The following is a 72,089-nucleotide window of genomic DNA, read 5'->3' on the forward strand; positions in this document are numbered from 1 at the left end:
TTAAGTTTCTTTGATTTTCTTTAATTTTCTTTAATTTTTCATGAGGTTTGATCATGATGATATGATGTATTTTGATGTTGGAAATTGTTATATATTGATTTGGAGTTGAATGAAGCATGTAGGAATAAATGGAATGGTGTAAAATTCATGGTAATCCTTCTAGTGCAAATCGGTTATCGTGTATAAAATATGCTTGAGATTGTGTTTGTGTTGAGTTTGTTATGAATATTGTTCCTTGATGATGTTTGAACTAAATGAAGCAAGTATAAGTTATTTTAAGTTGATGAAACTCGTGAATTTCTCTTTAGGTCATATTCAGTCATTTAAGAGAAAAGCCATGTTAAAAATGATTCAATGTTGTTTTAATCTTGTATGTTGGTGTATAATGTTCAAGGAATATGGAAGTTTTGGAAACTATTAAGGATTTGTATTGGAGAACCTTGAAAGTTGATAAATGCACTCTTTAAAGTTTCGGCCATCATAGTGACACATATGCTAGAAGTTAGTGAATCATGTTTTGTGATGGTTGTTGAGTATTAGCTTTGATAGAGTGTTAAATAGCCAATAAGACTAGAAATCATGATGGATTCCTTTAGGTTACATTCGGCCATCATAGTGTAATTAGTCTCAAGGAGGTGTTTGATGATATGTTGATGTTGAATCATGATTAGTTTTTTTATAGAATAATGAATTGTATGGTTAATAACTATTGGAAGCTTGTAAAAAATCATGAATCCTTTGTATGTCAAATCGGCCATGCAAGAGAAAACCATGGTGTGAGTTGATTTAATTTTATGTTAATGGTGATTAATAATCATTAGATTGTGTAGTGTTAAATAAAGCATGAATTAGTTAATAAAAAGTTTAAGAAGGCAAGGAACCCTATGTGTTATGTTTTGACTATGTGAGGTAAAATCATGTAGGAAGTTTGATTAGTTATGATTTGATGATGTATGTTAATCATGGTATAATGGGTTGTAAAGTGGACCATGAATTAGTTATTGGAAAGCTTCTGAGATTGATGAAACTTTTAAGCCATGTTTCGGCCATTACAAGGAAGAATAGTCTAGAGAGTTTGTTAAGTTCCATTTGATGATGAGAGTTATTCCTAGTGCTAAGTTAAGTGATATCAAGGTGTGAAAACCTTGCTTGGACTACTAACCATATTCAGATGATTATATGTTAGCTTTCTTGAATATATAAAAGTATTTGTTATGACTTGTTTGGGCATGAATTGTTTTGTCAAATATGATAAGAAAGTATTTGTTATGAAAGCAATGTGTTTGAACCAACCTAATCATGACTTTTGCAAGTTTGATGGATATGTCAAGTGTTAGACTTTGGTGCTTAACACTTGGAATTAGCCTTAATTGGTATTGATTATTATTGGTTGGTAAACTAGGTTAGAGATAAGAGACCTAGTGCTTGAAGATCAGATTTAGGAAGCTTTGGATTAATTTCTTGAAGTGCAAGTAAGCTTGGTTTGAGAACTTCAAGAGGTAAGCTTTCGATTTAGAAGCTTTCTCCTCTTTGTTTGTTCTATCATGGTTTATTGGGATTATGGTTTTGATATGTATAAACTGTGATAAATGTTAGAGCTTAGTATAGTTGCATTCATATAGGATATGAATATGTGACTACAAGATATGATATGATTTGACAAGTATATGTATGAATTGATGATTTGATGTGTGGATTTGTTGTTCATTCTGTGAGTACTACGATGCTCAGAGGAATTTGTTTTTTCTGTAAGGATCCATGTGCGCAGAAATATTTGTATCTCCCGTGAGGACCACGGTGCTCGGAAGTACTAGGGTGCTTGGAAGATTTTGTCTGGACTATCCTATGGAGGACTCTGACTCTTGGATGTTGTACCTTGGTTATGCTTATATGATATATGATATACTCTATATTTGATCTTTCATGCAGGAAGTGAACTCATGGGTGAAGACTACTTCATAAACCCTAGGTTTATTGAGATGTTGTATCTCACCCAATTTGGGGACACATTTCAAGTGTTCCAGTAGCAGCAGGAGAGTCCTCCAAGGGCAAGGAGCCTGCACAGGACTAGGGGTTTTAGCTGCATAGGACTTTTGATATGATATTTTGGATACCTTTATAGATAATTTGTAGCATAACGTATGATCATGTATATGTATAGTCTGACTTTTGTATCTGAGAGATGTTTGTATGTGTTTTGAGATTCATATGTATATGATGTTTTCAGTTATCTGTTTCTGGTTCCATTATGTATAAGTAAGAATATCCCTTATGTTAATTTTGTGAGAATTGGCAAGGAGCCATATTCTGTATGAATCCATGGATGGATTCTAGGTCCATTGGTTGGACTATCCATTAATTATCTCTACTGGACTTTTCTGAGTTCCAGGTTATACAATATTATGGGATTTTATCCCTGGATTGTCCAGTTTTCAACTATTGTGTTGTCCGTAAGATTCTATCTAAAATAGTACAAGTTATCATATTCGGATAATCATTTGCCGTTAGTTACGGTTACAAGATTTTCAAGTTAATGATTTTGTGCAAGTATGAGACTGTACAATTAGAGTTTCTACAGGAATAAGTTAGGCATGACAATATGTAACGAAAAAGAAGAAGAAAAAGTTAAGTCACATAATTACGTAGACACTGGTAACACTTTTATATAAGTCTTCCGCTTATTTTATTTGTGTAAGAAGCGCTTTAAATACCATAGTTCATGATAACTAACCGATCCTGAACGGAGTGTTACATTAAAGCATAAAAATGATGTTGTATATAGCACTCTTGAATTATGAAGCCAATAGATATTTGTGAGTGGCTCTCAGCAAACCCGTCTTAATTCCATCTTCCATGCCATCTTTAACCCTAGCAATGACCCACAATTCCATTGAAAGTGAGTTTTTGAGAGTTCTACTACTCCACAATTCAATTGCAACCACTCATGCAGCGAGCACAATGAAATTGAGGTTATTTGTCTGCATAATGTTGTAGTCTCTCATTACATGTAGACTATCCTCTACGTTGGTCTTAGATCTAGGGCACATATTACTATCAGCCAAATGCCTTTGCACTCATCTGACGTTAGCAAGAAGGTTAATGCCTATGAATAGTCATAGAAAATACTTAATATTTTGGGCTCTATTTCATTTCTATGCAAGGTCTCTGTCAGTATCATGTTAAACTAAGTATTAGGGAGATATAATATAAACAGGATTAATTTTCTTATGTTACTGCTGATAAAATTGGTTTCCTGCAGACAGAGATATATGTGGGCCCCATCATTTAAAAAAAACCTCAAATTTTATCTCTCTACGGGAATAATGTTCATGATTCCTGCAGCAGGAGAATTGCATTTCCAAATATAAAATCATTACTTCACTTAACAACTTACTGTTCTGTGAGATTGTTGCCTTACATGGTATTAGAGCCACCCAAGCCTAAAGGTCTCTTGTGTGAGGGGTTGTATTAGAGATATTTAATATAAAACCATTGATAGGTCTTCACTAGGAGTGTTAATGGGTCAGGTCGGGCTGGGCTGGGCTTTGGTCTTAAAAGGCTAAGCATCTGCTTAAATATGTCAGACTGGCATAATTTGTAACCTATTATGAATATAATATCGGCCCGTGTCCTGACTTATTTACAAAAAACAAAAGTCTGGCTTATCCTGTTAAAAAAAAATAAGACAACAAAAATTTATCCAAATAGAATATATGATCAATAACACTAATAATTCCACAAAGATTCATAAATTCAATGTATATTCAAACAACATAATATAGAACAAATCATTCAAAAAATTTGCTTAACCAATAAAAAGATGATGAACCACGAAGAGGAAATGAAAATTAGGTTGGGTTTAATAAACGAATAATATAAAAAATATAAAATAAAAATAAGAATTAGTATACTAGGCTAGCCTTATAGGTTCTAAGGTCGAGCTTTTGAATTGGAGCCTGAGGCCATTTTATTAAAAGAGCTTTACACAAGTCCAAGTCTGTATCCAACAATCAAAATAGATGGGTCAGGTACTCTAACTCTTTTAACACCCATAGTCTTCACTTAATAGCTTAATCTTTTATGTTGATTTACACTAAGCGATAAATTTATATGTGAATTTGATTGTGTTAGAAATGGAATAAAAGAAAAATCAAGCACAATAGAAGAACTTTTATTATATCAAAATTTCACTCAAGAACAAAATATTACAACATAAATCACTATTTGTATTTCTCACAAATCTCTCTTTACTTTAATTTTTCTCTCCCAAATGTTTCAACACTTTCTTTCTTTTCATTCATGCATATTAAGGGGCAATCAACAATAATAGATCTTACTTGTTTCGACCAATAGCCTTTGCATCTGCCTAGATGAGTTTGAGCTCAATAGAACCTTTTGGTGGGGTCCTCTTGCCATTGAACCCTATGAGCTTGGAAATATAAGGCTTGAGGTCTTCCTTGTATAATTTTAGATTTTAGAAGTCATCCACAATAGGATGTCAGATGAGCAGTCATTGTCAAGTAGCATTCTCTAGACCTTGCAGCTTACCAAATCATCTAAAATTATGAAGGCGTCAACATAGCAAGGAATGACTCACTACAAAAAAAACATACCATTTGTGGAGGTTATTTATTGGAGGTCATTGAAACCTCCAAAAAAATTACACAAATTGTGACAGTTTTAGGGAACGCTGCATCAAATTACACCGCAACTAGATAAAATGTAGCAAAGTTTTCTAAAAGCTTATACAGAGCTACTATCTTATGAACCATTCCAAATACCTTAGCACTAACTCTCCATTAGCCCGCTACAATGTCTCCTCACCCTTATTAAGACGTTAACTTTTCCTTTTAGATTTGTTACTGTGTTCTCTGCTTCTCATCTTCTGTCAGATCTTCTAAAAACCCTATTATATCAATAACCATAACCAGTTTCATGTAAAAAAATTTCTCTTCTCTTCTCTGGTTCTTGAAGATTCTTCTTCCTTTCTCACCGTACATCGCTCCCACCTCCATTTTTATGTTCTTTTTCTCTCATTTTTCGTTTGTTTCCTGGTAAAATCTGCAACCAAATTTATTCTTTCAGTTTTGGTTCTTTCTAGCACTGTCAAGCTTTTTGTTGCTCTGTCTTTGTACTGGTTAGTGGTTAGGTGCTCCTCCTTCACGCATTTTTTAGTTGATTGGCGTTTCGCTTTGTTTGGATTTTTCACTTTGAGATTTTTCGGAAAACTGAGATTTTCCCGGAAAATTATGGATGATAGAGGTGGTTCATTTGTTGCTGTTAGGAGGATTCACAGGGTCTTGACCGAGGCAACACATGCAATTCAACTTCTGGTAATTTTTTTTCGATTTTTCTAACTAAATTTTTTTGTCATTTTCTCGACTTTCTCTCTCCTTAAGGTTTGAATCTTTGAATTGAGATTGAACTCAGGTGTTTTACTTGTGTGTTGTTTGCGGATATTCAAAATTGCGTTTGTGAATGAATTCATACAATTACTGTTTTTTAATTTGGTTTTTTATTTTTCCCTTTCTTTTGATTTAGTGGAGTTGAGCTAGCTAGAGATCTCTATCGAGCTCAGTTTACCATGGAAGATGTTGATGTTAGCGTTAAAAGCTGTTTAGTATGCTTAATTTTTAGGTACTATCTGTGATGGGGTTATCTCGTGGTCATGCTTAACGGGTTATAATTGAAGTGTTTATGGGATTAGAAATGGATACTTGTTTTAAGCATGGTATTTTAATTACGGGTAAGGACTAATCATATATTTTCTTTAGTCACATAATTAATTTAAGCAGCTTACAGATCTAAGAGGCTCCATGGATAGGAAGATCAGATTGCATTGATATCTATGAGGATTAGAACTTTGATACTTGTTTCTCAAACACTCTGCTTGGTTTAAGATTGAAAATATTTGTTGGGAAAGGGTTGTTATTCTAGCTTCTATGTGAGTGTGTGCTCGTGGGCTTTATAGAGGGTTTCTTTGTCAGACATGCGATGGTGTTGGACAGCTTTCTTTAACTGGTCTGTCTCATTCTGGTTTTTCTCTATTTCAGGATGATCCTGATCCTCCTTGTTCTGTGTTACTTTCCCTTCTGTCATATTTATGTCTTACTTATGTATATACAGAAAGAAAGAGCTCTTTTTAACTCTGCCTTGAGAGGCTAGAAATTGCTAGTTTATTTTCAGGGCGAAGGAATTAGACTGTGTCCCTCAATTTTAGTGGGGACTCAACTCACGTTGCTACAAAGCCAAAGCTCAAATGGAAAGACGTAAGACTTCTATTAAGCTTGTAGTGTCAGAGGTAATTTTCTTTGTTAATTCTTTGTATATCTTTCATCACTGGATATCATATTGCATATGTTTCTATTCTATAGCTAGATTTACAAATCCATGCTACCCTGGTATATTGATTGAATGTTATGGCTTGTGAAGTACTAATTATCTTATATGATGCCACCTTTGTGATTTTATCTCTGTTGGGTGCTTAACATCATTACACTAGGCCCCCAAATCTGAAAGTTGGATAATTTTGACAGATTGATTATAGTTGTTTAACATATAACATATAATCAATATACGAAAACAAAAAGAGGTTCTTGAATCACATGTAACGAAACCTTAGCTGATACTCCACATGGATTTTGAGCTTGAGCAATGTATATAACAAAGCTACATTTTGTTGGTAGGCAAAAGCATTTCCTGCTCAAAAAATTTCGGTATGTACTTCCCATCGTGTCATCCTTATACTTGTGATTGTAATCTCCACCATGGCAACCACGATTAAAGGAATCTACAAGAGTTTCAAATATATCACCCGAATATTTGGTAATCTTTGTACCTATTGTACATCATCCTATGAATTTACTTTCCTGTGCTTTTTGTGTTTTGTTATTGTTCAGACTAAGATGGTAAGTGGGTCATGTTCCAGTTGTGAAGGAGCGTGAGATGGAAATTGGGTACCCGACAGATGTTAAGCATGTGGCTCACATTGGATGGGATGGCCCTCAAGGGACTGGACCCAGCTGGGTATGGAGCATATGGTTCCTGTGCACTTTATCTCTCCATTTATGTTAAACCTTCTAGGATGAAATGTTTCATCATTTTTTTTGTTCTTTTCTTGATTTTTTTTAATTGTTGTCCCTCCACTCACGTATATAGAAAGGAGAGATAAAATTGAATATAGTTGAGATTTGAGAAGTATGCCGTATTTTCATTCTGTTAAATATGGGAATGCTGCAGGATAAGTGGAAGACATTGGTGCACACAACAAGAATCTCCCCTCAGCAAAGGAGAGGAGAACTTGTTCCTCAGGAGCTTCTAGACAGGGTCTGCTCATGCCTACTGGTAGAGGTGGCAAAGCGGGCTGCCCGCCCCGCCCCGCCCCTGCCCGCCAAAAGCTCGCCAAAAAGCAGGCTGGCCCGCCCCGCCCCGCCCCGTTTGGGCGGGCGGGGCAGGCTGCCCGCCAAGCCCGTCACATTTTACACTAAAAATTAAAAAAAAAAAAAAACAGCCCAGGCGGGTTGGCGGGGCGGGCAGCGGATTTAGAAAACTCAGCCCGCCCCGCCCCATTTGGCGGGCGGGGCGGGCCAGCCCGGCGGGCTCGGCCCATTTTGCCAGCTCTACCTACTGGTCTCAACAACAATGTAAGCATCAACTTAAACCACTTTGAGCCTTTTTCAGAATGAAGTACAAGTAAATTGCTGCAGAAAAAATAGCTTTCAGAATGAAGTGAAGTGTAGTTATGCAAAAAGTTGTTAGTTAAGTACGTGTTAAATACATGTGAACCATAATTTATGTTTACTTCATTCAAAGAGAAGGAATGTTTACTTAGTTAAGTTGTTAGTTTCTTTATATATGAATCACCCGAAGGCAGGAATATACTTATGGTTTCCTTTGTTGGTTTGTGTTCTTGTTAGACTTCTTACTAATTGTGTTAAAGGATCTTCTTCCATGTCGTCGTGATTTAAAGCATACTTATGATTTAAGGATCTTCTTACTTATTGTTATCTTTGAAAACCAAGTTCTATTTAGATATGTATTCAAATATTTGGAATGAATTTTTTTTATCCTTTTGACTCTACCTGGTTTTTTAAAAGAAACGTAAAATTTTAAATGATTTTTTTTTAAAATTTTCAACAAATTTGTGGGGGTCTTAAACCTCCAGAAACTGAAACATTTGTGGGGGTCTGAAGCCTTCAGAAAATATTTCGACAAATTGTGGCGTTGCACATAGAATCCCCACAAAATGTATTGTGGCGTAGGCAAAACTGGGGGTCATTGAGGATGCCACAAATGTACTTTGTGGGGGTCAAAGACCCCCACAATATGAAAATATGACCCCCACAAAATGCTTGAATTTTTGTAGTGACTTTTTCCATGTATTTGTCTGTAAACACCAAGTGGAGCCTTTGGACCCTATTCTACATCTCATTTGGGTTAGCCTAGAATATTTTGACATTTGCTGAGTCTCCACCTCCTATATAGCTATAGTATATGGCATTTATGTTGGCGTCTAGCTCACGGTACTAGTTAAGCTCAGGAATGCAGTCTGTCTGAGCTCTAGAATGGTTGTCGTTTCGACACTGATCTCTACCACATGGTTCTTCCTTAGGGTTGTGACTTCAGTTTCAACTACATTGTCATTGTTGTTTTCCATTGTTCTTTCGCCCTTAAGTTTGGATGATGTATTGCTTTAGTCTACCATCTCGTATTGTCTTTTATATGGAATCTCATAGCTCGTGGCACTCATTTGTGGTATGACCAAAATCATCATAGAAGAAAATTATTTAGTGCGGTTACCCTTACCTCCATTTTGAATGGGCTTCAGTCGCCCGATACAACATAGTCTGGACCACCTCCCTCCATATTTGGGACATTGACACGTTTAAGAGGTGGTGTAGCTTTTGTACTTCCTTTTGGTGGGTTGGATGTCAATGTCTTAGGGCGAACCTCTATCATTCTTCTCTTGCGATGACCTCCACATTCTTTGCGAGGCTATGGGGGAAAGTTGTAGTCCTTCTCGGCATAGGCTTTCTCAATCTCTTCCATGTCTACATACTTGTAAGCCCTCTCATTGAACTTGGTGAAGTTTGCAACAGGAGTTTTATGCAAAGATTAGTGAAATGGCCGTTTGAGGAGTTTAGTAGTCACAAGGTGCATGTGGACCATTAGGTTAGGTATCAAACTTTGATTACTTCCACATTCAATCTGTCCACGTATTATCGTAGTAGCTTGCGTTTGAGGAAAATACCCTAGTGTTGTAGGGTTCCCTGGCCCCAACTAGGTATATGTATGTTTTACATTTATCCAAGTGTTCCTGGGGTTCTTGTATGCCATCATACTTGGCGAGCTAGGGCTGCTACCATCCAAGGGGGTGGAAGTGTTGTCATGACTTAGTTCGTGAAGTATTTTTCATCTTCCACTTTGTCACAGGGTTGGTTATGCCCACTGTTGCGAACACGACAAGTATATCGGTCGTACAAGTAATAAAATGATTAAGTAAAAGTATCGTTCCCACGAGGACTAAATTCAAGCAATAGTTTCGGCGTTTTTATCTAAGTTAGACAATTCAAAAGTAATTTCGCAGGTAACCAATATTTAATTAAAAATTAAATAAAGATGACAGTAAAAGAAGTTAATAAACAAGCTAATTTGAAATAAAAATCGAGTTTTAAAATCAAGAATAAAAATGCAGTTAGGGTATACTTCACCTCCGATCCCCTTTGAGTAGTTTAAATTAATTTCAATAATAATTTATCCCAATTATTTCAAACAATTCATCTTCTAATTACTAATTGGTTAAATCCCTACCGTCTTAGTTATTTAACCCTTTAACCCAATTAGAATCCTAATATCTTAGAAACCCTTTTTCAGATTAAGCATTAAGCACGATGTATTATGAAAGTTTGCAATTCCTACAAGTCTATGTCTAGATCATACAAGAATTGATATTTACCCCTATCAGGATTAAAATCCCAATATATCTATTGTGAACCCTAACCCTCAAATCCATATATGAGTGATCAAGTTATATAAGAATGTATAAAAATAATTCCGAGGTAAAACACAAACAACTTAAGACAATTTATTAAAGAAATAATTTAAACCATAAAAGAACTCACTTTGGATCCATATCCCTAACTACTAAGAAAATTAGCCAGACATATTCATGTCTGACTTAAAAAATATTAAAAGAATTAAAAGACAATTAAACTAAATTCCTGGATGAAGAATGATGAATCTCTACGTTTTCGCTTCGATCCTCCTTCAGTTCTTCACCGCCTCTAGCCTCTGAATCATAGTCTTTGTGCTTGCTCTATGCTTCTGCGCTTCGCCGCTCCAATCTCTGAATCAATGGAATTCCTCCTCTTCAATATCAATTCCCTTTTTATAATAAAAGAATGACATCTTTTATTTCCTTTTCTAAGAGTCCTTAACCAGATTTGGTGTGATTTCTTTTAACATAATCTCAACTTGAAATAGATATTCAAATCTCCAAAGAAATCTTCAATCAAATCTTTAATTTAAGAGTAAATACCTTTTTTGGTCCTCAACAAATTTTACGATGCCCGCTTTAGTCCCTAGCAAATAAAAAGGCCCATCGTGGTCCCTAAAAAATTCAAAATTGACCAATTTTAGTCCTTTTAGGGACTAATATGGGTCTTTTTTGAATTTGTGAGAGACCACAATTTCAACTAAATGGGTCTATTTTGAATTTCTAGGGATCACGATGAGCCTTTTTATTTGCTAGGGACTAAAATGGGCATCGTGAAATTTGTTGAGGACTAAAAATGGTATTTACTCTTAATTTAAATCTTTAAAACATTTTGAAGATATCAGACGTTGGAAATCTTGGCGCAATTTGCGCCACAATCATAGAGAGATTGGCGCACTTTGCGGCTCTTTACAGAAACTCGGGATGCTTGGCGCAACTTGTGCCATGATGTGAGAGAAGTTGGCACAATTTGTGCCAACTTAAAATTACCCTGCGCATCACTTTTTTGCTTTTCTTTTTCTCTTTCATCTTGATATTCTTTAATAACAAAAAATCCCTACAAAACACAATAATTTCAGGAAAGTATTCCTGAAAATAATTCAATAAATAAATTATAATTTTCATGTATTTTGTCTAATTTAGATTAATTAATTGCTCAATTTGGTCCTTAATACATAGTGAATTAAGGACTTATCAACCGCCCTGACCTTGGATGATGCTGGCGGCATGCAGTTGTGAAGGAGGTCGGCTTTGAGTGTCAGTGAATTGGTGGATGTAGGCTTGATGATTATCAGTCTGATTGCTGTCGGGCTGATGGTTGGCTCCCGCTCCATCTTGGGTGTTACCGCCCTAGTTATTCTCTATAATTGTATTTTTATCTGAAATGTTAATTACATCACATTAATTAGTTTTTTTATCTAATTATTCTTTTTTAAACAAGGCATAATTCCCAAATTATTCATTATACAGGTTCAGGTTATTATGTCAACAATATACCTACATCGTCTGGGTTGATCCGGTCTCACAAAGGAAACCTGGTGCTGATTACCAACTAGGAAGTGCGTGCAACTCTCCAGCTCTTGGCCTTTCAACCCAGTCAATAGTCCCTTCTTGTTAAGGATTTGGGACTTGTGATATTGATATCCGGATATGGATATCCGCATATGATATCCGGATATGGATATCTGGGTATGACCTCGATAAATATCCGAATATTCTGGAAATTTCGAGACAGTGACGGTTCTGTGCATACAGAACTGTATTATGGGTTTATGGACCCATGATTGGTTAAGTTGAACCTTTGTAATAATGAAATAAGTCAGAATCAAAGTGATTAAGGACTTATGGCTTTGTGAGAAGCCAAATGGTATGAAACGTAAAAAGAAAGCGTTGTCTTTATGTCATATGCTTGTAGATTATGATTGTTAATATGATTGTTGGTATAAACAGACTGTGAGAGTGCTGTTTGTGGACCTTGAACTTGGTTGGACTCTTGGTTGGATAGTTAGCTTGTGAGGTAAGTTTTCGTGTCCTCGGTTTAGCCATTATTGGTTCCACCATACCCCATGGGGGAATGGTTTATATGCATGATGTGTTTTCATGTATTGATTTTGAAATGCTATTGAGCTGTTATGTGCAAGTGCTTATAATATGCATGTGTTGTTCCACCTAGACGGTAAGCCTGTGTATGTAAGAGACATACCATAGGGTGATTCTGTGGGTGGGTGCAAGTAGTGACTTGCACTGATTGTAGGTAATAGACGTATGTAGATCCTGCATTTCTCTGGCCAGTAGAATAGTTGACACACATGACATGATTATTCTGCTGCATTGCACTGATTTTGGAACTTATATTATATTACTGCTTTTTGAACTTATATTGCACATGTAAGTGAGCTTGGGGTGGAGAAATCCTTGAGGACCTCTTGCCTTACTGAGATTTCTGTTTAGAGATCTCACCCCACGTTTGTGGCACATATTTCAGGTGCAGGTAACTCGGGGATTGAGACCTCGGGCGGCAGGAGCTGGAGCTGAGTTAGATATCTGCTGTTATGATGATATGTTGGATGCTGACATGTTATTTATTTGTTATTATGTTGTTTGATTTGAGACTCTGTTGGGCCTTGTTGCCTTATTTGTTGAGTATGGGGGTTGTCCATGCCACATTGATTGACTATGTCTTATTTTAGATTCGAGATGTATTAATGTATCAAGATTATTGTCCAGACTACGTGTTGTAGTTCTGTGACTTAGATATTCACTTATTTATATTATGAGGTTATTCAGTGTAGATAGCTGTTTATTTGCAATTACATACCGGCAACATTTTGAAAGTGATTAAGTAATCAACTTGGTTAATAATAATGACGTCATAATTGAAAAGAAAAAGTTTATTCTGCATTTTTAATTAAGCGCTGCTTAATACGATGATATGATAACAAACTGGGTATACATGGGGTGTTACATTTTATGGTATCAGAACACTTTCTAGAAAAAAGCCTGTATGTATTGCAATAACTTAGAATGTTTTACTGGGGGTCTTTCTTGTGTGTTTTCTCTGTTGGGTTTTGCTATGGTGATGCATGTGTGACCACATTGCGTGGGCCTGACCAACTCATTCTATGTGTAACTTGTGCAGAATCATGGTAATGCCTAGGAGAAACTAAGAAACGAACGAGGGTCAACCTGATCCTGTCCTGACTGCATTAGTTGAGATGCAGGCGGCTAGACTAGCCGATCAGGAGGCCGCTAGATGGGCCAACCAGGCTATGATGGACGCCGTTCGAGAGGCGAACCGGAAAGCCACGAAAGATGTTCTTAAGGCGAATAGGCTGGCGAACATGACCATGATGAGGGTCATGTTGGAGGAGATGAGGGCTGGTCGCAATGAGGGTCAGTTCCCTCCGCCACCACCTCCACCTCCACCGTCACCACCACCACCGCCTCCACCCAGTCTTCAGAACGATAGCCAGAGTCACGTGGAAGGTGCCAGTCAGCGTACTGGGGTGATGGAACCCTACCATGAGCGTATTGAGGATCGTGATGTGATTGACCACCGTCTTAATGCTTTCTGCAAGCATAAGCCACCTTCCTTTGATGGATCTTATGATCCTATTGCTGCTGCAAGATGGCTTCAGGCGTTAGATAAGATCTTCAGAGTCATGCAGTGCACTGATACACAAAAGTTGATGTTTGCGACGTATATGCTGGAGGGCGATGCACATGAGTGGTGGATGAACACCTCTCACGCCTATGAGATATAGGGTCATGTCATGACATGGCCATTCTTCGAGGACTGCTTTTTGGGCAGATACTTTCCTTATGATGCTCAGGAGAGGAAGCATGGAAAGTCTGACAGGCTAGTGCAGGGCCCGTTGTCTGTTGACGAGTACTTGGCTAAGTTCAATGAACTGGTCAAGTTTGCACATTTCAGGATCGCTATGCCTACTCTGACGTTCTTGGCTTCTAAGTTTCGTAGGGGAGTTAATGAGGAGATAGCTGATCGTATTGCCGGAGCTGCATCGAGAGACTTTGGGACACTGGTACAGCAGTGTATAGACATCGAGGATGTCTGTATTGTGAGTAAGGCCAAGAGGGCCAAAGTTGCTAAGGTTAAGGGAACGAGTAGTTCCACTTCCTGGAAGGACATGAAGTTTGCTGGTAATGGAAAGGGAAAGCAGTTGGCTGCTAGGCAGGCGCCTAGTCAGTTCAAGAAGACTTCTACGCAGGGGAGTTCAGTCAGACCACCTACTCCCAGATGCTCGGGATGTGGGAAATTTCATGTGGGGCCGTGTGCTACCAGCCAGTTGATCTGCTTTCAGTGTGGTCAAACGGGAAACTATTCCAGGGATTGTCCATCGTCGACCGCGAGAGCTGCAGCGGTTCAGGCAGTTCCACTTCAGATGGTTCCCCTTCCACCTACAGCGACACCTGCAGTGCCACCTGCCACTGGTCGTGTTTACACCTTGGATAGGCAGCAGTCGGATAGAGCTCCGAACCTTGTTAGAGGTACTATTTCCATTGGTGGATCTGATGTTGATGTCTTGTTTGATTCCGGGGCTATGCATTCTTTCGTTGCCACCCCGATTGCTGTAGGGCTTGAGTTGCCCAATGATGTGCTTTCTCCACCGTTGCGGGTGACTACCGCCACCGGAGAAAAGTGTGATACCTCCACTGTTCATCAAGATGTCGTGTTTCAGTGAGATGGCCATGATTTTTTGGTAGATCTGATAGGATTGCCGATGGCTAACTTGGAGATCATCCTTGGCATGTATTGGTTGTCCAAGAATTGTGTGATGATTGACTGTTGTGCCAAGCGAGTGGTGATGTCTCCGTGTGATTCCACAGCCAGTTCCTCGCCTTATATTTCAGTGCTTCAGGCTAGGAGAGCCTTGAGAGCAGGGGCATTTAGGTATGTCATGTTGGGAGGTTTGGTGAGTGGGACGCAGGAGGATATCGCTGGAATTCATGTGGTTAAGGAATTCCTCGAGGTGTTTCCTGAGAAGATTCCTGAGTTTTCGCCACTGCGGGAGATAGAGTTCTCCATAGATTTGTTGCCTGGTGTGGGGCCTATTTCATTAGCTCCATATCGGATGTCGCCACCAGAGTTGGCGGAGCTGAAGAAGCACATTGAAGATCTTTTGGCGAAAGACTTCATTCGGCCGAGCGTGTCTCCATGGGGAGCACCGATCATTTTTGAAAAAGAAAGACGGGACTATTCGATTGTGCACCGATTACAGGCAGCTGAACAAGGTGACAATCAAGAACAAGTATCCCTTTTCGCGTATTGATGATCTGTTGGATCAACTTAAGGGTGCTCTTGTGTACTCGAAGATTGATCTCCGGTCCGGATACCATCAGATTCGGGTGAAGCCAGAGGATGTCCCCAAGACCGTGTTTCGTTCGAGATACGATCACTATGAGTATTTGGTGATCTCGTTTGGACTCACCAATGCACTCGCAGTGTTCATAGATCACATGAACAGGATTTTCCAGCCGTATCTGGATCAATTTGTGATCGTCTTCATTGACGATATTTTGATTTACTCCAAGACGGAGGAGGAGCATGGGGAGCACTTGAGGATTGGGTTGCAAGTGCTGAAGGAGAAAATTTTTTATGCTAAGCCTTCAAAATGTGAGTTTTGGCTCAAGTCTGTGAAGTTTCTTAGGCATGTGATTTCGGGTGAGGGAGTTGCAGTGGATCCGAACAAGATTGAGGTCGTGCTAGATTGGGAGAGGCCCAAGACGGTTACAGAAGTGAGGAGTTTCTTGGGTTTGGCAGGTTACTACCAGAGGTTCGTCAAGGGATGAGTAAATCCACGCGACACTAGTCCATAAAATCTTTCACTATGAAAAAGAAAGATTACAAAAATTCAAACTTCCCTAGTTACATTAGAATTACACTTAAACTTCCCAAGGAAGGTGGTATTCTCAAACTTATCTAAAGAAGTCACTCTTCAAACTTCTCTCTAGAGGTACTCTCTAATTGCTCTCAAGCTTAACAGAAAATCATCATGAAATTACAAATTGTTTCATGTATATATAGAGGTGAGGGGAACCCTCAACCTTTTTCCAGAATCTTCTTCAATGATTAATAGGCAGCATTTATTGGAGGTGGTTAGGAAGTCACTAAGCCTTGCACCCATTAATGAGATGCATGCTAGCATTAAATGAAGGAACCACCCCAGCATTATGTATGTGTGCTCAGTAATAGAAAAGTAGGATTAGGGTTTCCATAGAACATATATGTGAGTTTAAATCCCTTCTTTATAAGGGTGGGTTAGGCGCAATTCATATAGATAGACTTGGGCCCCTACCATGGATCTACAATATTTTTAAAAAAAATCATGGATCTACAACAATAATATGTTATTAGGTTTGTAAGATACACTAGGATCTTTGTTAATCTATTATTGCTTTCTTCCGGGATTAGTCAATCACAATTGGTTTCGCCATGGGAGGATAATCAAAAATTAAAATATAAAATGATTATACTTTATAGAAATTAGTCAGGACTTGCTAAATAGATATATGTGAGGTTTTTGTTGTGTTGTCTTCTCGATCCGCTGCCGCCTTCGACGTCCACCACCCTTTTTGATGCGGCGGTGGGTGTGCCGATCGGCTCTGCGATGGTTGGTGATGAACACCAAAACTGTATTATCTTTGATTGGTTGGAACTTGTTTCTAAAAAATTTACATTGGATTATTCATTTAATTTGTATCATATTATTTGGTTTTATTATAAGCCTATGTTGCGTTGTCTTCAAACACATGATAGAATAATATAATTCTATCAGATTGTCAATCCAGTGTATATCAAACATAGGATATGATATGAGCTTATCGTGGCCATACCATATCTTATCCTATCAGTCCTTATTATATCCTATCCACCAAATGAGCCATTAATTTATTGTATAAATCCATAATAAGAGATTAAACCCGAATGGATGGCATCTGACATCTCTGTATTCAATGAATGGCAATATTCCCGCATATATAATATACTAAATATGATGGTAACAGGTTTCCAGAAATGTTTGCGATCGAGTAAATAGTTCTACAAACGAATGGATTAGATCGAATTGGAAAATGGAAAGATTTTTACAAGTTATACCCATCGAAGAACCTTACCAGGGCTTGACATGCCGCAAATCCTCTTGAAAGAGAAGGGTGCCTTTGGGAACGCGGACACAGGTGGTGCATGGCTTTCGTCAGCTCATGCAGTAAGGTGTTGGGTTAAGTCCCGCAATGAGCGCAACCCTCGTTTTTAGTTGCCAACGTTGAGTTTAGAACTCTTAGCAGACTGCTGGTGATAAGCTGGAGGAAGGTGAGGATGATGTCAAGCCATCATGCCCCTTATGCCCTGGGCGACACATGTGCTACAATGGCCGGGACAAAGGATCGCGCTCCCGCGAGGGAGGCTAACTCCAAAATCCCGTCCTCAATTCGGATTGTAGGCTGCAACTCGCCTGCATGAAGTCAGAACTCTTATCTTACTAACTGGAATCAAAGAATTAGTAGATCTGTTTCGCCCACGTCCAAAATGGGAATGGGCTAGAGTTATGAACTTAGAATCTAGAATCTGATGATCGAGTCGATTCCATGATTATAAGTTCATTCCATACCGGACCAGACCAGAATGAGGTTATATATATATATTCTTATTAAGAGAAGGGGTCATTCAAGCGTATCTAAATAGATACTTCACGTTTTTTTTTTTCTTATCAAGGAATAAATCGCTTGACTTGTATGACTTAGAACGTCTTGATTTGAACCCATAAGCGGGACCACCACCCCATGGCATGTTGTCGCTAGAAGCAGAATTCTGTATTTTTTTCTAGAGAATCTCCTAATTGTTCCAGAGCAACTAGAAAAAGATTCCTTAACCAGAAAGAATTCAGTTCAGATGTAAGATACTTATTCAGAAGTTTTCGCAACTCAATCATGTATGATGGAATCATCAAAGATTTGACCTTTTCGAACATGCATATTTTTAAATTAATTATATGATAATATGACTAGTAAATTTTTTCTAACAATAAGGTACTTATAAACAGCATACGTGGTTACTTAGTTTGCACACGTCATCACCTGTTGTCAGTATATATCTCACCAAAATGTAATAGGTGATAATCATAATTAATAAATGACAATTGAGAAGAAGTATAATGACAATAATAACACTAATGTTTTGTATAGTAATTTTATTTCACTAAAGTACATAAATTAACTGATATAAAATTATTCAAATTTAATCAATGATCTCGAGTTTAAATTTTCGTACCCAATTGTATCCGTTGTCCTTAGGGACTATGAATTGAGTTGAAAATTCTAAGATCCTTACATCGATGAAGAATAAACCTAGTGTTATTCATTTATAAAATTCCATAACCCCGAGAGCAGAGAAGGCACAACAAACAACTTGGAAATTAGAAAATCCAGAGCTTTTGCATAAATTCTCAAATTCTTTCTCGGTTTTTTCGCTCCCACCATCCAAAAACATGAGGTTGTCTACACCAGTAACAATCTTATCTGCTTCTGTAGACTGAATTGTTTCAGGCATTATGAAGTCCACAACGATCACCTTCCCATTTTGTGGCAAAGCTTCATAGCAATTGCTTAGAACTTTTAAACAATTTTCATCAGACCAATTGTGCAATACTGCCTACAATTTTGAATAACCAACCACATGGAAATTTCAATTGTAACCCAACTTTATATGATTAGAGAAACATAACTAATCACTATTAGACATGAAGTCTCAGCTAAGTGGGTTATGTGGTAGTGTCTAGACTAACCTTCAATATTATGGCATCACCTTTTGGAACACTTTCAAACATGTCTCCTCCAACTTGCTCTATCCCTGCACACAATATGAAAATTCACTCATTGGCAATAAATAAATAAATAATGTGTATGACATCAAGGTAACTTAAGCTTTGGCACAGATATACCTGGATAAGTTGGAGCATTTTCTATCACTTGGGGCTGATCAAAATTAATACCCTTTATGGAAGGATACTTGGAAATTATCATATTCAAATTTTTGCCAATGCCACCACCCACATCAACTAGCAATGATATTCCGTCAAATCCACTATATATTTCAAGAATATTCTTCATCTGGATTGTGCAAAAGTTGGACATTGCTTTGTTAAAAACATAATCCAATGCAGGATCTGACTGTATGCCTTGATATATAGGCATCCCATGAATTTTCTTGAATAAGCTACTATCACAGTCAAGAAGTACCTCCTTGAAATTGATGCTAGCAAAAGACACAACAACATGATCAAATTTAACCCTTATTTCCCAAATCACGAAAACTATGTACTTGTTTGAATTATAATTTCAAAATGGTTTTTTAATTTTCAGATTAAAATATTAAAAAAATATGTTTGATAATGTCTGTTTTTGTAAATATAATTCTAAAAATTATATCTGTTTTTAAATTTTTAGAAATCAAATGTATAGAACCTATATATTTCATTTGTTTCTGTTTTTTGTTTTAACTTTTAATTTAAAAAAAAAACACAAAAAACACCAATTTCATTAATTACTTTATAAAATAGAATCCAACAGAATAGAATCAAATAAACCCTATATTTTTTCTTAGCGTCAACTTATATTAGGATAAAAATAATAAGTTATATACTAAATTTTAGTCACTAGTTCGACTTACACATCTAACGACTCTCGTGAGTAATAAATTAGAGTTGGTAAAGGCAAGTGAAATCAACGACTAATAATAAGTGTAAGGCTACAGGTACGTAGTAAAATTACTTACAAAGCATCCACAATTAATCGGTGACTCAGAAAAATTGGGAATAAAGCTACAGTGCCCTTATTCTCATCATTGACAAAGTATTTACCAGCAAGTGATAGCTGGTAAATTCTTTCTGTTGCACCGTTGTCATTTGTGCGAGTGGAACAAGTAAGAAGAGAGTGACTTGCTAGAAGACACAGCATGCGGTCAAGCCTACGAGGCAATTCAGGGTGCTGTATTGGAAGTTGAGAAGCAATGTCAGATGCGGATACACCAAGTGGGGTTGCCTTAGCTATTATCTCAAACAAGTTGAGTTCAAGGGCAGCATTCAATACTGCACAATACATCATTGGACTACAACTGAGTTGCATAGCATAGACGCATGCATTATAGTCATCTGCATCTGCAATATGAGGTGAACTTTTTGGAAGCTGATTCTGTTCCCAATTGGAATCCATATTGTTTCTTGTTTTAGTTTTTTTTTGCTTTGTATGTTACCATGTTGCTCTTGCTTCTGTCTTATGTAGGCGAAATTCCACAGCACAAGCATGGCTGGTAGTCTCTATGAAACTTCCGCCCACATAAATTGACTAAGAAATTTAGCATGCTTCTAGTATATGTTATTAAATTTGGACCGTTGTGTGATCAACTGGATCAATACATTGAGTTGATGGGTAGGTTAAATCAATTGAACTAAATTTATATATTAGTAAATAATAAATATATGTACTAAAATAATAATAATAATAATAATAATAATAATAATAGTAGGTGTATACCAAGAAAATTACTTTGGTGTAGTGATTGATTACATATATCCATTCAATGGTGCAAGGTTAGATTTTCCTTATTTATTTGATATATTTTATACTAAAAGTCAAAAATCCTATTCACCAATTACCTACCAGTTGAATTAAATATAAACTCTATCCAATGAACGAATTGGTCAGGTTTCTTGGGTATGACTCATAGAAATCTTGATTTACTAAATATGATGGTAACAGCTGAAGACCTATTTTTAAAATTAATTATATGATGCATGGGTATAAAATACGACTAATAAATTTTTTTCTGACAATAAGGTAGTGTTTTAAAATTAGGTCCGGTCATCGACTTGATCAAGGTATTGGGTCATTAGGTCATTGGTTCAATCGGTGGTCATTGGTTCAGCTGATTTAATTAAATTTATGTTAAATTATATAATAAATATATTATAAGGTGCATTTTGATCAATAGTGATAAATTGTAGGGTTTAGAAAGAAGAATTAGAGGGAATAGTTGAGAGACAGAAATTGTAGAGAGATAGAATTTTCCAGCAATTTTATGATTTGCTCCTTTTTTTAATTTTTGTTATATATTCAAAATGTAACAAAACGATGCAAAGTGTAAACTGTTTACAATATAATAAAAGTGAAAGTAAAAGTTAGCCCATTATGAAATCTTCAAAACATTTGGGCTTGGAAGTGTTCCTTTGGGTCCAGTGTTAGAGATTACTTGGACTCGTGGAAGTGGGCCACCTAAGTCCACTACGTGTTTTCCTCCTTGAGAACCAACATCGTCTGCGATGACTGATTGGGGCAACCGATCAAACGGGCCAATCACAAAACGGTTTGAAGTGTAACACAGATTGTCACATGAACTGTTGGATGAGTGTAAATCGACTGTGGATGTAGAATTAGTAGGTATGATAGAGTGCTTAACAGTTGGAACACACTCTAATGTGGGAACTGAAAAAGCTGTCCACATGTGGACCAACAATTGGTCCGCTTATGTCTTATGTCTTTAATGGATGTGTACCTTGTTTGTCACCAGCAGTTTTGTGTGTAATAACCAGCAGCAGAGGGGTCTATTGGCCTGGGTAACCCACCTTTGTTGAGTCTGTAAGGGTGACTAGGTCGTTCTCCTTGTTGGGCGATGTAGCCCTTATAACGTCGGTCGTCTTTGTTTCAGGTGGTTCTGTTGTCAAAGTCGTACCATTCTCTTGCAAAAGTGCACTTGGTGATAGGGATCCAGGTGAAAGACCCAAACTTTGTGGAGTCTTGCCCCCATGCGTGGTATTCCAATGACCAGAATCTGAGTCGTTAAATGTAAACCCATCCTCCCATGTATAGTCGTCAAGAGGTAACCCTTCCCACTGAACTAAGATCTGGGGAACTTCCTGTCTTTGGCGCCAAATAGTGCGGTGAGCTATAACCGCAGTAGGATGATGAATAAGAGGTCCTTCCTCGGATGATTCTGGCAGCGGTTGGTGGGGTGGATCTCGTTTATTATAAAAATGACATAAGGAGCTGAAAACGGTATGATACTTGGCCAACTCGCTCAATGATATGAAATGAACCATAAAACTTTTGTGCAAGTTTCTAAGAAGAACGACGAGCAAGTGACAACTGACGGTGAGGCTATAACCGAAGCAAGACCCAGTCTCCCACAGTAAAAATCTTCTCTTTTCACTTTTTATCTGCATATACCTTCATTGCATTTTGGGATCTAAACAAGTTGTCTTTTAATGTCACTGTTCCTGGTTCCTAAATCAGACTCTATGGCTACTAATAAGGATGATTCCAAAGTGGAAGCTAGCAAATTTGGGGGCTTGCAGGCGAAGGTGATCTCAAAAAGAGTCAAACCAGCTGATCTATTGAAGGACGTATTAAAATAGTATTCTGCAAAACTCTGGTAACGGGACCATAACTTTGGGTGTGTATGTGTAAAGGCTCTGAGATATTGTTGGAGACATCTATTAACTCTTTCGGTTTGCCCATCTGATTGTGGGTGATATGCGGTGCTGTATTGTAGAGCTATGCCTTGAAGCTGGAATAAGGTCCGCCAGAATGCACTCACGAAGATGGGGTCACGGTCTGAAATTATTATACGGGGAAACCCGTGAAATTTGCCCATAGAGTCCCAATTGTTTTTGCTACCTGTGAAGCTGTATAACTGGTAGGTAATAACTGGTAGGTAACTGATAACTCTATTATAGGATTTTGAGGGTTAGAGCTCACAATAGGAATATTGGGGTTTTAATCTAGACAAGTGTAGAATAACAATCTATTTTAATCTAGACATAGGCTTACATAGATTGCGGACTTTTAGATTCATTTGCTTAATGGTTAATTCAAGAGGAATTACTAGGACACTAGGATTTGAATTGGGTTAAAGGGTTGAAAACACCAAGACATTAGGGTTCAACCATTTAATATGAAAATAATGAATTGTCTGAGCTAATAAATTAGTTAGTTATAAAATCCAATTTAGGAATATAAAGGAGGATCAGAGGTGAAGTGCATCCTGCCTACAGTTCTTTTACAAATTCAATTATTCACATTTTCTTTGACGTTCTTGATATTTCTTGCATGCGTTTGATTCTTATTGTCTTTAAATTTCTGTTAACAAATATTTTCACTATCAAACCGAGTTTTTCCAAATCAAGGGAAATAGTTAAATTAGTAGTTGGTGCATTAATCTTCGTGGGAACGATATTTTCTTATCACTTTATTACTTGGAACGATCGGTATACTTGCCGATTTCGCAACAAGGCTTTGGCGTCGTTGTCGGGGATTAATTACACCAATATTTATTCTAACTTTCGATCTTTGAGATTGGAATTTTTATTTTTGTTTTGTTACTAATTGATTTCTCTCTTTTATCCGAGGTAAAGTTAACAGCGAACCTTTACAGTTTGATCCAGAAATCGAGAAGACTGCAAAGAAGAACAGAAAACTAACCAAGCTAAGGAAGCAAGAGGAATCCTCGAGTTCAAGGCTAAAAACAGAACCCGAGGTGGCAGCTCCTAATCCACCACCGGAGGATGAATTGATGGATCAATCCTTGCTCCTCTTTTCACAAGGCCAAATTCTAGCATTGTTAGACCACGAATCGATGCTAACAATTATGATATTCATCCGTCACTAATATCATTGGTGGAGAAAATTCCATTTGGCGGGGAAGATTACGAAGACCCCCATGATTTCATAGACAGATTTCTAAGAATTTGTGATACTATTAAGCATCACGGGGTGTCAGATGATGCAATTAGATTCCGGTTATTCCTTTTTGCTGTATCAGGGAAAACTCTCAGATGGTTGGATAGACAAGCCTCCAACAGTATCAGAAAATGGGATGATTTGACAGCCAAGTTCTTTGCTGAGCACTTTTCCATGGAGAAATATAACAAGTTGGTTAATGAAATTACCAACTTCACTCAACATCCAGGAGAGACTCTGTGTGCAGCTTGGACCGGATTCCAAGAACTAATCAGAAAGTGCCCCCAGTATGATTTTCCAGATGGAAAGAAAGTCAGGGTCTTTCTACAGCTCAAGTTAATCCAGGTAACTGTGAGTATTGCAAAGGAGAGCATGAGACCAACGAGTGCCCAACACTTGTAGGATCTGAGCCGTTCCAAGTTAATGGAGTCTGGTATGATCCAAGACCACCGTAGAACTTCGAGAGGAACCAGAACAATGCTCCAGGGAGAAATTTCCAAAGGAGAGTTCAAGGGGGAGATTTGGATTACAAATCCAATAATTACTTACAACCTCCTCCTATTCCACATAAGGAGCCGTCTGAACTGGAGAAAGCGATGTTGCAGCTTTCTAAAACCATCAATGACTATATCCAGACCACTGATGCTTTCATAAATGAGACGAGAGCCTATCATAAGAATCAAGATGCTTCCATCCGAAACTTGGAGAATCAGATAGGCCAATTGTCTAGGCAGCTTGCTAAGAGAAATCAAGGCCAATTCCCCAGTGACACCATAATCAACCCGAGGGAACACTGCAATGCCATCACTACTAAGAGCGAGGATCTAGAAAAAAGGAAGTTGAAGCTCTACAGGCAAGAATGAGCACACTCAAGAGCATAAAGAAGAAGTAAATGAGCAACCTCCTACAGTTCAAAAGAAGCAATTGTCTAAATTTTTAGATATTTTAAGAAATTGCAAATTAACATTCATTTTGCAGAAGCTTTGGAGCAAATGACTTCGTATGCCAAGTTCCTGAAGGAGAGATTATCTAAGAAGCAAAAGCTCACAGAGGATGAACAGGTACACTAACAGAAGAGTGCAGTGCAATCATACAGAAAAACTTGCCTCCAAAGTTAAAGGATCTAGGGAGCTTCGGTATTCCATGCACCATTGGCAAGATAACTACAGAGAAAGTCTCATGCGATCTTGGTGCCAGCATAAATGTGATGCCGCTCAACCTGATGAAGAAGCTGGGAATGGATGAAGTAAAGCCAACGAGGATGAATGTTCAACTGGCCGACCGCTCAATAAAGAAGCACATGGTATTGTGGAAGATGTGCTCGTCAAGGTAAACAAATTTTTAATTCCTGTTGATTTTGTTATTCTTGACATTGATGATGATGCCAGTATGCCAATGATCTTTGGGAGGCCATTCTTAGCAACTTCAGGAGCGCTAATCGATGTACCTAAGGGTGAATTGATAATGCGCGTGGATGGAGAGCAAGCAACATTCAAGGTACTTACAAATGAAGCTCCATTGCATGCATCTCAACCTAAAGATCAAGTTAATACATTGCGGAGAAAAAGGTCAAGGAAGGAAATAAGAAAGAAGTCCATCAGCGGCATGAAGAACGCAAGCCAAAGGTTAAGATGGAAAAACCTAAGGGCAAGGAAAAGCATGTGAAGACTAAGTTTAAAGTTCCTGAGAACCCTCCTCATCCACATGCATATGATTATTATGGAAGGACACAATCCTGGACCAAGAAGATTGGGTCATCAATGGTAGCGTGCTTCCGACCACCATAATCACAAGGGTTATGTCAGGCTCGTGACGTAAAATAAGCGCTAATTGGGAGCCAATCCTTGCTTAATTTTATTTTATATTACACGCAACCCAATAAGTTTTTCAATTATTTTATTTTATATTATTTTTATTGTGTTGGTTAATTTTATTTTTATTTATTTTATTAAAAAAATTTTTTTATTTATTTTTCTTTTTATTTGATTAACAGATAGTGTATTTTAAAGTAGTTGTAAAAATTTCAGGTGAGTGGAAAATTTGTAAGAAAAGTAGAGGAATCTGCGTCTTATACGCCAATTTGGCGTATCATACGCCACTTGGGAGCCGTTTCTGATTTGAAAAAACTCTTGGTGCCTCGTACGCCAATTTGGAGTATGTTACGCCAAATTCTATTAGTTAAAAAAATTTCTCGTTGGGGGCTCGCACGCCAACTTGGCGTATCAAACGCCAATTCCAGGTGCTCTCTGACTATAAATTTTCAAAGTGGCGTATAAGTGGGTTTTCACGCCACTGTTACTTCTTTTATACTTCTTTCTTGTTTTTATTATTTTATTAAAACCTATCATTCATCATCCACAACCATCTTCCTCCCTCACACCACCTCACTCTCAGCCCCACATCCGCCAACCTCATTCACCAGCAACTCCACCGCACACCACCGTCGAGCCTCCATAGACACCGTCCACTATCCCAAACCACCACTATACATGCACCTCCCTCACACCACCATGGACTCCCCTTCATCAATTACTTCGTCAATACCCTCCATATAGAGAATAGCAGGCCGGGCTTTACATTTATGGCCAAGTGTATTTCTCATCGCAATTAAAACAAAGGATTTTTTTTTCTCTTGGCTTGAATCTCGGCAGGGGACAGATGTTTAATTGGGATTACAGGGATAGGAGTAGGGTGTGGTACCTGAACTGGTGTTGAGGGTAATGTTGTTGTTGTCACAGATGGTGTGGGCTTATAAGCCCAAGGTTTCGAAGGTTTGTCCGGATTCATCTGATCTTCGTGTACCCTGGCTAAAGCAAAAGCCTGGTGAACATCCACAGGGCGGTGATGAATGATGAAACTGTGAATATGAGGCCTTAACCCCAAAAGGAACATACTCTTGGTGAGGGCAGGTGAGAGACTCGGAACCTTGCTGAAGATACGTTCAAATGATGTTTGATACTCTTGTACAGTACCGGTTTGGTACAATTTGGCAAGAAGAGAGGCTGGATCCTCAAATTTCGTAGGCCCAAACCTCTAATTGATGGATAACACAAATGCGTTCAAAGTCAGGATCAAACCATCTCTGGACATACCTTGGAACCAACTAGCAGTCGAATCATCTAAGTGAAAGGAAGCCAGTAAGAGTTTATCAGCCTCTGGGGTTTGGTAGTATGTAAAGTATCGCTCCATAGAAAAGAGCCATCGAGTTGGGTCTCCAGTGGAAAATCTGGGTAAATCCAATCCTGGGGAACGACCCGCCCTGGTCCCAGAATTCCAGGTTGACGAACTTAAAGGTGAACCAAGCCATTGTTATAGTGTTGCTGTAACGATCTTTCCAGATCTGCCTCAATCTCATCAATTCGTTCAGTGTTTTGATTTTCCATGGCTTCAAATCGACGGTCATGGTCCATTTCCCATGCTGTGAAATATTGCGCAATGTTGATTTCAGCAGTTTGGAGTCCCAATTCTGCATTCTGTAACTGTTGACGCAGGTCAATGATTTGCTGTTGCAGATCTCTCATCCTAGTGTTTTCAGCCATAGAAGGAGATACAGCAATGAAAGCACCAATTTGTAAGGTTTAGTGTTTAGAAAGAAGAATTAGAGGGAATAGTTGAGAGAGAGAAATTGTAGAGAGATAGAATTTGTCCAGCAATTTTATGATTTTTTTCCTCTTTTTAGTTTTTGTTATATATTCAGAATGTAACAAAACGATGCAAAGTGTAAATTGTTTACAATATAATAAAGGTGAAAATAAAAGTTAGCCCATTATGAAATCTTCAAAGCGTTTGGGCTTAGAAGTGTTCCTTTGGGTTCTGCCAGTGTTAGAGATTACTTGGACTTGTGGAAGTAGGCCACCTAAGTCCATTACATAAATAGTAATACTACTTTCTCCTATAGGCTGAGTTCGAATCCCAGACAATGTCAAAAATAAAATATTTTGTCCAATTTTTAAAGAACCACCCGGCCGGTCCGATCCATATTTTAAAACACCGAACATATGTGGTTACTCAGTTTGCACACGGCATCACTTGCTGTCAGTATATATCCACACCATCAAATGAAGGTAGCTCAGTTGGTGTCAGGTAACTGAGCAGATAGGGGTGAGAATGTAATGACCCGGGCATTAACGAGGGTGGGGAGTAGCGTCTCCTGGAAGGTTCCAGCTAGAGAGCATAACTTGGAGCCCATAGTTTAAGAACTTCATAGCTAGCGTGCTTAACTTGGAGCAACTCTGGGATGGGTGACCTCTTGAAAAGTTTTTCCAGGAAGTGTGAGTGAGGACAAAGCACAATGAAAAGTCTCATGTTAGTTTGAGGGAACAATCATTGATCTTTGAAGCGGCCGAGCATTACAGACAACATGTGTTCTATCCTCCGTAATACCATTTTTGTGAGGGGTTTAAACCTTAATCCTGGGACCTGTCCAGAATCAGACTAGTCACAAAATGATGAACCGCTTGGAATATCTAAAAAAAAAAAAAGTATATATCTCACACCAAAATGTAATAGATGATATTCATAATTAATAAATGACAACTGAGAAGATGTATAATGACAATAATATTAGCAATGTATTGTATAATAATTCACCCCAAGTATATGGATAAATGATATGAGATTATTTTAACTTAATGAGTGATACGAGTTCAAGTTCTCCTTATACAATTGTATCCATTGTGTGTCTGGAGCATGAATAGAGCTGAAAATTCTAAGATCCTTACATCGATGAAGAATAAACTTAGTATTATTCATTTATAAAATTCCATAACCCCAAGAGCAGAGAAGGCACAACAAACAACTTGGAAATTAGAAAATCCAGAGCTTTTGCATAAATTCTCAAATTCTTTCTTGGTTCTTTCGCTCCCACCATCCAGAAACATGAGGTTGTCTACGCCAGTAACAATCTTGTCTGCTTCTGTAGACTGAATTGTTTCAGGCATTATGAAGTCCACAACGATCACCTTCCCATTTTGTGGCAAAGCTTCATAGCAATTGCTTAGAACTTTTAAACAATTTTCATCAGACCAATTGTGCAATACTGCCTACAATTTTGAATAACCAACCACATGGAAATTTCAATTGTAACCCAGCTTTATATGATTAGATAAACATAAATAATCACTATTAGACATGAAGTCTCAGCTAAGTGGGTTATGGTAGTGTCTAGACTAACCTTCAATATTATGGCATCACCTTTGGGAACACTTTCAAACATGTCTCCTCCAACTTGCTCTATCCCTGCACACAATATGAAAATCCACTCATTGGCAATAAATAAATAAATAAATAAATAATTAATTAATTAATGTGTATGCCATCAAGGTAACTTAAGCCTTGGCACAGATATACCTGGATAAGTTGGAGCATTTTCTATCACTTGGGGCTGATCAAAATTAATACCCTTTATGGAAGGATACTTGGAAATTATCATATTCAAATTTTTGCCAATGCCACCACCCACATCAACCAGCAATGATATTCCATCAAATCCACTATATATTTCAAGAATATTCTTCATCTGGATTGTGCAAAAATTGGACATTGCTTTGTTAAAAACATAATCCAATGCAGGATCTGACTGTATGCCTTGATAAATAGGCATCCCATGAACTTTCTTGAATTAGCCACTATCACAGTCAAGAAGTACCTCCTTGAAATTGATGCTAGCAAAAGACACAACAACATGATCAAGTTTAACCCTTATTCCCAAATCACGAAAATCATATTTTTTTTATCAACTTAAATTAGTGTAAGAATAATAAATTATATAATAAATCTTAATTATTGATTCTACTTATATCTGATGACTCATATGAATAATAAATTAAAATTATTAAACACAAGTGGTATCAGTGTAAAATTTATATCCTTCCAGGAATAAATATTATATAGTAAAATTACTTACAAAGCATCCACAATTAATCGGTGACTCAGAAAAATTGGGAATAAAGCTACAGTGCCCTTATTCTCATCATTGACAAAGTATTTACCAGCAAGTGATAGCTGGTAAATTCTTTCTGTTGCACCATTGTCATTTGTGCGGGTGGAACAAGTAAGAAGAGAGTGACTTGCTAGAAGACACAGCATGCGGTCTAGCCTACGAGGCAATTCAGGGTGCTGTATTGGAAGTTGAGAAGCAATGTCAGATGCTGATACACCAAGTGGGGTTGCCTTAGCTATGATCTCAAACAAGTTGAGTTCAAGGGCAGCATTCAATACTGCACAATACATCATTGGACTACAACTAAGTTGCATAGCTAAGACGCATGAATTATATTCCTCTGAGTCTGCATTATGAGGTGAACTTTTTGGAAGCTGATTCTGTTCACAATTGGAACCCATATTGTTGCTTCTTTTAGTTTTTTTTTTGCTTTGTATGTTACCATGTTGCTCTTGCTTCTGTCATATATAGGCGAAATTCCACAGCACAGCACAAGCATGAAGGGTGGTCTCTATCGAACTTGCCTACGTAAATTGCCTACGAAATTTACCTGGCTGCTAATTAATGTTATTAAATTTGGATCAGTAAATGGTAGACTCGGTTACGTTTCTGAGTTGTGGATCTGTCGGTTAAATTTATATATCAATGTATAACAATAATAAATATATTAATAAGTGTTTCATGATAAGAAAATTGCTTTGGTATGAGTGAACATACATTTATCCATTCCAATGGTGCAAGTTTGATTTCCCCGGTTTGAAAATTTGACATATTTTATCAGGTCTTATACTATACTATGCACCAAATATGTTCTAAAAGTAAAAAAGATGGGGGAATGAATCTCTTTAGGTATTATTTAACATAATCATGTTATTTGGAAGGATCTTAACCATATAAGGATCAATCAATGATGATAAAGAAAAAAAATATATAGAGATAGGTAGATTCAAAATCATCACCGTTGACTTGTCTATTGATGGATAATATCCTTTCACATGACATGATCATATTAAATAACACATGAGATGATTAATCTTCAAAAGACCAGTTCACCAATTTCCTACTAGTTGAATTGTAAGGGTCCCTTTGGATGGACAATTTTTCTCAAAAGCTATATTTCGAAAAAAAAGGCACTTCTAACTGTAAATTCGTTTGGACGTCTGTTTAAAAAAGCAGAAGTCATAAAAAAAAGCAAAAAATCTATTTTTTTTGGAAGTTAAAAATTTTAGCTTATAAACAAAGCAGAAGTCAAATGACAAATATTTTTTTTCAAAAACTAAATATTTTTTTATAAATATAAATAGTTTTAACTTTTGTAAAAAGCACTTCTAAAATAAATAAGGCATAAAAGCTGTTTGTTTTAAAGGCCAAACAATCAAACTCTAAATCCTATATACAATAGCCGAATCGGTCCAGTTTTCAATTAAATCGGAAAGTCCGATATGGGTTTAACAACAATGATGATAATATGATTTAGTCTAAATAAACATCGTGTGTGTGTGTATATATATATATATATATATATATATATATATATATATATATATATATATATATATATTTCTCTTATGTTGTAGGAAAGAAGTTACCTCATGTTGTAGAAATAAAATTACAAGTGAGACCCACATGTAAGAGGGGAGAGAGAAAAAAAAAGTAGTGGAACCCATCCTTTTGTGCGTGTAGGAAAATTATTTATCTCATGCAAAATGAGATAAATATAACCCACACACACACATATATATATATATATATATATATATATTTGATACATTAAAGTAAAGACAAAACACAAAGAAAAAATAGAAAGACAGGGGAGCTTCTAATGAGTTTGCGCATGCCTGGCAAAAACCACATCCTTACGGTCAACCTGGAGTTGACACCATAGCCCTGAGAGGAACTCCAGGTGTACCAGTAGATAATTTGCCAACCTGTCTGCGCTGGTTGCCTTCCCGTAAAACATGAAAAAATCGAACATTCAATTGACTACGATCAAATGCTCGTATTCGAGTCACTAAGTGGGACTCACGAGCTTCATTGCCTTCCTTAGAAAACCATGAAATGATTGTTTGACAGTCACTTTCAACTAAAATATTTTTGAAACCTACCTCCCAAGCTAACTTCAACCCTTTAAGCACACCCCATATTTCCACTTGTAGAGCATCACATTGACCAATACTTGCAACAAATCCTCCTAGCCAAAGTCCCATTTGGTCACGTAGATGACCTCCATAAGTTTCCGCAGTCATTTGACCTTTTGAGGCCCCATCTGTATTTAATTTAACATATGGAGTCAAAAGGGCATGCCAGCTAACATCCCTGGAAACTTGGAAGTGAGGCCTCATCTTTGTGTCTGTATAGGCAAGTTGAATCTCCTTCAAATGCTCAAGTATTCGCTGATTTATGTGTCGGTCCCCATTGGGAGCACTAGCATGGGTAACTTCGTTTCTCCAGCTCCAAATAAACCAACAACAAACGATAAAAAATAAACTCTAGGCAAAACCTCCCAAACTCATGGCATCACAATCCAATTATCAATCACCCAATCATCCTAATTGGCATCAACGAACTGAGCTACTCTATCATGTGAAAATAAAACATATCAAATATCACGGATCACTGGGCAATCACGGAAGACATGTATCAAAGACTCCCTCTCCTGGTGACAGATTAAGCATAACGGATCTGCCGTAGGCAAACTTTTGTGCAGTAATCTCCAGAAGAATATTTGAATTTGGTGAGGACTTTTCCAATTCCATAGCTTGTTCCAAACCATCTAAAAATATTGTTAAGCTGGAAAGACTATTTTGCAAGATAAAGATAGCAATTACTGACCTATATTATTGCCATTCTATCCAATAACCAGAAACTTCTATCTGGGCCATCATGTATATTCGGAGGGAGAATGCTTTTGATCTTTTCAACCACCTCCAAATCAAAAAGTTGTAGCATTGTGTTGAAATTCCACTTATTATCATGTCCAACCACTCGATTGAGTCGACAAATCCTCAATTCTTCGGGTACATTGCTTCGAACTTGATCCAAGCGATGAATAAAGGGGCCGATCCACTTGTCCTTCCAAAAAGAAATTGTCTCCTTGTCTCCGATTTCCCAAACTATGATATCTTGCATATTGATCATGATATTGCAAATTGTCTTCCAGAAAGGAGAGCATCCAGCCTTAGGGATTAGCAGTTGACCAACTTGTGCCTTGTATTTACCTTGCATCACACTCGTCTATAGAGAATGAACTTCATTTTGAAAGCGCCATGCACACTTCACTACAAATGCATCATTCATCAAAGCTGTTTTCATCAAGCCAAGAGAACCCATCTCCTTTGGGTTAGTCAGGGTGTCCCAACCCACCGCATGATATGGTCTATTATAATTAGTATCCCCTAGATAAAATTTCTTTGAATTCGGTCTAACTCATTTCACACTCCTTGTGATAATCTCGCGTACTGCATATGGAAATAGGGGATGGAAGACAGGACCGACTTCACAAGAGTTACTCTTCCCGCCTGAGATAGGCATCTTTGTTGCCAACCACCAAGTTTACTATGAACCTTTTCTACAATATGTTGATAGTGTTGTTTCGTGGCCCGGTCATCCACCATCCAAGCACCTAGATACTACCTATATTCTGAACCCTTTTGGACCCACTTTTAATTGCCAACGAAGATGCCAACTCCTTTGGGGTATTAGGTGAAGAGAATACTAATCTTCACAATGCTGAATCTCAATCCTGAAATCTCTTCAAATAACAGAAGACATTTAAAAACAATATCCATCTAATTCTCCCTCGCCTCAAAAGCAAAAGATCATCCACAAACATTAAATAAGATATTGGGGGTCCACCTTTCCCTGCCTTGATAGGATTCCATATACCTCCTATAACAATCGTGCATATGATATGGAACAACTTGTCCATGGCTAAAGTGAATAAATACGGGGATAGGGGGTCACCTTGCATTACGCCACGAGAAGGGTTAAATTATCCATTCTTCCTCCGTTCTAAAGAATATTAATAGACGAAGAAGACATAGCCTCCATTATTAAATCAGTCGTCTGAAGCGGCAAGCCCACCTCATATAAGACATTTTTCAGGAAATTCCAATTCAGTCTGTCATAAGCCTTTTTCAAATCAACTTTAATAGCCATAAACTTTCTCCCTCTCATTTTATGCATACTGTGTACCAGCTCTTGTGCAATCACTATGTTGTCCTTTATCAATTCTCTCTATCCCCAAAATAACGTGTTATAGATACAAGTGATCATGTAAGAAGAGAAAGAGTCCCATCTTCTAGACTAAGGGACTATTATTGTTAGCAGGGGAGGGTGTACATAAACCTGTAAATATAGGAGACACGTGTAGGGTAACAAAAGAAGTAGAGAGAATACGTGGCAAATAAAGAAGAGTTAGTTAGTAGTTGGGGATTGTATAAAAGGCACTTGGAATGTAACAGAAAGGGATTGCTTGAATAATATTGAAATTCTTACCCATTTTCTCATTGTCGTTTTCGTTCTCTCTCCCTGTTGCTCAGGTAGATTGTAACATTGGTGCTTTCATTCTTGATCTCACGATGAGGGTTCAGGAGGTAGCAGAGGAGGTAGCTTCTCTGACGCAACGTTTTGGCGAATCTCAGAACCAAATCGCGTTTTTGGTGGCTCAAATGCAGCAATTGAATGAATCCATTTTGGCTTTGCAATCGCGTCCATGAAGTTCTTCTGAAAGTCATCCAGAACAAGGGATGCATGTCGCGTCGCCAGAAGAAGGTAATTCACATATGGATAAGGGATGGAAATATGCTGTGGATCCGAGATCACTGTTGAAGTTCGTGAAGATGGAAATTCCACTATTTGATGGGGTAAACCCAGATACTTGGATTTTCAGAACAGAGCTTTTCTTTGATTTGCAGCGCGTTCCACCAGAGCTTAAGGTCCAATTAGCGGGTCTGCGCATGGATGGATTGACTTCGTCCTGGTTCCAGTGGAAGTATCGAAGTGGAACCATTAAATCATGGACGAAATTCACTACAGCGTTGCGTCAACGTTTTGGAGTCTTAACTCAGAAGCATATTAGGGGTACTCTTTCCAAAGTATCTCAAAAAGGTTCGTTGAAAGATTATTTTAGCGAGTTTGAAATGTTGATGAATCAGACTCAAGATTTAAGTGAAGAATTATTGCTGAGTTTCCTTGTTTCTGGACTTACTCCTGACTTGCGAAGGGCTTTGGAAATTCATGATCCCAAATCATTACAGCAGGCTATGGAACTAGCAACTGTATATGATTCCCATTTTTCTGAGTTAAAGGTGTCATTAACCTCTGGAACACCGAAGGTTACCTATCGTTTAGCTCAAGGTAATATGAATAATAGTAATACAGGATTGCGATCCACTCCTGTGGCTTCATCTAATTCAGTTGCAACAACAGCAACTACATCTTCAGTAGCACCTAAAATTCCATTCAGGAAGTTATCCAGTGAGGAGATGAACCGTAAAAGGGATTTGGGGCTGTGTTTCACATGTGATGAGAAGTGGAATTCGAAGCACAAATGCCAGAGTAAGATGTTGTTGATGGTGGGAGATGATCATGACGAAGATGGTGAGGAGGAAGAAGATATAGTGTGGAATGCACAGACCATGGCAACTGCAGATGCTGCCTTACATTCCTTATCTGAAGGATCTGTGACTAAGGCCTTCAAGTTCCTAGCTCAAATCCATGGGAAGAATATTCCTATTCTAGTAGACACTGGCAGCACACATAACTTTGTCAAAACAGAATTGGCAATTGAATTGGGACTTCCCATGACTCGTATTAAAAAAATGAGAGTCTTCCTTGGGAATGGGGAATTTATGGTGTGTGATCATAAGTGCAGAGATGTGCATCTGTGGTTACAAGGAGAGGAGTTTATACTGGATTTATGGGTGTTAAATCTTGAGAAATTGGAGATGATACTGGGAATATGCTGGTTGGAGCAGTTGGGGAGAGTGACACATGATTACAAAGAGATGGCAATGGAATTCACATGGAGAAATAAGGCTATTCGACTTGTAGCTCAGAAGACAAATGGACAGCAAGCAATGCTCGATTACCTTCAGGCTGAGTGTTGGTCATTACAACAAGAACCAACTTCAGAACAGGTATACACTGAATTGTCCATATTAAAATCTTCTGTCAATGAACTGATATGGCAGATTTTACTCCAACATCAAAGTGTTTTTTCTATTCCCAAAGAATTGCCACCTTTTAGAGACACAGTACATGCTATACATTTGGAGCCAGGTTGTAAGCCTGTGAATGTGAGACCTTATCGATATGGTCATCATCAAAAAGAAGAAATTGAACAGCAGGTGTCTGATTTATTAGCTTCTGGATTCATCAAACCAAGTAACAGTCCTTATTCATCTCCAATCCTATTGGTGAGGAAACAAGATCAGTCATGGCGTATGTGTGTAGACTATCAAGCCTTAAATAAAATCACAATTCGAGATAGGTTTCCAATGCCTACAATTGATGAGCTGATGGATGAGTTGGGGGGGGGGGGTCAGTTGTGTTCTCCAAATTGGATTTGAGGGCTGGTTACCATCAAATAAGGATGCTGCCACAAGATGTCCCAAAAACTGCATTTAGGACACATGAAGGACACTATGAATACTTGGTTATGCCATTTGGTTTGACAAATGCCCTAAGCACTTTTCAGGCAGTCATGAACCAGTTATTCAAACCTTTCCATCGAAGATTTATCATTGTATTCTTTGATGATATCTTGCTATATAGTAAAGCAATGGAAGAGCATGCTCAACACCTCAGTATTACACTTCAGTGCTTGCATCAGAATCGGTTTTTTGTCAAGCTAAGCAAGTGTGCTTTTGGTGTGGGGGAAATAGAGTATTTGGGCCACAAGGTGTCACACAATGAAGTACAAGCAGATGACAAGAAGATAGAAGCCATGATATCTTGGTCGGTGCCCAAAAATGTCAAGCAATTGAGGGGATTTTTGGGACTTACTGGATATTATAGAAGGTTTGTGAGACAATATGCTACAATAGCTGCACCTTTGACTGATTTACTAAAACAAGGAGCATTTGTTTGGTCTACAGCAACTCAAACAGCCTTTGATCAATTAAAACATGCCATGGTTCGTACACCTATTCTGAGTTTACCAGATTTCAAAGTCCAATTTGTGCTGGAAACAGATGCCTCCAATTCGGGTATAGGAGCTGTGCTGTTACAAATGGAGAAACCGATAGCTTTCTTTAGCAAAAGACTGGGTCCCAGGTTAACCATGGCATCCACGTATGTTAAAGAATTGTATGCCATAGTCGAATCAGTCAAGCGATGGAGACAGTATTTGTTAGGAGTTCATTTCACAATAAGGACAGATCACAAAAGCATCAAGGAGCTCTTGGGTCAAACAGTACAAACGCTAGAGCAGCAGAAGTATATGTGCAAACTTATGGGATACTCTTTTACAATTGAGTATAAACCAGGAAAGCTAAATGTGGTGGCTGATGGTCTTTCTAGAAGCTTGGAAGAGAAATCCGAATTGCATGCTGTTAGGATGGAACCTTCTTTCGAATTGTTTTCCCAAATACAGCAAGAAAATGCAGAGGACACCTATTTGCAAGCAATGCACCAACAGCTACAAGTTGATCCTAGTGTGGTACCTTTATTATCGATAAGGGATGGCATTCTTTTCCATAAACAACGGATTCTGCTCAGCTCCCAGTCCAAGTTAATTCCTCTCATCCTCTGTGAAGCTCATGACTCTTTCGTTGGAGGCCATGCTGGAGTGCTCAGGACTATGTTACAGATTTCTTCATCTTTTTATTGGGATAATATGAGGAAACATGTCAAAGAATATATACAACAATGCCAATTATGTCAGCAGATGAAAACTGCTACACATGCTCCATATGGTTTGTTGCAACCATTGCCTATTCCAGAGGGTGTGTTTGAAGACCTCACATTGGATTTTATTGTGGGATTGCCTCTTTCCAATGGTCTCACTACAATTCTGGTCACAGTGGATAGGCTTACCAAATATGCCTATTTTGGTGGTTTGCCAACCTCTTTTACAGCAGCTAAGGTGGCCCAATTGTTTTGTGAGTTGGTGGTTCGTAACCAAGGTTTTCCAAAGTCTTTAATTTCTGATCGTGATACCATATTTCTCAGCCAGTTTTGGAGGGCGATGTTCAAGTTTAGTGGCACAACTCTTAGGACCAGTACATCTTATCATCCACAAACGGATGGACAAATCGAGGTTACTAACATATATGTTGAACAGTACTTGCGCATTTTCTGTCATGAACAACCACAATCTTGGTCCAAGATGCTCGGCTGGGCACAATTCCACTACAATACAGCAACACACTCAGCTATTGGCTTTTCACCTTTTCAAGCTTTGTATGGTAAGAGCCCCATATTGATTCCTTTTTATCCTAGAGGTATGGTGCGGGTTGAAGCAGTTGATTACATGCTGGAACAGAGGAATAAAGTACTAGCTAGCCTTAAGAAGAATCTCCACCAAGCCAGAAATCGGATGAAGATCCAATCTGACAAACATAGGCGTGAGAAGATATTTCAAGAAGGAGATTTTGTATGGGTGAAACTTCAACCATATCGTCAGGTATCGGTGGAAAAGAGAAGCTGTCATAAACTTGCAAAACGGTTTTTTGGACCCTTCAAGATTATCAAAGTCATCAGTGAGGTGGCTTATAAACTCCAATTACTAGAAGGCAGCAAGATTCATTCCACCTTCCATGTGTCGATGCTGAAACCTTGGTTTGGCCCTCCACCAGATAAACCAGTATTCATGCCATCGTTTACGGTTGATCATAAGCCAGTGCAAGTACCAGTGGCAATTTTGAATACCAGACTTGTTTCTGGTCGAGGTCAGCAGTTGAAGGAGTTCTTGGTCCAATGGTCTGAAGCACCACCGGAAGATGCTTCATGGGAGCAAGAGGAATTTTTGCAGAAGGCATATCCAGAGCTTAACCTTGAGGACAAGGTTGTGGTTGAAGGGAGGGGGTATGTTACGGATACAAGTGATCATGTAAGAAGAGAAAGAGTCCCATCTTCTAGACTAAGGGACTATTATTGTTAGCAGGGGAAGGTGTACATAAACCTGTAAATATAGGAGACACGTGTAGGGTAACAAAAGAAGTAGAGAGAATACGTGGCAAATAAAGAAGAGTTAGTTAGTAGTTGGGGATTGTATAAAAGGCACTTGGAATGTAACAGAAAGGGATTGCTTGAATAATATTGAAATTCTTACCCATTTTCTCATTGTCGTTTTCGTTCTCTCTCCCTGTTGCTCAGGTAGATTGTAACATAACGTAATTTTAGAATTGTTGGAAATAAATTTATCTCTTGTAAAGAAGAAATAATATTTCCATAAAATAAATAAAATTAATTGTGAAATAAAATATAGTAGATATCATTGCACCACCCCAAAGTAGCATGACACAGAGGCATGCATTGTTATGGTGCGTGCACGCATGGGGATTTAAATAGTGAGTGACATTGTGTGTCAACTCATCTTCATTAAGAATTTTGCACAAGTTAATGCCTAACGTTTCCAACTCCATTTGAAAATGACAACATGTTCGTTCATATAATTGGAAGCACGGGCTTGAGAGACACGGATGCTGCATGATATAAAATTACTGATATTAAAAATTCATACTTCCTTTTTTATTTTATAAATTAATATGCGACCACATCAACGCCTTTGCAACAAGTTAACAAGTTGATTATCGATTATATTTATCTTGTTCCAGGTAATTCTCAATCATATGATTATTTTATACAAAATAAAATAACTATCTTGATTGGAGTGGGTTTAAAACACAATTTTGATGGTTTACGGCTGTTTTTCATTTTTTCTGTAAACTAAAACTGAAATTGACAACAGATAATGCTACGTGTTATAAAATTATTGATATAAAATTCCATACATACATTTCACTTTTGACGCAATGTATATTGTTTATTCTATATAAGATCACAGCAACGCCTTCACAAGTTTACATACATATCTTGCCTGATTTTTTGCACTAATTGCGTCTTTTTTGGGTATCTTTCACAATACTATTTATCTTGATGCAGCTAATATCAATAACAAGTTTATTACACGTTCCATACACGAAAAAAAAATGATTTGTTTATTTCGTAAAAGTTAATGTAAATTTTAAATAAATTTTATAAATAAAATTTTCTTGGATACAATTATTAAAGAAATAATTAAAAGATAAAATAGTAAGGGATTTGCAACTTAATATTGAATGATATCTATAATAGACTATAAGTGACTCCAAAAATCTGCAATAATAAATTCTTTGGAAGAGATTTCAAGGACATCTGTCTCTGTTTCTCAATTGCTCACCACTTTGCAGAAGATGGAAAATCAACTATTGAAAGAAGATTTAGGGAAAAAAAAGGAATATCAAAAGGTTTCATAAAATAATTTGGATTAAGAGACTAATATATATCATAATATGTAGTTTATAAAAAAAATAAAAATAAATTTCCTGATACATATAAATTACAAGAAGTAAGTGTAGACACATGAATAATAAAATTTTTAATGACAAACATAGTTTTAGATGTAGAATGTGTCTCTTCGCTTTTTTTTAGTTGAAGATGGTTTACCATAAATATATTTTATTAAACTTTTTTTTGTAATCAAAAAAAGGAATAAATATTTCCAAATTTCAGGTAATAAATGAATTATTGGATATTAATTACTGCAAAAAATTAACTTCAGAAGACGAAGAAGAAAAACAAACACAAAAAATTTAGATTATATTAAGAGTAAATACCATTTTTGATCCTCAGCAAATTTCATGATGCCCCTTTAAGTCCCTAGCAAATAAAAAGGCCCATCGTGGTCCCTAAGAAATTCAAAATTGACCCATTTAGTTGAAATTGTGGTCACTCACCAATTCAAAAAAGACCCATATTAGTCCTCAAAAGGACTAAAATGGGTCCATTTTGAATTTTTTAGGGACCACGATAGGCCTTTTTATTTGCTAAGGACTAAAACGGGCCTCGTGAAATTTGCTGAGGACCAAAAAAAGTATTTACTCTTATATTAAATATCATAAGGTCAAATAATTAATGTTCAACCTCATGTTAAACATTAGACAATCATCCACAATTGTTCAATCAAACAACAAATAAATATTAAGACATTATATATTTCCTAACTGTCTAATAATTCTCAAATATATAGTTCAACAACACTCAAAACAATGTTGATGCTATACAACTTCTTCCCCAGTAACTATGTCCATACACAACTTCCCTTTCTCCAGCAAGATGTCTCTGGCTTCAGCAATAGAACTAATAAATAAAAATTGTTGGGGTCATTATATTGTATTAATAATATAGAATATAAAAATAATATGTAGCAGAAAATTATAAACAAACAAATAATGGGTAAGTATTAACTCTTTCTCTATCTTAATTTTTTTGTTAGGACGGTTAACTGAACAATTAAAATCTTCTCCAGCAAGGTGTCTCCGGCTTCAGCAATAGAACTAATAAATAAAAATTGTTGGGGTCATTATATTGTATTAATAATATAGAATATGAAAATAATATGTAGTAGAAAATTAGGGTAAGTATTAACTCTTTCTCTATCTTAATTTTTTTGTTAGGACGGTTAACTGAACAATTAAAATCTTCTTCCTTGATGGCATCAGATTTTATAATCAACGGTGACAACAAAGTGAGGAAAACATCAGCAACTTCGGCACTATCACATGTTTTACTCTCATAATCTTGGTAAGACATTAAAATTGTATAAAATTATGAAACGTTATACAAATAATGTATAAACATTTAATTGATAAAATCTGATTTTAATTTAAAGATACTACAACTCTTTCCAAGTCTGCTGATACAACATTAATGTCCCAAGCATTATCGAATACTGCTTGATCTTGAAAATTAAAAATATTTGTAAAACCAATAAAAAGTACTAATACAATCAAATAACGTTTGAAAATGAAAACAACATATATTCAAGTAATAACAGACTTAAGGTATGGTGCGATATCGTTGCAACAAACTTTAAAAACTTGATATTTTGGCTCCATGTATGATTCCAAATTCTTCTTTTTCACATTTACTTTAAATAACATGGATTTATCATTAAGAACGTTAAGCTCTTTCGAAAAATGATTCAAATCACCATCATATATCAAAATGTTGTACAAAGTTAATTTAATTAATTAATGTTTCTTAAAGGAACCTCAATGAACAGAAAATGAGGAGGGATTAGAATTAGATCCTTTTGAAATGTTGCTCGCGTAAATCAGTAGCACTCATTCCTAACGAAGCAGCATAGTCTCTATCGAACAGAAGAAAACATGCAGAATTTGTGTTATCCACAACCCTCACTTGAATACTGAGTCTGTCAGACATTAACACTTGCTGTTTAGTTAAGCATCACAAAGGAATAAGTGAAATGCGTAGTATTTTGTCATTGAAATGTTAAGATTCAAAACATGATTTTACCACACACAAAAAGATTCAAAACACGTTGAGGACAATAACTTACTCTATATGATAATTATCCCAATGTTTATGGCAGTTCTTACAATACCATTTTTCAAAATCAGAAAAAAAAGGAATACGAACATTTATTACAGGACTTGTACCACAAGTTGTATTTCGATTCAATCAACTTTATAGTTCCAAAAGTAACACATGTCGTAACTTGATGTAAGAACCCGTACCGTTAATTAAAGAAGTTAATTAATTAATTATGAGAAATTAGGAAATAATTCCTTAATTGACCCTAATAATTATGAGATGGCTTAAATAATTATGGTAAGTGATTAATAATGCTAAAAGTTGCTTTTCGGACGAAAATTGCAGATACCGATTCTGCTACTCGGTATAAATATACCCATGAAGTATCCCAGAAAATTATAATTAGTGCATTAATATTCTTAGAATAATATATAGGACTTGTAAAACAAGTTTCAAGTTAAAATAATGAGAACTGGTGCCAGAACTGATACTGGCTATGGAAAAGCGCGTATCGGAAAGGTGCTGCTAAAAATAAAATACAAATATGATAAATCTTGGAAAAATGAGTAGGTTCAGAATCCTAAGTTTGAGATTAAATTGCTAAGCGTAGCAATTAACGCTAATACTGTGTGTTTAAGACTTAAACCTATATATATATATATATATATATATATATATATATATATATATATATATATATGCATTTTTGGCCTAAAACCCTAGGCCATACACTCAGAATACGTGACTTGGAGGCTGATCAGCTCCCTCCTACTGTTCCATTGCTTCCTCATCCTTTTTGAGAGCATTGTGACCCCTTTTCCTCCTTTTCTCTTCACTTATTTATACCTTGTGTGAATGAGAGGGATCATTGTGAGTGTGAAAGGGAGCTCTTTTCTGGTTTCTCAGCCTCTGTTTTTGGTTGTTGTGGGGCTAAGTTTCTTTGTTTGGGTGTTCGGAGCCATCTCCTTGATTGTGGGAGCTCCAAGGAGTGACCTTTGGTGAGAAAGAACCAACCTTTGGTGTGTCATTTTCGTTTGCCTTCAAGTCAGAACTGTAGAGGCAGTGTGGTGAGCTCCAAGAGCCATTGTTGCTCTGTTTGAACCTTGGGTAAGTGTTACCAACCTTTGATCACGAGTTTTAAAGGTAAAAGTGGAGTCTTTCTATGTTTAATAAGTTAATCAAGTAACCAACGTGATAACTGACCTAAATGGGTTTAAATTTGCATGCTTTAACATTTAGAAGTGTTAAAAATGGAACCTTTGGAGTGATATCTCGCGAAATGCTGAAACTGCATTCTATCGCGAAATATCCGGATATGATATCTGGATATAGATATCCGGATATGGATATCCGGATATCATATCCGGATATGGGCTTTGAGATATCCGAATATGCATATCCGGATATGATATCCAGATATGGGATATCCAGATATGTCCCCGACATATATTCGGATATTTTGGGAATTTCGAGACAGTGTCTGTACTGTTCATACAGAATTGTGTTTGGGGTTTCTGGACTCTAGATTGATGAAGTTGGACTTCTGTAATGACTTGTTAAGTCAAAATCTAAGTGATTAAGGGCTTGTGGCTTTGTGAGAAGCCTAAAGACATGAAACGTAAAGGAAATGCATTGTCTTTATGTCATATGCTTGTATGTTTGAATATTGATATGATTGCTGGTCCAAAACAGATTGTGATTCTGTTGTGTTTGGGCTTTGAGCTTGATTGGACTCTTGGCTTGGATTGTTAGCTTGCAAGGTAAGCTTTCGTGTCCTCGGTTTAGCCATTGTGTGGTTCCACCATACCCCATGGTGGAATGGTTTATATGCATGATGTGTTTACATGCTTTGATAATTGAAAATGTTGTTGAGCTTTATGTGCAATTCCTTATAATATGTATGTGTTGTTCCACTTAGACGGTTAGCCTAAGTATGTGGCGTCATACAAGACGGTGACACTGTGGGTGGGTGCAAGTGGCGTCTTGCACTAGTATGGGTAATAGACGTATTCCTTCATTTTTCTGGCCAGTAGATTAGTTATAACACACATGACATGATTATCTGCTGCATTGCACTGTTTTGGAACTTATTCTGTTTAACTGTTTTTGGAACTTATATTGCACATGTAAGTGAGCTTGGGGTGGAAGATCCTTGAGGACCCCTTGTCTTACCGAGATTTCTGTTTAGAGATCTCACCCCACGTTTGGGGCGCTTATTTCAGGTTCAGGTAATCCAGGGGTGAGACCTCTAGCAGCAGGAGGCCGGAGCTTAGTTGATTGATGTTTATCTGCTTATGTACGCTGACTATGCTTGAATGCTGGATTATGTCTGTAGCTTTTATGTCATTAGCTTTATGGATTACTGTGTTGAGACTCTGTTGGTTTCGTTGTCCATTTGGTGAGCATAGAGTTTGTCCATGCCACATTGACTTGACTTTATATTTTTAGATGCAAGTTGTATTAATGTATTAGGATGTTGTCTGGACTACGGGTTGTAGATCCGTGACTTAGATACTCACTTATTTATCTATTGAGGTATTTCAGTTAGCTGTCTTTTGCAATTTACATACAGGCGATGTTTTTATGAAATTGATTAAGTAATCAACTTGGCTAAGCTTAATGACGTCATAATTGAAAAGAAAAAGATATTACGCAATTTTAATTAAGCGTGGCTTAATACGATTACATGTTAACAAACCGGGTATACACGGGGTGTTACATTTTATGGTATCAGAGCAGGGCCTCTCTTCCAATACGGTGTGGTTCGAGGACGAACCAGGTGGAAGTTGGTGGGCATGTAACATTCCGAGCACTGACGAGGGCGGGGAGTGATTGCTGGTGCAAAGAGGCACGGATAAGGAGCGGCTCCTGACAGGCTTCCAGCAGGGGGTTACATGCATGAATGAATCGAATCGACACCCGAAAAAGAGGGATTCCAAAGACTGTGCAGGTATGGGACTGCACAGTTTGTGATAGCTTATAAGAATTAATTGGTACCACCTATACTAACAAGATGTATTTACTTTTCGGTAGCCCGGAACGGAAGAACTCCATAGTTAAGCGTGCTTGACTTGGAGCAATTATGGGATGTGTGCGAGTGAGGAAAAAGGACACTGAAAAGTCTCGTGTTAGTATGTGAGGATAGTTATTGATTCTTGAAGCGGCCGGACGTTACAAGTGGTATCAGAGCACTTTCTTGGGAAAAGCTTGTTTGTATTGCAATAACTTATGATTGTTTGTTGCGAGTCTGTCTTATGTGTTTCCTCCGTTGGGTTTTGCTATGATAATGCATGTGTGACCACATTGTGTGGGCCTGATCAACACATTCTTTGTGTAACTTGTGCGGAGTCATGGTAAATCCTAGGAGAAACCGCGAGACGAACGAGGATCAGTCAGATCCTGTCCTGACTGCATTGGCTGAGATGCAGGCGGCTAGGCTAGCCGATCAGGAGGCCACTAGATTGGCCAATGTGGCAATGATGGACGCCATTCGAGAGGCGAACCGAAAGGCCACAAAGGATGTCCTTGAGGCAAGCAGACTGGCGAACATGACCATGATGAGGGTCATGTTGGAGGAGATGCGGGATGGCCGCAATGAGGGTCAGTTCCCATCGCCACCACCTCCACTGCCACCACCGCCACCGCCACCGCCACCGTCACCGCCACCACCGCCACCTCCACCTAGTCTTCAGGATGACAGCCAGAGTCATGTTGAGGGCACTGGTCAACTCACTGGGGTGATGGAACCCTATGTGGAGCCTGCTGAAGACCGTGATGTGATTGATCGCCGGCTTAATGCTTTCCGCAAGCATAAGCCACCTTCCTTTGATAGGTCTTATGATCCTATTGCTGCGACGAGATGGCTACAGGCGCTGGATAAGATCTTCCGGGTCATGCAGTGTACTGATCCGCAGAATCTGATGTTCGCCACGTATATGCTGGAGGGCGATGCCCATGAGTGGTGGATGAACACCTCTCACGATTTTGAGATGCAGGGTCATGTTATGACCTGGCCATTCTTCGAGGATTCCTTTCTAGGTCGGTACTTCCCGTATGATGCGCAGGAGAGGAAGTAGGGAGAGTTTGACAGGTTGGTGCAGGGCTCGTTGTCTGTTGATGAGTACCTGGCAAAGTTTAATGAGCTGGTGAAATTTGCACACTTTTGGATGGCTATGCCTACTCCGACTTTCTTGGCTGCTAAGTTCTGTATGGGACCTAGCGAGGAGATAGTTGTTCCCCTTGCTGGAGCGGATTCGAGAGATTTTGGGACACTGGTACAGCAGTGTCGGGACATCGAGGATGTCTGTATTACGAGTAAGGCCAAGAGGGCCAAGATTGCTGAGACGAAGGGAACGAGTAGTTCCACTTCCTGGAAAGACAGGAAGTTTGCTGGAAAGGGAAAAGGGAAGCAGTTTGCGGCTAGGCAGGCGCCTGACCAGTTCAAGAGGACTTCTTCGCAGCAGGGAGGTTTTGCTAGGCCTCTTTCCACTCCTAGGTGTTCGTGTGCGGAAAGGAGCATGCAGGACGTTGTGCTACGGGTCAGCTGATCTGTTTTCTCTGTGGCAAAGAGGGCCACTACTCTAGAGATTGTCCGTCGTCGACGGCGAGAGCTGCAGCAGTTCAGGCAGTTCCACTACAGATGGTTCCCCTTCCACCTACTTCGGCACCTGCAGTGCCACCTGCTACCGGGCGTGTGTATACGTTGGATCGCTATAACACCTCACAATTCTAAATTATATATATTAAAATATTAAATGAGGATTAAAGGGAAAGATTAGTGAAAATCCTGAAAATTAGGCCAAAATACAAAGAAAGGGCAAAACGGTAATTAGCCAACACGCAACCCAAGGAAGATAAAAATTGAGTAGAAAGTCTCAGATGATAAAAATAACCCTGGAAATGGGTTCATAACGAAAAATTGAGTGGTTAGGCAAGTTTCAGAAAATTTAGTGAATAGTATTTTTACCAGGTAAAAATATCGCGGTATAGTTGGGAACAGTGACCATTGTGCCACTGTTCCCACTGTTATTTACCTAAATGCCACGCACCTGAACTTTTTTCCCAAACTGCCACGCGGGCTAGTTCGCTGGGAGTAGTAGCGAACTAGGCATGATGATGTGTCAGTAAGCTGTTGGTTCTCAAGTTCGCTTGTGTCAGCCGCGAACTTGGGTGATAAAAGCCTGCAACGTATTTTGAGTTCGCTGCCTACGCAAGCGACCTAGATGGAACGTGTTTGAACCCAGACAAGTTCGCTGGGGGCCAAGGCGACCTAGGTGCCACGTGGCAGTTCCCTCGAAGTCCGCTGCCTTTGTCAGCGAACTACTTGCCGACAGCTACAAGTCGCTGGGCCATAAAGCGAACTCTGTGTTATATAATTTAGACCCCCTTCCTCGATCAGTCATTCATTCTCTCGTTCATTTTCAAAAGAAATTTTTCCATTTCTGTGTGTGAATTCTATTTTCAGTACATAATGAGTGAGAATAACAATGATGTAATATGCCTTCTATATTACAATGGGAGAAGATATTTTGGACCGAATGGTCAAGTGTTTGAAGGAGATACGAAGATCTTCCGCATGAGTCCGCGTTGCAAATATAATGAGCTCAAGAAAATAATATACAAGAAGTTGAGATTACAACGAGGTCAATCCTTGTCTCGACTGATTGTTAGATGTGCTTCTGGTAACCCCGTGCAATGGGTTGCTGTGGAGGTGGTTGAGGATGAAGATGTGTCACTAGTAGTTGATGCATTTTGACAGCATGGAGAGTCCTCATACATCGAGTTATATGCGGAACTAAACAACGGTGGAGAGGTAAGCACTCAATGTTTCATCCCTACCAGTCACTCCATAGACATTAACAAAGAGCCGGAAGTAGATGCGGAAGATATGAATGTGTCACCCCCACCATCATCTCCCCCAATAACACAACCTTTAGATGTGATTCATGCCAATGAAGTAGATGATCCATCGGGGCGTACTGATAGTTCCGAGGAGGAGGTTGATGAAGGTCTAGTCCCTGACAGTGACTCGTCGGATACAGACGTTGATGGTGATTTCGAGTTGGATACGTCCACTGCTTTGGTTCAACCGATTCCATCACCGGGTATTATTGGTGCGCATGACCCACCACCTGCTGCAGGTTAGGTAGTTTACCATTTGAGTTTTAAGATAGTTTACTGTTTCAGTTTAATTATATTTTTATTTACTTAACGACATTTGAAATGTGTGTTAAAAAGCAGTGGATAATGTTCCATTTTGGTCAAAAATACCACATTACACGCACATTAACTGGGCACACCCCGATCAAGAGTGTGATGACATGCAAGGGGCACAAGTACCAAATTGGAAAATGGGTCAAGAGCTTTATAAGGACCAGCAATTTGAAAGCAAGCAGGATGTACAAATGGCCATCAAACAGTATTGTATGGCAAAAAATCGCACAACTGTCGTACTAAAAAGTGATACGCAAAGGCTGATAATGATTTGTCAAAATCACAATGATGGTTGTCCGTGGAGGATGCGAGCATATATGAAAAAAGGCGGTCATGAATGGATAATAGGCGTGTGGAACAACATCCATACGTGTGTATCTCAAACACTTTCACAAGATCACAAACAACTTAACTCTAGTTTCATTTGTGAATTGATCATAGGTAAGTCAACCATCTGGTAAATGTTTAAATTAATATTGTGAGTGTAACGCTAATACGTTGTTTGTCAAACCGCAGAAATGATACGTGAAGAGCCTAGTGTTAAAATTGGGTTAATACAGGAGAGGATTGCATCAAGTCTAGGATTTCATATATCATACCGAAAAGCCTGGAAATCAAAGCAGAAGGCAATTGTGAGGGTATTTGGGGATTGGGCTGAGTCGTACGCGTTTCTGCCAAGATGGTTGGATTATATGTTATTGTTTTCTCCTGGGTCTGCCTATAAACCGAATGTGAATGAACATAGGATTGATGGTCGGCTCGATGGTTCGCACAAGGTGTTTAAAAGGGTTTTTTGGACATTCAAACAGTGTTGTGATGCCTTTAATTATTGCAAGCCTATGCTCCAAATCGATGGGACACATTTGTATGGAAAATACCGCGGAACGCTAATGATCGCTACAGCTGTTGACAGTAACAATTATGTCCTGCCTGTAGCGTTTGCTGTTGTTAGTTGTGAGAATATTGACAATTGGTCCTGGTTTTTGGCCATGTTACGGATCCATGTGACTCAGAAAGATGGAATATGCCTTATTTCTGATCGACATGCAGGTATATTGGCAGCCGTCAATAATGTTGCGCTAGGGTGGCAACCACCCAAAGCGTACCATGTTTTTTGCGTGATACATCTGGCAAGCAATTTCAATCATAAGTTCAAAAACATCATGTTGAAGAAGCAGTTAAAGAAGTTAGGTATGGATGTCACTAGAATTTTATTAATTTGTTACAATGATCGTATGACGCTGATGTTATTAGTTATTAACAATTATGTGTTGTCATGTACAGGCTACACTACATCGCGATTGGATTTTGACGCTGGTTTGGAAAAATTTAAAGAATCAAGCCCACAGATAGCAGCATGGATTGATCGAATTCCGAAGGAAAAATGGAGTATATCATACGATGCTGAAGGAAGGCGATTTGGCCATATGACTACAAACTTGTCGGAGTGTGTTAACAAGGTTCTTAAAGGTGCTAGAAACTTACCAATCACGTCTTTGGTGCGCATCACGTACGCTAGGCTTAACGAATATTTTTTGGCCCACGGGCAGGAGGCTCGGGAAGAGATGGACAAAGGTAATCGTTTCGCCAAAGTGTTCTGGGTTGAATATGTTAAAAACCAACAAAATGCTGCAACACACTTTGTTACATCGTATGACAGACAAAAAACACGATTTGAAGTTCAAGAGTCTTACAATCAAAGAACTCATAGAGGAGGAAAGAAATGGTGGGTTTCATTACAGGATCGTGCCTGTCAATGTGGTGAGTTTACTGCTTTTAGGTACCCATGTAGTCATGTGATTGCTGCGTGCAAATCAGTAAATCATGACCCCTTACAATACATTGATCCTGCATATAGTGCGTCATATCAATGCCAGGTATATTCCGGGCAATGGTATCCAATTGGTAATGAAGACTTCATCCCACCCAGCCAAGGCCCAACAATTCTCCCGGATGTGTCACTTAGACGTAAAAAAGGCAGGCCGCGAAGTACCCGAATCCGTAATGAAATGGATCAGCGCGAGGGTGTGAGCCAGCAGGTAAGATGTGGTTATTGTAGGGTTGTTGGCCATGACAGACGTCGTTGTCCATCTCGCTTGCAAGGCAATTAAATGTTGCGTGAAACAAACTTGTCGAAACGTTGGTTACCCTCTTTTGCCTGTGTGTTGTCACACGTTTTTTTGTTTCGTTTTATAATTATGCCTGCTTTTATTTGATTATGGGTTGTCGTTAGTCGTGATGTTTATTGAATGTAATATGTTAATTAATATGATCATCGTGTGCTTACTGGTTTCATAATTTTCTTTTCGGATAGTTAACTAGGGATAGCACATAACACCACATGAATCTAACAATAACATAATAGTCAGCATACAGTAATAAATGGAAATCAAAGGATGGAGTCCAAAACAGATCATTTACATACATATGAATGCTCTGATAAAATAAAAAGTCCTATGATAAAACAACAAATCACTGCTGTCGCGGCCGCCCATGATACTTGGCACAACGTGCCTGGTTATGCTCATATGGTGACAAGAAACAGCGCTCCCTGGCCTGTCTATCTGGATTACGCCTGACCACGTCTTCACCGTCTCCTCCGGGTGCAACGTCTGCTTCCGCTCCTGGGTCTGCATCAATATCGTCCACAGTACCCGCAATGTCCTCCTGCGCAAGCAAACCTGTAGGACCAGATGAGGGTGACTGAAAGAAGTCAGCCGAAAATGCCTCCGGTGTGGCCATGACGGCAGGGGAATCGAATGTGGGTAAGCTGGGGCATAAAACTGACCGGCTGGACGGGGGGAAGAGACTGCACAAGCACAGGCCTATCAGCCATAGTGGGAGCCTGATGATGCAGTGGCAGTCCCTCGTGGCGTGCACGCTGGCTAACACGCGGATGACGAGGCGGTTCCACTGTCTGCACCACTGCCGGCGGAGGTGCAGCCTCTCCAGGCGCTGTCAGTCTGCCAAACTCATCGAATGCGGACATCATCTGAAGGGTCTCATCGTATATCTGGCGATATGTGAATGCTCCTTGGGCCTCGTCTGATGCCATATGCAGAACAGTCTCCATGCGATCACTCTGTGAAGCGAATATAATGTTAATTGTATGATGTCATTACAAAAAAAAAATACAAAATGTAACAATATTAATGACAAGGGCTAAAATTAACGTACCACATGAGAACGAATGGCCGATCTCTGCATCATCCATCTACGCGTATGCTGAAAATACCACTGCATGTACGTGCTGTTGAGAGACAGATGACCTTCTCCCTGCAAGGGTTGTAGACCCTGCACAATGAGGGCATCCCTGGAATGCCACTGCGCTATATAAAGTCCATGACGGTCCCTCCAGTCAACATCACCCTTACCAGTCAGGGTGATGGTCAGCAGCTCTGAACTCATGAAAGGATCGCTCGGTATCGGCTGCCTAAAATGAAATTGCCTCAGCACTCTATCCGGCTGCTGGTAGACAACAATCTGGTAGTGTATGAGTGGGCATACAGCTAACCATCTGCGTGACTCCTCGGACGAGGGGGGATGCCCAACGAATCCGTCGTATGGCCTCCACTGTATCCTGCGGGTAAGCATAACGTCAATGTGATGACGATATCGTCTGATGTGGGAGTAACGACGTCGTATGGACACATATTCATTAAACCTGCAAAACAATAACACAATAAAAATTACTAATTAACGTAACAGATAGTGAAAATGAAGACAAACAAAAAAACCAGACATACCTTGCTCCAAAAATAGCATCTGGATCGGTGATCGCTGGGATTCCTGGGGAGATAGTAGGGAAACGTGTCCATGCCCACAATTGTAGTAACAGAGTACAGCCACCCATATCCGATCGTCCTGGGTCAGTAACCTTGCACAACTCCCTGTACAAAGTAGCCAGGACAGTGGAACCCCAAGAATACGTCCTAGTCCTCTGAAAATCATCCAAAAATAGGAGATACCGCGCATGGACGAAACTAGATGCAGTCTCAACGAAGAGGCAACCACCTATAATGCGCAAAATCAATGCACGTGTGTATCGCATACGGTCAACTTCATTGCCAGACCATTCATGCCAATTTAGATACCGTTCCCTCAGAAATGTAAGCGAAATTTGGTTTTTATATAAGTCGCGCGACCGACCCGGCCGAACGCCCAAAAAACCTCCCACCATCTGGGAGAAGGGATGACCTCCAACGCGGCCAGATACAACCTCTCCATCTGTAGGCAGTCCAAGCAGATGGTGGACATCCTCCAGAGTAATCGTCACCTCACCCATGGACATATGGAATGTGCGCGTCTCAGGACGCCATCTCTCCACAAGGGCCGAAATGAGATGGTGGTCAATCTGACAATAAAAAATTATTTTACATTTTATCACAATTGATTAACTATACAACATGTAATTTTTTTATTTATCTACTCTATGTATCACCAAACTCATGGTTGCGCAGACGCGCAATGTGATAAAACCCTGCCTGCTGCAGGTAAGGATGGATCTCCTCGGGTATATTTAAATGATCCCATGAAGCAGCGTGTCTGACGTTCAGTACACGATCATCTGAATTTGCGTCACCAGATCTGTTCCATACGTACGTCGAAATGTGTTTCTCCTGCAACGTCAGGAGAGACGGCACCAATGGACCAGGGTCAATGAAGGTCTGGTGCGGGTCCTGTTGCGGGTTCTGTTGCTCCATGAATCTATTTACAAATAATAAATACAAAATTGATTAATAAATATATTAATTTTAAAGTTCAATTAATTATTCTATACTCCATAATTAATTACTAATAAAGAAATACTAAAATTAAATACTAATTACTAAAAAATAATTAAATAAACACAAACATTGTGGTAAAAAGACTTTGTCACATTTATTTGTCAACCCTAAAACACGCTAATTTTATTTAATTCGGTTATTTTAATTATTGCATAATCTAAATTTTAGTAAATACAAAATCTAACAAAATTAAAATAATTCTTTTCTAACCTAGATGCCAAGACTATAAATAATATCAAACAATTAATATTATTAAATTATACATTAATAAAAAGTACTACACCTAATAACATTAACATACATATTATATAAGTCAATGTTCAAAGTTAACACCAATTATTTTTCAATCCTACAAATAAATTATTTTATTTAATTCAATATTATTATTTATTGCATAATTAACAACTTATTAACTACATAAATAGACACATTAACATATAAAAATATAACCTGACTAAATCCTATTAATAAAAAATGCATATAAAATAATTTATTAAATAGATTAATTAAACTATAAAATATTTAACTACTTAAATTAACATGCAATTACTAAACTATTAATATTAGAATAATTCAAATAATAAAATAAATAATATGTCATCTAACCTAATGTGTCATAACATTAATCATAAAAATTATCTTACCCTAAAATCTATAAATAAATAACGCATATAAAACAATTTATTACATACATTAATTAAACAATATGTTATTTAACTACTAACATTAAAATGTAATTACTAAGCTACTAATATTAAACTAATTAAAATAATAAAACAATTAAATTAAATAGATTAATTAAATTATAAAATATTTAACTACTTAAATTAACATGCAATTACTAAACTATTAATATTAGAATAATTCAAATAATAAAATAAATAATATGTCATCTAACCTAATGTGTCATAACATTAATCATCAAAATTATCTTCTTCTAAAACCTATAAATGAATAACGCATATAAAACAATTTATTACATACATTAATTAAACAATATGTTATTTAACTACTAACATTAAAATGTAATTACTAAACTACTAATATTAAACTAATTAAAATAATAAAACAATTAAAATGTCATCTAACCTAATATTTTATGTTACATATAATATATTAAACAACAACTAATTAACAATAAACAAAAAATAAAAATTAATCAAATGATACATCACTAACCTCAAATGAAGACTTAAGACCAAATGTGAGAGCAAGGAAATTAAGAGAGAGAGAGAGAAAGAAAATGGGGAGATGCGTATGAAAGGGAGGGGGGTGTTTATATAGGGTGAAAATGTAGTCGTTGGGCACAGGTCGCCTGCGTGGGCAGCGACCTCGCTCATGCACGCCACGCGGCCTGGCTGGTCAGGCATTAATTGCAACAGAGGTCGCCTGCGTCAGTCGCGACCTCTCTTGCATGCACGCCACGTGGCCTGGCTGGTCAGGCATTAATTGCAACAGAGGTCGCCTGCGTCAGTCGCGAACTCTAACACCACCAGGAAGCTGACAGCTCAGCATTACGAGGTCGCTACTACTCCCAGCGAACTAGCCCGCGTGGCAGTTTGGGAAAAAAGTTCAGGTGCGTGGCATTTAGGTAAATAACAGTGGGAACAGTGGCACAATGGGCACTGTTCCGTACAGTTGCACCCTGGAAATGGATTAAATGACTTGTTTAAGTGGTATTTCGTCTTATTAGAGCCTGCGTGGCAATCCAAGTCACTTAAGCTTTTTTTTCTTGCACCTTCTCTCTCTAAACAGCAGCCCCTTCTTCGTGGAACAACCCCAAAACGCAGCCACCATGGCCAAGCAAGTTTGAATTTTCTTTTCCTTATAACTCCACCAAATCCTAACCAAATCCAACAAAGTTTAACTTGAATTTTGTTGGAAATCATATTCTAAAGCCATTGGTGGTACCCTTGAACCTTGAAAACCACTAGAAAGTGAGATATTTCCTCCCCAAGGCCGCGGCTTAAGTTGTTAGATTTGTGTTCATGGAGCTTCTAGGTGCTCCAATGGTGGAGTATGTTTAGGAGGAGCCTTGTGCCTTGCATTTGGGTGAGTTTCCTTGTATTTAAACGATTGATTTATGTGATTTGATTTATGAACCCTAAAGAGGGCTTAGTTGATTGATGTGTTTAGAGAGCTCAATTGGAAAAATGTTTGTACATGAATGTGTCTTAGAATAATGTGTATTACCATAAATGCAATAAAAATAATTAAGGAAAAATGTGTATTTTTAACTTAGAGAAATTTTAGGTTATCATGACTTTGGATTTTGAAATTGTGTTAGGATTGGATTGGTGAGTTGTTGCATGATTGGATGTTGATATAATGAGATTGTATGAGGTGTAGAGTGGTTAAAATGGAGTGAAGATCCGTTGGAATTGTTTAGGCCACAATCCGGCCATTTAGAGAATTGTAGGGAATTGATGTTGTTTGCATGGCTTGGATGATGTATCATGTATTAAATGGTATTTAGATGGATTGTGTGGTAGTTGGAAAGTGGAAGAATCAATGAAAAATAATTGAGGGTGTTAAATGCCTTAAAGGATCCTAGAGGAAAATATTAAGCAAAACGACGTTTAAAAGACGTAAAATAAAAAATGGCACTTGATATGGTCTTTTAGCAACCTATGAATGCCTAAGAAAATGAGAAAGAAAATTTAGAAAATTAAAGCTCAAAATTACACATGTTTGGCCGAACCTACAAGGGTGTAGGGGAGGTTTTTGACATTTTTCGCGTTTTGATAGAATTGTCGTGTACTGACGATTCATACATGGTTATTGTAGGTTGTTGTATGCTGATTTGAACCCCGAACCGTGAGTCGGTGGATTTCCCTTGGTCCTGGACCAAGTGGGAGTGAAGTAAGTGATTGGAATCATGCTTGTATAGTTGGTAACTTGCATGTATTCTTATGAATTTTAAGTAATTGGGAATGTCCTCGGTGTAGGCATTTCTACTGTATAAAGAGCTCAGAGAAGTATACGGCTGTGGAGCTAAGTGGAGAGGCTTATTAAGGTAACCTCTTGGTATTCGGGCTTAACCCCCTTGTGTGTTCCACCATGCCCGTTGAGGGTGATGGTAGGAAATGTATATGAGAAATGTAGAATGACATGAGCATGCATTGAGTATTTGTGAGGGTACATATGTACTGAGTCTCTGGCCAGTAGACATTTTTTGCCTTCGGGCGTTTCAGACTTCCACTGGATAGGTCTCCGAGAGGGAGTTCCAGTTGACCCAGGGTCGTGGTGTGTGATCCGGATAAAAGCACACTAGGAAGTCTCAGGTGTATGCGGATGGGAGGGGTACATTGGTTAGTTGTTCTTGAAACACGCCTTGGATGAGACCCGTAGGCTTATATGCCGAGGAAGTTGCGTGGTATTGGTAGCTACCATTCCCGCTTCGTCGTATTTTGTATTCCTATATTCCACAGTTTCTCTAAATCCCTTGCTTTATCCCGTTTTCAAAAGTGGTTATTTTATATTATTTATATGCATCGAAGTGAACCATTGGGCGGAGTTTTCTCCAGAACCTCTGGGTTACTGAGATATATTCGTATATCTCACCCTGTCTTGGAGGCTTTATTTCAGGAGGTAGCAGTGGCACGGGAGCGACGAGCAAAAAGCCCGTAGGATGAGTCATTGGAGGACTTGCACTTTTGCATTTTGATGGCCATTTGGCCTAGGCTAGACTTAGGGCATGAACATCCCATATGTATGTAGGATGAGTTTCATAGTTATATTTGTTCATGTCATTTTGCTTAAGTCTAGTTGTATATGTCTTTTAAGCTTTATGTTTCATCTTCGTAGATGCCGGCAGTTGTGCTGATATTATCCTTTGGGACGCTTTCAAAAGGATGAATTTAGATGAAGAAGACCTCAAGCCGTGTAAGACTACGTTGATAGCCTTTAATGGGGAAAATACACCCCCTAAAGGATATATAGATCTCCGATTAACTCTGGGAACGAATGAGGCATTTAAGTCTAAACAAGCAAGGTTCATAATAGCCGACATCCCTCTCCATACGATATCATCTTAAGGAGGCCAACCCTTCATAAATGGGATATACTGGATTCCACTAAGCATCAAAAGTTGGAGATGGTGACAATAAGAATGAGGTCATCACTATTCAGGGGGATCAAAAGGAATCACAACAATGTTATTTTGAAGCTGTTAAAGAAAATAAAGGTGGACACTTAACTCTACCTCGGATTCGTCCAGGAGATAAAGCGGGGAAGCATATGACCTCTCAACATCCAAGCAAACTAGTTAACATGGTTGAATTGGACATGAGAGAAGAAATTATCATCCAAAGGATAATATCAGCACAACTGCCGGCATCTACGAAGATCTTCTTAACCCGACAGTTCACCAAAGTTCCCATAATTACCAAGCCATCTTCATGTCTTGGTACTATGTTTTTTAAGTCTTATTTGGTGGAGTATAATAAAGGAGCATCCGGTTTGCTGGGATCTTCATTAAACTTTGGTTGATCCCTAACCGAAAGTATCCTTCTAAGATATTTTCTCCTGGCACTTACGGTATCTCCACCTCCACCAAGTGCTCCGCTTATTACATTATAGTCGAACTCAGCTTATGGGAATTCATTATCATTAAAATCTTCATTCTTTCATCTACTTCTTCCTTTTTCTTCTCAGGAACCGGGCTCTTACTTCTACTTCGAACCCTGAATTTTCTCTTATTATTTTTCCATCCCTGCGTCTTGATTATATATTGGTGCAGCTTTCCATCTCTGATGAACTTCTCCACAACATTTCTAAGGTCCCAGTACTGATCTATAATGTGCCCAGGTCTATTATGAAATGCACAGAACCTGGACTGATCCAAACCTCCTTTGTTGAACACAGGTCGAGGTCGCTATACTTTCTTAATCTCGAACATTGCTACTTCTCTCCATATTTGAGAGCGTGATATATTTAGGGGAGTATATTTTTCATACCTTCTTACCCGGAATCTATCATCCGGATTTCTTCCACAGAAGTCTTTCTTCTTATTCCCTGGTCGTTCTCTTTGCTTTGGAGCTGGACTTTTTCTCTTCGGACTTCTTTTCTTATTTTCCTCTCCTTACACGTTTTCTATCACCATTTGCTCAAGCTCCAAGTACTTCTTTGACCGAGCTCTGAATTCCTCCAATATTTTCATTGGATCTTTGTATATTGATTTTGCTAACCGAGATGCACCATCCAAACTAGCCGCAATCAAATGTACATGAATATTTTCTTGTAAACCCGAAACTTGTAATGTCTCATCTTTAAAATGGTTCAAATACTTCTGGAGTGTCTCTCCATATTGCTGTCGAATTTTTCGAAGTGCAAACTCGAATTTCGGATGCTTCTTGCTCGTTGCAAAATTCAATAAGAAATTTTCTCCAAAGTCTTCAAATGATCCAATCGAATTTGCAGGCAGGGTTGAGAACCATGTCTGCACGACTCTAGTCAAAGTTGTAGCGAATATCCAGGATATAATTAGGTCATCAATCCCTCTGATGTACATATCAGTATCAAAAGCATCTATGTAGACCTATGGATCCTAACTTCCATCATACTTTGGCAAGTGTGCCGAGTCAAATTCCTTTGGGAACGGAGCATTAAGAATTTCACCAGTGAAGGGACTATTATTGTATTGTCCCTTACTATATTTTCTACTGTATGCCCCAGCTTCAACACGACCTTGAACACGATCTCGGTTAAAATGAAATTGGGTATCCCGATTGTGAGGTATATCAACCCGGTTGATCTCCACATTCCTCCCTGCTCCAACACTCAGGGTAGAAATTATCATATTCATATTGTGATTATTATCCAGGCTATGACCTTCACCAGTGTTCTCAACTCGAATTTGATTACTAGGATTTGAAATCTCACCAGTATTAGCCACACCTTGTACTTCACTGACCCCAACCTGGATTTGAGTATCCAGGTTACGATCCGTATTAACCCGGACTAGATCATTACTATCCCGAAGTTGACAAATTTCTCTGTGAGTTTCCCCTCTACGATTCTCTCCATCTCGGATTTGGTCTCCATCACATCCCAGATTCCTTATCTGCATCAAATGCTCCTCCATCTCTTGAATTCTTCTGACATCTTCCTCTCGTTGAAGATGATTGCGGTGTTCTGTCTCTTGAAACCTTCTTATGTCCTCCTATCGCTGAAGATGACTACGATTTTCCATCTCCTTCATCCGCCTTAAGATTGCAGTAAACGCAGTCTGTGCAAGGCGGGTGTCCGGATCTACAACAAAGGCAACGCAGGCTGCCACATCTGCCGGCTGAGGATGAGGTGCTCCAATTTGGTTCGCTGGCGCAGGTGTAGAGGCTGTGTCTAAGACGTCCTCACTTACATGGACATTGTCATGATCAGTCTCTTTCTCTAGTTGATTTTGTGGTTGATCCACCTCCACTAGAATAGGATTTGACGGCAGATTTGGCTGTGATGGCAACTGACCGCTACTCCTTCTAAAACCAATTATGTGTCGTGGGAGTCAAAATTTGTCATTCTACATAGATGGCGCCAATGTTCTGTCCTAAAGACAAAGATGTCAAACCCAATGGACTAGTAAGTTTCTATTGGATCTAGTGATCCCTAAGGTACCTATGAGTTAGATACCCTTGAGTTTAGCAGATCATTGTGCACAAAGGAATAAAAGACAGCTTTCGCCAATGGGGTGGTGTGTGTGCACAGTGACAACATGACAGTAGTAAAGAGAGAATAATCATACATGTAGGCTTTACCTCCTATTTATAGAGTTTACCTATGGGTATTGGATTCTATACCTTCTGTGCCTCTTCTAGCATCCCAAGTCCATGTTTAATGTTGTCGTATTAGGATTGATATCTTTGATGAATATCCTCTTATAATTATATTAGATTTATATTTAGATTGTCTCTTGTTGGGCTTGGTGATAAATGTGTTTCATATATGAATCCATAACACAAACGTACTTTCACTAGGCTAATTTTTTCGCAAATGTTCTGAATATAGTGCTTTTTCCATATAACATATGATATTCATTTTTATAAAAATCTATTGACCAGTGTGTCCAAAAAATATATTAATTTGTGTAAAAATAAAATCTCTAATATTTTAAAAATGAACATATTAAAAAATTATTTTCTGTTTAAATATATTAATATTAAAATAATATATTAATTCTTGAGAATTGCACTAATCAGTGATGTTAATACATCAATCCTTTATCAGACTTAATCTCACCCCCTTAGACCTGATTAAGTTGTACATTATTTTAGTGTATTAAGGGATTCTGTTGTTTAAGCTTATATCATAGGATTGTCACACCAATTAACTAAAAAAGTCATAACTATAGTATAAACTTACATTATTAGGCCTTATACATCATACCAAACAGGCCTATCATAATGATTTAAATATATATTTATTTTAGCTAATTTAAATCAAAATAGAATATATATTTTCAGGTACAAAGGAGTGAGTATATTAAAAACTAACCAGAAAAATATCATAAATTAAATTTTAAAAAATCGAATTTAAAATTTTAAAAATAAAAGTAACCTATGTATATCATTTAATTTAAAACAAAAGTCACATAAGTAATTAAGTTAATCTAAATTCGTCTACCAAAAAAAAGTTAATCTAAAATCAATTTATTCTAATTTAATGGATAATGGGGTACGTGATTAGGAAAAAACCAAGGTGATTTTAAATATATTTTTTTTGGTGGATAGGTGATTTTAAATATTAATCTCTGTTATTGTTTACAAATTCAAGTTGAAATATCTTTTGATTCTTTCCCCGAAAATCCGTACCTAATGCAACTTGTTCTGCTCCACTGCTTCAACCAAACACCGTTATTTAATTTAAACTTGGATAATGGATCCACCTAAACTTCTTTCCCGTGAACAATTAGCAATTTTTTAAAAAAGAAAAACAATAGGGGTTTTTTAAAAATATCTTTTGTTGTTTTTCTATGTGTGGAATCTGATTATTTGTAAAACAATTTCTTAAAATGTGTTTAAAATGACTACTCAGCATCCATTTGGAAATGGTGGTCAAACTTACATAATTATGCTAATGATACCTTGTAAGTCGTGTATATATTGTTAGAGCGATTTCAATCAAATTAATGTCATATAAAAATTTGGTTATCGATGCTCGAATGCATGTGAAGATGCAATGCATCGATCCTTCCAATCAATACAAAACAATAACACAATGCATCCATGATCTATGATACTGATAATTAATGTAAGTCGTACTGCACAAGTTCCCAAAACTCGTGTTTGCACGAAGAAACCGGCGGTGGTTACAATGACATTTTAGTACTATTAAAAGGAAAAATTTATATTAACTATTTTTTTTCTTATTATTTTTTACTATCAAATTTTAATTGTTAATTTTTATTAATCTAACAGTTATAATTTATTAAAAATTTATAATTAATTAATAAATATGATTCAATAAATTATAATCGTTAGATTGACAAAAATTAATAAATATAACCTCTTTCTAATAATAATTAATATTTTATATAAAATATTACGTTTGCGGGGAAATGATAAGAGAATTTAGGAACATCGACTAATGTGCCACGATTCAAAAAAAAATGTGCCTGAATTCCACTTGATTAACTATTTTTCAGACTACCACGCGTCTAAACTCGCTACAACTTGTACTGAGTTCGGTTAGACCACGTGACACGTTCCCATTAATATGTCAAATTCGCTCCCTGCGGCAGTGAGTACAGACTGCCACGTGGTAAAACAAGTCAACTCATTTTCAGAAAACCATAACTTTTAGTTCGAGAGTCCGAATTGGGTACTTTTTTTAGTTCAACGTACTTTTTAAGATCTAGATACTTGAATGATTATTTTTTATTGTTGAAAAATAAAAAATAAAAAATAAATAATGTCATTTACATATGCAAAATATGTCAAACGGGGCACAAAGAAGTTTTTTGGTAATTTTTTTTTGACCAAAATGCTCTAGGAATTTGATAGCGCGTAGATATCAAAAAGTTACGTGAAATAAAAAAATACCTAATTTAGATATCCAAACTAAAAGTTATCGTCTTTCGAAGTTTTACGATAAAATTTTCAAAATTTTATGCTACTAGTAACGAAATCGTTGGCTAGAAAAGTCGCTGTCAGTGGTAACGAGTTTAGTAGCTTATGATTGCATGACACATGACACACTTTCACAGAAAAAAGACTGACTGCTTTGACCACCATACTCGCTGCAACTAATAGCTAGTTTGGTGGCCTCTGGCAACATGGCCTAACCAGTGTTAACGAGTTTGGATGCGTGCAGTGGCGGATCCAGAAAATTAAAGAAGGGTGGGCACTAAGTTCAAGTACATATAGATCTAGGTCTGGTCTGGAATGTGACTTGCGAGCAGCTGCCGACTGTATGAGTCTGGTTTAGATCTAGATATGGACGGATTGCGACTCAACTGGATCGATGATGGAGGAAGAAACAAATGTTCCATCTTCCAATAATGGAGATTGAGGTTTGAGAGGAGATGAATCAGTATCTAGATGCAAATGATGGGTCTGTAATAGAGTTCTCTGCTGTTAGGTTTAAATAATGAAGGTGGAGGTGAAAAAAAATCAAAAAATAAAATAGAAGGAGGAAAATTAAAGGGGTAGGATATCGTAACAACCAACTAGGGTTACTACCAATCAATTTCACCGTTAGATCGATTATGTTGATTTAACGGTTATATTTATTTTCATCTTTGTATGGTTATGATCCCCATATTTAATGTGAAAATATTAAATATGGGAAATCATAACCATATAAAATTGAAAATAAATATAAAGTATTAAATATGGAGAATCATAACCATACAAAGATGGAAATAAAAATAACCGTTGGATCAACATAATTGATCTAATGGTGAAATTGATTAGTAGTAACATTGGTAGTAAGCCTAATTGGTTGTTATAATATTCTACCCCGAAATTAAATTGAAAAACTTGAATTTTAAGAGAGGGATATTTTTGTATTTTTACATCAAATTTCAAGGGTGGGCACTTGCCCCCCTTCTCTTGAATGTAGATCCGCCTCCGGATGCGTGGCAGTCCGAAAAATTGTTTCAATCGCATGGCTAGTAAATTGTTTTTTATTTATTTAAAATATGGCATATTGGTCGATGACCCAGAATTTGCAAACTGGAAAAACAGAGCTATCCATTCACACAAAAAGATTCTTATATATAGATATATATATATAAGAATCTTTTTGTATCATTTTTTTAACACGAACACGACACGATTTTTTTGTGGTTCAACCTGAATATGAATTTTCTTGTTGTGTCATGAGTCGACCCGCGTGTCATAACTTATTTTGACACCCCTACGTAAATCAATCTCATATGTAACTTGTGAAAAACCAACATACACCTGCCATTTGTCATACTCTGCAAAACGTCCATTACTCCCATGCACAATCAATTAAGTTGCTCACTCCCCAATGCACTTCCTGCACGGGCGATGCGTGGCAATGGGTTCGCACTGGCTTTTGCACTAATCGCGCATTGGAGTGATGTGCGACTTAGATATACATTGCCAGGATGTATCTTATCACATTAGATTGGTAAATAGTTTGTCAATAAAATAAAAAAATGAATAGTTACACAATTCGTCTTAGATAGGTCATAAATCCAGTATAATGCCATTTCAATTAGGTATACCATTATTATTTCTTACTTTTATTATATTTTTTATGCTATACATTAAATAATATAAAGTTGAAATCTATTACATAAGAGTAATGATAAACTTGTGTTTTATATTTATTATTAGTCATTGATCTCTTTAGATTCAACGAGATCATTATTATTCATCATGCGAGTCAATAGATGTGAACGAGATCAATCACTAATAATAGATCAAAGACTTGCTAGATTAATTACGATGTAATTAAGTTTATTCTCTTCTATCATTATAATATTTTGTGAGCACATAAAATTTTCTTTTCATATTAACCAATTATTAATTACGTTTAAACTAATCATAGTTTTTTTAAAATGAATTAATCATCAGGCAATTCTAATATTTGACTATTTGAATATTTTTTCCGTGTTACTTATTAACATAATATTGTCATATGTCTTATACAAAAAAAAGTAATATTGTCATATGTTACGAAAGATAAAAATACAAAAGCAAAATTAATGAACCGTAAAAGAAGAATGGTAGATTTAAATATAATTACTTTTATAACTTCCTCTGTCGTGATATAATATGTTAATGGGAAAAATGTGTATCATTTAAAAGGATGTAAAGTTGTATCATTTTAAGTTAGAGAAAGAGATAGATAAAGGAGGAGAGAGAGTGGATAAAAAAATATAAAGGTATGAGTCTCACCTTTTTGTGAGAGTGAAATGATATAAGTTGTGTCATTTAAAAGGACAAACATTTTTCGCTATGTTAATAAGTACTATGAGTGAATATAATTTCAATATTCAATTCTTAACTTTCCTATAAATAAGTTGCTTTTAGCCTTCCACACTAATTAACCTAGCTAGCTGTAAATTGACCAAGAATGGCTTGCGATATTCTTAGGTTCTTCTTTCTCTTCTCTTGTTACTTGATCTCTATCCATGGAGTACCCTTAGAAGAATCCCACATAATCTTACCCACAGAGAGACCGGAGAGAGTCACACACCTACACTTTTATTTCCATGACATCCTAGATGGTGAAAACCGAACTTCAGTGAAAATCATTAATCCACCTAGCGGTTCTCCTAGTGCTTTTGGAGCCACTTACATGATTGATAACCCTTTGACTGAAGAACAAGATCTAAGTTCAAAGCTTATCGGAAGAGCTCAGGGAACTTATGCTTTGGCTTCTCAACAACTTGATTTTGCATTCAAGATGGATATTAATTTTGTTTTCACAGAGGGTACCTACAATGGAAGCACCCTCACCATGCTTGGGAGGAATGTTATTACGCAAGAAGTTAGAGAAATGCCAATTGTTGGAGGCACTGGTGTCTTCAGATTTGCACGGGGCTATGCATTAGCAAAGACTGTTTGGTATAATACTACATCCGGAAATGCTATTGAGGAGTTTAATGTGAGGCTCACTCATTAATTTCTATATATTTTGTTTGTTTCGTGGATCTGCATCCGCTCATGTTAAAAAATAAATAACATGATCACGCGGGGAATCATAGCTATATAAATAGAAATTAATAGTTATAAAAAAAAAAATATTAAAGTCATTACAAAATCATAATCGTTGAATTACCTTTGTATGATTGTGATTTTTCCAGGTGATCATGTTATTTTTTTTTTCCACACTAGAGAAGATCCATTTCCATGTTTTGTAGCATCTGTGTAAACAGAAACCTTTCCTGTCCGGGGGACATTGTTGGATAAAAATGCATGTATTTAAGCTAAAGTGTATTAGTTCAATAAATTATTGACATATCCTAATTAATATTAATTATTATAATTAACTACTTATTAATTATAATAATTAATAGTGTACATAGTTGACTGAGTGATTTATAAATACTCAAATATGAATTTTGAAATTTAAATAAAAAAAAGTTATATTGATAGCAAGATCTGTATCGGAGCTCCATAGCAGACAGAAAGGAATAATATGGACTCTGGTTGATTACTCAGCATAGGTCGAGTATGAGAAATTAATGGTTCAATTTATCTCCGTCTCGCTGCTTTAGGAATTCGTTAGCACCAAATCAGATGTAGCAAAGTTGGTAATCTCTCAGCTATGCCTTAAAATGACTCAACCCGTAACGTTCCGCATTTGAAAGTGAGTTCAAAATTTCAACTCATATTGACTGCCCAGCTAATCTATCAATATATTAGAAAATTGAAATTTTTTCAAAAATTATACTCTCCATAAATGTAAAAAATACCAAACTAAGACAAAACAAGTTCAAAGAAAGTCACTAATTAATTATTTTTTTTAAAAAGAAAACAACCTATGGTCTGAAAATCCACCTCTAAAAGACAGAGCACAAGCATCGTCATCTTACTGAGCCGCAATTGATATCATTTTGATAACTTCCTTCAGAAAGAGAGCAGCGAAGAAACTCCCCTTGTCACCATTTCATTAATTTTTTTTTTTTATATTATTTATCAATTGGTTGACTACTCAACTAATTCAATTCAAACCGAGGCAAATATAAACATAAACTCTGATCTCTAGCGCAATTAATGTCAATGACTACTTTGAGAATTTCATTGTTAGATCTTTCATATTTAATTCCACTTTAGATGTTACCATCACCAATGTTTATGTCATTTTTATTCATGTTAAATATTTATTTTATTTTAATTGTTTAATTAATAGTGTTCAAAACCGTAAATCTCTCCTTGACCGATTCACATGCCTGTCCAATTTTGAAAAATATCCCTCATAGATTCGGAAGAACAATTACATAAGGCTAAGGGCATCTTGTTGGGAACTCGTTCCCTCAACTCGGTTGGGACAAGTCAGTCCCTCAACTCGGTTGGGACAAGTCAGTCCCTCAACTCCGCTCTTACAACCTTTTTGCGGAGATCAATCAGCAAGATCCTGGATCTAGGATCTCGGCAATCTTACTTCGGTTTGAACTTCACCAGGTCGGGCAGCACAGCGGAAAAACAAAAATATATAAAGGGGAGAGAGAGAAAGAGAAAACAAGCAGATTTTAACGTGGAAAAATCTTCTCTAATGAAGAAGTAAAAACCCACTGGACCTAGTCCAATTCAAACATCTAGTATGAAAATAATGGGCACAAAGAATCAAGATTCACCAATGTGGTGGCTAACTCAACCTCTCCAACAATGGTGATAATCAAACTTCCCTAGAGATGTTTCACTCAAACTTTCTCTTGAGGTCTCTCAAATACAAAGCTCAAAGCTTTGCTCACAAATCTCTCAAATATTCTTTTTCATCTTCTCTTGTTCTCTAACCTAGCCTCCACCCACAACTAATGAATATATAGAGGAGGTGAAATCTAGGATTTAGGGTTTTTAGAAAACCCCCTCAATGCGTCGGCTTCAGCATCAACCTGGCTCTTTCACAGCAGTCTTCAAATTTCCTTACTGGAACCGGCTTCGTCGTCATGTCGGACCAATTTTGGTCAGTGTGCACTTTGACGAGTTCGAGCGCTCCACCTTCCACCACATCCCGGATCCAGAGATACTTCACATCAATGTGCTTAGTGCGGGAGTGATAGGTCGAATTCTTCGCAAGATGAATTGCGCTTTGATTGTCACAACCCAGCTTGTACTTCTCTTGATCATGGCCGAGTTCCATGAGGAACTTCTTCATCCACAATATATTTTTGCTTGCCTCTGTTGCGGCTATGTACTCGGCCTCTGATGAGTCTTCAAATTAGTATGTATTAAAAGTCAATATGAGCATGGAATTCATTTAAAAGTAATTAAAAGTTATGAGAATTATAACTAAATTGTTATTTTATTCTGAGTAATATTCTCATAAAAATTCTTATATTTTGCATTAATTTTCAGCTCAATAAAGATATAAATTGGAGAGCTAAAGTAAATTTGCTTTAGATTTCTGAATCATTGAAGATCTTATTGAATATTTCTTTGAAAATTTTAAAGGAAAGTTTACCTTTAAATATAAAAGGGAAGATTTGAAAGATTAGATTAAAGATATGATTGGAGATTCTAGTGAAGATTTCATTGAAGATATTATGAGAAATTAAAAGATATGATTTCATCACTATAAAAAGGCAATTAGACAGAGGCAATCAGTTAAAAAAGAGGAAGAGAATCAAGGGAGCAGCTTGGATTATAAATCCAACAACTATCTGCAACCTCCTCCTCTGCCACAAAAAGAGCCATCCGAATTGGAGAAAGCGATGATACAACTAGCCAAAACTACTAATGATCACATAAATGAGACCAGAGCCTACCACAAGAACCAGGATGCTTCCATCTGAAACTTGGAGAGTCAAATAGGCCAGTTGTCTAGGAAGTTGGCTGAAAGAGCTCAAGGACAGTTCCCAGGAGATACAATTGTGAATCCAAAGGCAGACTGCAAGTCCATGGTAACCAGGAGTGGGATTGTAATCACTCCTCAAGACAAGCCAAAATTGGTTCAGCAAAAGAAAGTTGATGAGCCGATAATTGAGCCAGAGCGTGAGAAAGAAGAACCTGCAAGGCAAGACAAAGAAGAATCAAAGGAGAAAGCTGTTGAAGCTCCAAAGAAACTGATGGATTATTCTCGTTTTGAGAAACCTCCTTATCCCATGAAGCTCAAACAACAGGCACAAAAGCAACAATATGCCAGGTTCTTAGAAATGTTTAAAAAGATGCAATTAACATTCCTTTTGCTGAGGCTTTAGCCAATATGCCTAACTATGCTAAATTCATGAAAGATTTATTGTATAGAAAGCATAAGTTGCAGGATTGTGAGACAGTAGCACTTACTGAAGAGTGCAGTGCCATCATACAGAAGAAGTTCCCATCAAAGCTTCGAGATCCTGGGAATTTCAACATCCCAATTGCGGTAGGCAACACTAATGTTGGCCGGGCACTATGTGATCTCGGAGCAAGCAACAACTTGATGCCATTGTCAATATGCAAGTCATTGGGAATTACTGAGTTGAAGCCAACCATGGTCTCTCTTCAACTTGCTGACCATTCTTTGAGGAGACCTAATGGAATCATAGAAGATGTCCTTGTTAAAGTTGACAAGTTCATCTTCCCTGCTGATTTCATCGTGTTAGACATGGAAGAAGAGAGTGAAATGCCCCTTATGTTGGGTAGATCGTTCTTGGCCACAACTCGAGCTATGATTAATGTAGAACAAGGAAAGCTCGAGTTGAGGATGAATGATGAGAAAATCACTATTAATGTTTTCGATGCTATGAAGAATCCCTCTGATCATAGTGATTGTTTCAAACTTGAAGTGTTTGAAGAGGTGGTTATGGAAGAGAAAAGTGATTATCAAGAGCTTGAAGAAGAGTTGAAGGCTCTAGATGAAGCTGCTTCAGAAGAAGAGTGAGCAACTGTCTTTGAGGTGCTAGAAAAGAAAGAAGATGACTCAGCTACATTGGTACCAAAGGTGGAATTAAAAGAGTTGCCTGAAACTCTTAAGTATGCTTTCTTGGGAGACGAAGAACAATATCATGTTATCATCAATAAGGAAGTCCATCAGTAGCATGAAGAAAGCAAGCCAAGGGTTAAGATGGAAAAGCCCAAAAGTAAGGAAAAGCATGTGAAGACTAAGTTCAAAGTTCCTGAGAACCCCCATCCTCATCCACACGCATATGGTCATGGAAGGAAATAATACTGGATCAAGAAGATTGGGTCATCAATGGTAGCATGCTTCCAACCACCATAAATCACAAGGGGTACGTCAGGCTCGTGACGTTAAACAAGCGCTAATTGGGAGGCAACCCAATAGTTGTTTTTCTGTTTTTAATTTATTATGTTATTTTCTTAGGTTAGTTTAATTTTTAATAAGTCAAGTAAATGGTGAATTAGTGACCATATGAAAAAAATTTAAATCTGGGAATTGGCGCTGTCAGCGCCAATTTGGCGCTAGTAGCGCCACAAGACCAAAAGAGACAGTGAGTTCCACGCCCACAGCGTGGTAACCACGCTATCAGCGTGGAAACCTCACAAAGTACTCGCGCCAATAGCGTGAATTCCACGCTTCGAGCGCCATCAAGCGAAAACTGAGTCTGAGAAGTTGGCGCTGCTAACGTGGCCCAACCAAAATGGATAGTGACCACCACGCTGAGAGCGTGGGTGTGACGCTCTCAGCGTCAGAAAGGAAAAATTGGCAGTAAGTCCACGCTCACAGCGTAAAACCCACGCTATGAGCGCAGGTGCAAAAATCAGATTTTTTGTTACAAAAAAAAAAAAAGGTGAAACCCTAATTCCCCCCTCACAGCCATCACTCTATCTCACTCTCTCTCTTTCTCTACCAACCACCACACCTCACCAACGTCAACCACCGTGCAACCACCATACACCACCATCTCTTCTCCACCTTCCACCACTACACCTCTGTCTCACTATTTCTCTCTATATTCCCATCAACGACCACGACCACCTTCGACCACCAGAGAACCACCTAATCTCCTCCTTAGACCCACAACCATACACCGACCACCACCACAACCTTCGCACCACCTCCACAGCTCCACTGTCACACAGTCACATTACCTACCACACCCAAATTCCTCCATTCACCCATATCCTCTCACCGTCGACCACCATTTGGTTACAAGTTAGGGTTACAATTTCTTTTTTTTGGGACCCTTTTCACTGCACATTACAAGCTTGGTTCTATTTCAGTTGCAAATTCCTTACATGGCTGGAGACAAGGTATGCCCTCTTCCTCATGCGTATATTTGAACTTGGGTATTGAAGATTGTATTCATGGTATAATATATTTCTTTGATTGTGAAGCAAATTCTGAATTCGGTATGCATGTCACATGTTTGTCCAAAGGTTTGTGTTAGCTCATTTAGTTTACTCAAGCATACTCGATCCATAGTTGCCATCTTGTGAATGAATTTAATTTGGAGCTTAAAATTTGATTCATTCTGATTGCGATTGCATTGTTGATATTTGGATTTGCAGCAAATATGGAAATCAAAGGTACTTATGTACACTGTATGATGGGGACTGGTATTTTGTGTTTAAGCATGATCACTGATATAATTAGAGACACATACATTTTAGTGATATGATAATTGCTGCTCATGGACTAAAGGCATCTGTGTTGATTGTTATACTGATACTCATTTCCATGCTTATCTATGTAAAGGAAATTTTTAAAGTGAATTGAGTTACATATGCTCCCAGATTGGGGATTAAGATAAGTTGCACATTGGCTTTCTATGGTAACACTCCACACATTAGTTTAATATCCATGCTTATGGTATTCTGAGTAAGCATCTGATATAGGGATTAATGTATTAGTATGAATGCAGTTCTGATATGCATACCAAGCAGCATGCCATTTAATTAAATCCGTACATTATGCTTGATTTTGTTTGTATTCACTGAACAACACAAAATCTAGGAATTCTTGGACCTGCTCTTCCATGTTAACACTGATGATTTGCAATTGTTGTCTTGTGGTACTTTTCTGAGTGCAGGGTAAAAAGAATACTAAAAAGGCAGTTGGCACAGGCGGCAAGAAGAAAGGCGAAAGTAGTGCAACTGGCACTAAGAGGCCCAGGGCTTCTGCTTCCACTGATTTTGATGGTACCCGGTTCCTTACACCTGCTGCCCAGGACCGGTACTTCAATTGTTCATCCACAAAAAAAGTATTCAGGAGAGAACAATCAATGAGAACCTGGATGAAGATTGTCCAATAAGAAGAACCATATAGAGGAGACAGTGGCAGCATTTGGTGCAATTCCCTACAGTCAGCTCAAGCACCATCTTGAAGGAATTATGTGCCAATGCTGACAAGGAAACTGTGGACAAGACTAGGAAGAGTTGGGTGAGGGGGAAAGAAGTCTCCTTCACAGCCTTCGCTATTGAGAGGTTCCTTAAAACCTCTTGGGATGCTACCAAGAGATGTCACTTCACCCAAACTTTTAACAGCCTACAGCCCACTGTGGGACTGTATAGAGAAGACATGCCTGACATTGCTGAAAGAGTCAGGATAGCCATCACCCAGCCACAGTCTGCTTGGAAGCCCAAGAGTGGTCAGCCAGATGTGCCTGAAAAATTGGATAGGCTGGACCTTAATGAAGAGGCAATTTTCTGGCATTCTTTCATCAACTCCAACATTATAGCTTCCACCAATCTAAGTGATGTCAATGTGGTGGGAGCAGTACTGTTTTATACTCTCCTGGGGGAGGATAATTTCCACATTGGAGCTATTCTGTCTGATAGGATAGTTT

The 72,089-nt window shown here is 37.8% G+C and overlaps 6 protein-coding genes and 1 pseudogene across 6 annotated transcripts; 4 read left to right on the forward strand and 3 right to left on the reverse strand.

Annotated features, from left to right (window-relative positions):
• Positions 1-18,368: 18,368 nt before the first annotated feature.
• LOC133301812 (isoliquiritigenin 2'-O-methyltransferase-like) lies at positions 18,369-20,221 on the reverse strand. The gene is made up of 4 exons (XM_061501506.1): positions 19,785-20,221; positions 18,952-19,265; positions 18,796-18,860; positions 18,369-18,662 (listed from the first exon to the last, which is right to left on the reverse strand). The coding sequence occupies exons 1-4, from the start codon at positions 20,219-20,221 to the stop codon at positions 18,369-18,371; spliced, it is 1,110 nt and encodes a 369-aa protein (XP_061357490.1).
• Positions 20,222-28,491: 8,270 nt separating this feature from the next.
• LOC133301813 (isoliquiritigenin 2'-O-methyltransferase-like) lies at positions 28,492-30,085 on the reverse strand (annotated as a pseudogene).
• Positions 30,086-34,468: 4,383 nt separating this feature from the next.
• Positions 34,469-36,256, forward strand: LOC133301814 (uncharacterized). The gene has a single exon (XM_061501507.1). The coding sequence runs from the start codon at positions 34,469-34,471 to the stop codon at positions 36,254-36,256; it is 1,788 nt and encodes a 595-aa protein (XP_061357491.1).
• Positions 36,257-48,114: 11,858 nt separating this feature from the next.
• On the forward strand, positions 48,115-50,551 carry LOC133301815 (uncharacterized). The gene is made up of 3 exons (XM_061501508.1): positions 48,115-48,367; positions 48,957-49,631; positions 49,725-50,551. Exons 1-3 carry the CDS (start codon positions 48,115-48,117, stop codon positions 50,549-50,551), a joined length of 1,755 nt encoding a protein of 584 aa, XP_061357492.1.
• Positions 50,552-50,912: 361 nt separating this feature from the next.
• On the reverse strand, positions 50,913-52,725 carry LOC133301816 (serine/threonine-protein phosphatase 7 long form homolog). The gene is made up of 4 exons (XM_061501509.1): positions 52,187-52,725; positions 51,618-52,104; positions 51,229-51,522; positions 50,913-51,143 (listed from the first exon to the last, which is right to left on the reverse strand). The coding sequence occupies exons 1-4, from the start codon at positions 52,723-52,725 to the stop codon at positions 50,913-50,915; spliced, it is 1,551 nt and encodes a 516-aa protein (XP_061357493.1).
• A 12,046-nt stretch (positions 52,726-64,771) lies between these two features.
• On the forward strand, positions 64,772-65,323 carry LOC133301817 (dirigent protein 22-like). The gene has a single exon (XM_061501510.1). The coding sequence runs from the start codon at positions 64,772-64,774 to the stop codon at positions 65,321-65,323; it is 552 nt and encodes a 183-aa protein (XP_061357494.1).
• Positions 65,324-68,261: 2,938 nt separating this feature from the next.
• LOC133301818 (uncharacterized) lies at positions 68,262-69,223 on the forward strand. Its single transcript, XM_061501511.1, has 2 exons — positions 68,262-68,483; positions 68,672-69,223. The coding sequence occupies exons 1-2, from the start codon at positions 68,262-68,264 to the stop codon at positions 69,221-69,223; spliced, it is 774 nt and encodes a 257-aa protein (XP_061357495.1).
• The last annotated feature ends 2,866 nt before the right edge of the window (positions 69,224-72,089 follow it).

The sequence above is a fragment of the Gastrolobium bilobum genome, unplaced genomic scaffold (assembly GCF_033153095.1).
Source record: "Gastrolobium bilobum isolate Gb01-03AN ecotype WA unplaced genomic scaffold, APGP_CSIRO_Gbil_v1 utg5528, whole genome shotgun sequence".
NCBI classification, from domain to species: Eukaryota; Viridiplantae; Streptophyta; class Magnoliopsida; order Fabales; family Fabaceae; genus Gastrolobium; species Gastrolobium bilobum.

What these genes read in the sequence shown, in the direction of transcription:
- LOC133301812 (XM_061501506.1), bottom strand. Translation starts at nt 20,221, where the DNA reads ATGGATTCCAATTGGGAACAGAATCAGCTTCCAAAAAGTTCACCTCAT. An exon ending in CGATTAATTGTGGATGCTTT is followed by an intron (nt 19,266 to 19,784) that starts GTAAGTAATTTT and finishes GTCTTTTGCTAG; the next exon opens with CATCAATTTCAAGGAGGTAC. An exon ending in GTGATGCCATAATATTGAAG is followed by an intron (nt 18,663 to 18,795) that starts GTTAGTCTAGAC and finishes TCAAAATTGTAG; the next exon opens with GCAGTATTGCACAATTGGTC.
- LOC133301814 (XM_061501507.1), top strand. Translation starts at nt 34,469, where the DNA reads ATGGATAAGGGATGGAAATATGCTGTGGATCCGAGATCACTGTTGAAG.
- LOC133301815 (XM_061501508.1), top strand. Translation starts at nt 48,115, where the DNA reads ATGAATGTGTCACCCCCACCATCATCTCCCCCAATAACACAACCTTTA. An exon ending in TGACCCACCACCTGCTGCAG is followed by an intron (nt 48,368 to 48,956) that starts GTTAGGTAGTTT and finishes GTCAAACCGCAG; the next exon opens with AAATGATACGTGAAGAGCCT. An exon ending in GAAGCAGTTAAAGAAGTTAG is followed by an intron (nt 49,632 to 49,724) that starts GTATGGATGTCA and finishes TGTCATGTACAG; the next exon opens with GCTACACTACATCGCGATTG.
- LOC133301816 (XM_061501509.1), bottom strand. Translation starts at nt 52,725, where the DNA reads ATGGGTGAGGTGACGATTACTCTGGAGGATGTCCACCATCTGCTTGGA. An exon ending in GATGCTATTTTTGGAGCAAG is followed by an intron (nt 52,105 to 52,186) that starts GTATGTCTGGTT and finishes ATTGTTTTGCAG; the next exon opens with GTTTAATGAATATGTGTCCA. An exon ending in CTCTTCCCCCCGTCCAGCCG is followed by an intron (nt 51,144 to 51,228) that starts GTCAGTTTTATG and finishes GACTTCTTTCAG; the next exon opens with TCACCCTCATCTGGTCCTAC.
- LOC133301817 (XM_061501510.1), top strand. Translation starts at nt 64,772, where the DNA reads ATGGCTTGCGATATTCTTAGGTTCTTCTTTCTCTTCTCTTGTTACTTG.
- LOC133301818 (XM_061501511.1), top strand. Translation starts at nt 68,262, where the DNA reads ATGGTAACCAGGAGTGGGATTGTAATCACTCCTCAAGACAAGCCAAAA. An exon ending in CCATGAAGCTCAAACAACAG is followed by an intron (nt 68,484 to 68,671) that starts GCACAAAAGCAA and finishes GCCATCATACAG; the next exon opens with AAGAAGTTCCCATCAAAGCT.